This window comes from Mesoplodon mirus (genome assembly GCF_964341445.2).
Source record: "Mesoplodon mirus genome assembly, chromosome: 3".
In the NCBI taxonomy this organism is placed as follows: Eukaryota; Metazoa; Chordata; class Mammalia; order Artiodactyla; family Ziphiidae; genus Mesoplodon; species Mesoplodon mirus.
The window spans coordinates 126,072,069-126,144,157 of NC_138978.1; the positions used below are offsets into that span (position 1 = coordinate 126,072,069).

Genomic DNA, 72,089 nt, shown 5'->3' on the forward strand with positions numbered 1-72,089 from the left:
ATAAGATAATGAGATTTGATGTCATCACCATCAGTAAGAGAAAGCAATGTGCACCTCATCACTTATGATGCTGCATCTTCAGATAACTCTTCAGCCTCCCACCCTCCCTTCAATGGTTCTTCCCCACTTCTCACAGAGATTTCCCTTTGTCTGACTGAAAGCAGGAAGGCCATCAAAGCCTGTCATTGGAAATGTCCATATGCTGCAGAAAAGTCTTGATTCTGCTCAGGGCAACATGGTGTAGAATGGGGAGCCTGCTGACTTGTTATGAACTGCGTCACCTAAAGAGCAAGTGAGTTTTAAAACCAATCTTACAAAGTTACTAATCATAATTTTTTTATAAAAATAATATATGCTCATTTGTACAAAAAATGTGAAAAGTAAGTTACTCTTTCTCTCAAGGCCATTCGTATTTACTGGAAACGTCCACATCCAGGTCTTTTTGTTATACAGGAATTTACAAACATGTATATGTGTATACATAAGTGCCTTAGTAGGGAGTCTATCATACATATAATTCTGTCATTTTCTGGTCTATTTAACAATGTATCTCAGGCCTCTTTGCAAATCAGTGGAGATAATTTGCCTTTCCTTTTTAATAACTGCATGGAATCCCATTGTATGGATATATCATAAATTATGAATTTATTTCCCATTGATGGAAACTTAGATTGTTTTCAGTTTGTTTTAAATTAACAAAGATATTTGCCAAATACTTAACAAAGTCAAATTGTCTTGGCAAACAACCAAAAAGACAACTCCAAATAAAAGGCATTAGAGATGATGTACTTAAAGGTCTTGGAAGAATGCCTGAGTATAGTCAATGTTCGGTAAATGACAGCTATTATGATTCTCAGGAAATCTGATTTTTCCTCATCCCATCCATAGGCTGGACGACTTCATTACAACATCAGGTTGGAGGGGAGCGGAGGGATTCATGTCATATAAACCAAACCCTCCATTCCCTGCCTTGTAAATGTTCAACTTTTATCACTACCAATAAGGATATGGCAGCTGTCAGATTTCTACACCACTCAAGTGTTTCAGAGTATTGAAGTTTAGAAGTGGGCTCCTTGGCTTGAAGATGCTTTAATATAAAATAGTTGCATGCATTAAAAGAGGCTTTCCACTCCCATAATGTCTAGGACTCCTCAGAAATGGAAGAAGAGGAGAGGAACAAATAGTTACCTAACAGAAACTTTGTGCCAGGAACTGGAGAAGTTGTTTATTTTATGAGCATGATCTGAAACTTCACAACAATCCCTGCAGTTAAATACTATCCTCCATTTCTAGATGAGAAGCCAAGTCTCTGAAAGGTGACATGATTTGTAGAGGTCATACACCAGACACCAGCTGAACAGCTGAGATTTCAAACCAGATTGTCTGACTCTAAAGCCAACACTAGATTTTCCTTGCGACTAAATAGACATTAAAGCTGGAAGTAAAAGAAAAAGAAGTAAAATGTACATTCCCCAAACTGACATGCCCCATATGGGAAGCAGCATGGAACCCCAAAGCAGCCCCTTAGGAGTTAGAAGGCCAGTGCTGTGACCCTGGCTCTGCCACCTGCAAATTGGGGGAACCATGGAGAAGTCACTTAACCCTAGCAAATCTTTTTTCTTTCTATAAAATAGAGACAATAATACTTTACTCTCCATCTCTTGGTAGTCCCTGGGAACAGAAGTAAGTCAAGGCTTAATGAGATGATGAAAAAAATAAAGGAAACCAGACAAGATGGTTAGTTTATTAGTCACCTGCCAAATTATTTGAGGAGAAATCACATTCAGTCCTATCATTACTATTGGTTATGATGTGTGAATAGGAAGTGTTATAGAACCATTAACAAAAAATGTTGGTTTTTTTCTTCTATCCATTTTCCAGAGTGTTTTCCACAGAACTGGAATTCCTTGGTATGTTAATAGGCATAAGGTAAAAGGAAAAAAATAAAAACAAAAATCCTTGGACAAAAAATCCTAGCCAAAGAAATTTAAACAGTTTTCATTATTTCTCTTTAAACTAACTTCACACAATAGTATTCTTTTCATTACTTCTCTTTAAACTAACTTCACACTATAGTATTCTATGTGGAAAATCTCTAAGAGAGGGATGTAATATGCAGCACCTCCAGATTTTACCTGACTATAGATGCCTTTTTCAAGAAACAGCTCAAAGGACTATATGTTCTGTAGAATACAAGCTACAAAAGGCTGTTATAAAGCATTTTTCTAGGAAAATTCAGCTTTAAATTCTAGCATCGCAAATATTCCTTGTAAAGGCTGGTGAGGGAGAGATAATGTCTTTGATGGTCCAAAGTTCCTTGTGCATGAAATGTACAAAGGACAGTGTGGTTTATTATACTGGAGGAAGTAGAGATCCATGACTGAGTCTTTAAGAATGAGTAGATATTTGCCAAGTGGACAATGTGGGATCATCTCTAGTATTTATTTGAGATAATTTAATGTGCAACAGCATCCTCATCACAGAAATTTCACACTTACAATCAGTGGCAATCATATGGCTAATTCAATCCAACAAACATTTAATGCATTCCAATTAATTGGAAAGAAAGAAATCACATAAACACAGTCATCATATTAAAGAAATTGATAATCTAATGATGAGAAAGACATGTAAAAATAAGACAAAGAAAAAAATTGATATATGTTATTAATAGAAGTATAAGGTGCTATAGAAACATAGAGGCAAGGGAATTTAGTTTTGATTTAGGTGAGGGAGTTAGAGGAAGAATTCAGGGGAGGTTATTTCCAGAGGTGAAGATAGATGCAACTGAATTATTGCACTAAGCTACACTTAGTTACAACTGAATTATTTTTCTCACTCCAGGCCAGCAGTGGAAGCAGGACTGACTTTCAGAGTAGGCTGTATGGAGGCTGAATAAGGTTAATCATACTTTGTTACCATTCTGATGATATATTTGTACCCTTTACTGTCTTCCACCAAGATTCCTTTGACAGAGAGGACTAACAAGGAAAAATTATGGGGGTGGGTAATGTTTTCTCATTGATATTTGGAAGTTAAGATCAGTAAGAAGGAAGAGTTGGACAGAGTTGCTTTAGTCTCTCCATTTCAGTTTAGAAGGGGTTCTCTTCTATCAATCTCACTTAATGTATCTTTATTTTTTGTAAGGTCTTTATTGGAGTGTAATTGCTTTACAATGTTGTGTTAGTTGTTGTAAAACAAAGTGAACCAGCTATATGTATACATATGTCCCCATATCCCCTCCCTCTTGAGCCTCCCCCCATTCTCCCTATCTAACCCCTCTAGGTCATCACAAAGCATCAAGCTGATCTCCCTGTGCTACGCAGCTTCTTCCCACTAGCTATCTATTTTACACATGGTAGTGTATATATGTCAATGCTACTCTCTCACTTCATCCCAGCTTCCCCTCCCTCCTTGTGTCCTCAAGTCCATTCTCTACATCTACGTCTTTATTCCTGCCCTGCCACTAGGTTCATCGGTACCATTTTTTTAGATTCCACATATGTACCTTAGCATACAGTATTTGTTTTTCTCTTTATGACTTACTTCACTCTGTATGGTAGACTCTAGGTCCATCCATCTCACTACAAATAACTCAATTTCATTTCTTTTTATGGCTAAGTAATATTCCATTGTATATATGTGCCACATCTTCTTTATCCATTCATCTGTCAATGGACACTTAGGTTGCTTCCATGTCCTGGCTATTGTAAATAGAGCTGCAATGAACATAGTGGTACAAGACTCTTTTTGAATTATGGTTTTCTCAGGGTATATGCCCAGTAGTGTATCTTTAAATTTTTAGTGTTTTTTTGTCTTCAAATTAGTTTAGAACTTAAAACTAAAATCTTTAAAAATATTTATATTTTTAAAATAACAATTAAAACCCCATTACTGTTAGTATAAATAACATTTTTATGAAAAATACTATATTTTTCAAAACAAAAATTAAGGAGAAGAGTGGTATTGTTTTACATTTTTACAAATATTTCTATTGTCTGGTTTAAAAGAAGACAGCTAGATTCTATTTGCTTCAACATTCAGTCTATCATAATAAATGGTCCTGATTGAAGCATCTGAAAGAAAATTGACTTGATATGTAGTTAGAAGAAAAGAAATGTTTTAGGGCTTCCCTGGTGGTGCAGTGGTTGAGAGTCTGCCTGCCGATGCAGGGGACACGGGTTCGTGCCCCGGTCCAGGAGGATCCCACATGCCGTGGAGTGGCTGGACCCGTGAGCCATGGCCGCTGGGCCTGCACGTCCAGAGCCTGTGCTCCACAATGGGAGGGGCCACAACAGTGAGAGGCCCGCGTACCACAAAAAAAAAAAAAAAGAAAAGAAATATTCGAATAACCTTTTAACATAATTGTTGATATTCTTCTTTGCTTCTATACCAAAACTTGATGGGTGGTAATTTCTTAGAGAATTTTTTGCAGCCTAAATTCTGAAACCATATCAAAGCAATTTTAAGACTTTGTTACATTAAAATCCATTCATCATTTTTGCACTTTGAATGATTGTTTTAGCTATGCATGATTTTGGTCTTTTGGAAAATATTGGTTCCCTGAGTTATGCAGATCTTCCAACATTGACATATTTCCTTATGCAATATTTTAAAAATCCATTAATATTACCAGTCATCTCATCAGAAGAGTCAGTAAGTATTGGAAAGCTGTTAAGCTCATGGAGGCTGATACTAGTTTTCCAAAATTTTAATTTTCACTTGAAAACTCCAATTTTTTCCTTGGCAACAAATACTGTCAGTTATTTTCCATGAAGTGATAGGCTCATTTAGTTCATTTTTGAGAAAATGTCTACCAAATACCGAAGTCTGAATTGCCATAGTTTTTATGTCAGTCATTTTTTCTTTTCAGGCAAAATTATGTTGTCATTTGAACTGATGTTGTAAAAGAAATATTGGATAAAACTTCTAGCACTTTAGCATGAATCAAATTACTAAACTGTGCTTGTAGTCATTATATTCTTCACTTACAGAAAAAAAAGTCAACTTCTCTTAGAAATATTCTTTATAAAAACTGTAAGCAGTAAAATTATTAATTTTCTTAAAACAAGCCTTGAATGCATATCTTTTAAATATCCTGTAAGATGAAATGGAAATTTTGCATGAAGCACTTCTGTTGTGTACTGAAATACAATGGTCACCCCAAGGAATAGCACTTGTGTAATTGTTTGAGCTGGAAGGTGAATTAGACCCACTTTTTTCCATGAAACATAATTATTACTTGAAAAAATGGCTTTGGTTTGTATTTTTACCTTAAGTCATGAAAATAAATGTTAGGGGTTGGATTTTTTGCCCATGGTTATTTACAAAAAAATCAAAACTAACACAGGCAATATAATAAATATACTGTATATATATGTATATTTGTATATGTATACAACTCCCAACACCTCACGAACATTTCCATTAATGGTGCTCAGATACTTCAGGCTCAATTTGGCCAAAAGTGAATCATCATCCAGGAGACTGTGTTTCAGGAGAGTTCCTAGAAGGATGGGGGGCCTGAAGCACATAGGGAGAGACCTGGTCAAGATAATCACACCTTAAAAAGCAGCACTATTGTGATCCTTTGTAGGCCCCTTAGAAAACAATAATAGTAGAGGACTTCAATACTCCACTATCAGCAATGGATAGATAGTCCAGACAGAAGACCAATAAGGAAACATTGGATCACACTTTAGAATAAATGAACTTTATAGACATATACAGAACATTCCATCCCACAGCTACGGAATGAACTTCCCTCTCAAGTGCATATGGAACATTCTGCAGGACAGGTCATATGATAGGCTACAAAACAAATATTAACAAGTTAAAGAAAGTTGAAATCATACCAACTATCTTGTCTGACCACAGTGGTATGAAACTAGAAATCAACAAGAGAAAAGTGAGAGGATCTACAAATATGTGGAAACTAAACAACACACGTCTAAGCAACAATTTGGTCAAAGAAGAAATCAAAGGGGGGTGGAAATTATCTTTGTTTTGAAACAATTGAAAATGGAAATACAACATACCTAACTATTGTGGGATGCAGCAAAAGCAGCTCTGAGGGGAAAGTTTATAGCAATAAACACATATATTAAGAAATTAGAGAATCTCAAACAACCTAATTTTACACCTCAGGGAACTAGAAGAAGAACAAATTGGCCCAAAGTTAACAGAGGGAAGGAAATAACAAAGATCAGAGCAGAAATAAATGAAATAGAGGCCAGAAAAATAACTGGAAGGATCAAAGAAACAAAGAACTGGTTCTTCCAAAAATATAAAGGCAGAAAATTTTAAATTAAATTTTGGTGATATTCAGAAAAGATGAATAACGTACAGTGTTCCAAGCATCTCCTCCAGGAAAATATTGCCCTATACAAGGAACAACACTCTCCTCAAACCAAACTGCTGTCCTCTGTTCCTACCTATGATCCTCTCTTGCACTCACAGCTTTGTGGTTGGTTGTTCTTTCCCCATACCTCTACCTTCTCTCATTTCCCTCCTCACTACAATAGCCTTTGTTCACATATATCTCATCTTCTTATTTATTTCCTGGTTTTGACTCTTACTTTCTTATCCCAGTTCTACCAGGGGTATCTCTCAAAAACACAAATCAGACTGTGTCATGCTCAAGATTCAAATACCACACAAAACAGCCTCCCAGCACCTGCAGGGAGAAGCCCATATTCCTTAGCCTAGTATATCTGATAATTGCCTTACCAGAGAAAGGACTCGGATGCTCTCTCCCACCTTACCTCATGGTTTAAACAGTGTGCTATTCCCTGAAAGCACAGGCATGTCAATGTTCCTTGTCTGAAATATTTTTCTACTCATGTTACACATTTGAAAACATCTGACTGTTTTTCAGAACCCAGTGCAATTGTCACATCCTCACAGGCTGTAATATTGAGGTATAATAAAAAATATTTATTTGTTCTTTGCCCCCAGTTCCTAGCACGGAAGTCCTAAAACCCATGTTTTCCTCCTGATACAGAGCTCTTAAATCCCCTGGGATTTCATGAGTGATAGGAGCATCGTTTGTTCTAATGAGGTGGCTCTTTGCAGGTCCCTAGATAGTTTCAGAATGGTGGCTGGTCACCAGAAAACCAAAACCATGATTAGAAGCCTGAAACTTTCAGCCCCACTCTCCAACCTCCAGGGAGGGTAGTGGCGATGGTAATTAAGTTAATAATCAATCATGCCCCTGTGATGGAACACCCATAAAACCCTTAAAGATCATGGAGTTCAGGAAGCTTTTGTCTAAGTAAATGCATTCACATGCCAGAGGGTGGTACATCCCAACTCTATGAGAATAGAAGCTCCTGTGCTCAGGAAGCTTCTGGACCTTGCCCTATGTATCTCTTCATCAGTCTGTGCATTTGTTTACTTTATAATAAATTAGTAATAGTAAATAAGGCACTCTCCTAAGTTCTGTGAGCTCTTCTAGAAAATTATCAAACCTGAGGAGGGGGTTGTGGGAACCCTCAACTTATAGCAATTTGGTTAGAAGTACAAGTGTCAACCTAAAACTTGAGACTGGTATCTGAAGTAAGGGACGTTAACCTGTGAGGTCTGCACTAACTCTGGGTAGTTAGTGTTGGAATTGAATTGTAGGACACTCGGTTGGTCTGTAGAGTTGGAGACATGGTTGGTGTGGAGGGGAAAAAAACCCCCACATATTTGGTGTCAGAAGTGTTGTGAGTAGAAACAGATCATAGGGGCAAAGGACTGACCAATATCTCTACCCTCAGCTATACTGGTCCCAAATTGGTACATGCAACGCTATTGCACCTTATTAATTTGCTTTACTCTTTGCCCTAATTAGACTGTGGTCTCCTTGATTTGCATATAATATTTGATTGATCTTTGTAATACCAGTACTAGCACACAGTAAGTACTCAGCAAATTGTTTTTTAAATAAATAAAGAGTATCAAGTACTTTTCTGATTTTCATGGAACTATAGGCTGAATAGAAGTCGGAATACCTAAAAGATGTGGAGGAGAAAGTTGAAGACAAACTTGAATGACTTCTTAATTTTACCAAATTTCCTTGTGTGTGTTCCTTTCCTTTTATGCGGGCAAATAGAGGTTCCATTGTTCAACCTGGAGGTATATAAATTATGAGGAGCACAGCTTTGAATCTTATGGTACATGTCAATAATCTGAATGAATTAAGAGTTTGATAATACTTTATAAAACATAGTTTACTTTGCTTAGAGAGACTTGGCATTGAGGCATTCTTATATAGATGGGATCAACTTTTGAGAATTAAGGAAAACCTTGAGAGGGTCAGTGAGTATATGCTGAGATGTGTGCGGGAATATGCCTGATGATCTAGACTAGTTTTGTAAAGTAAGATGTCAACTTTTCTTTAAGAAAGTGAATAGGTGATTTGAGGAAGAATTCATAGTTAATTATATGGAATAAATGAGGTGGGAGTATATTCAAGTCAATAATGAAAGATAAACAAAAATGTTGCTAACTACCATGTTCCAGGTTAGAGCAAAAGAAACTGAACACTAATGGATCAATTCTGCATGATGATCTTGTGTTAGACATGGAGAGGCCTTATTATCACAATTTTTAGATAAGAAGACAGAGGTTTAGAAGAAGTTGACTTATTAAAGGTCACGCAGCAAATTAATGGCAGCTCCAAGTCCAAGTTCTCATGCCAGAGTCCATTCCAATGTGCCTTACTATCTCCTTAGTCATGGCACTGTGCTGTCCTACAATCTGGAGCCCATAAAGCATGAAACCAACTCACAGGTTGTTCCCAAGGGCAACATTTGTATTTAGATGACAGCCTTGGAAACCAACAGAACAAGATAACACCTAAACTCTACAAGCACCCACCTAGTGACAATGGAGCTACATTGTTTCAGATAATGATAATAATAACTTCTGCTTCTAATTTCCCCTGTGACACCACTGTAGGAAAAATACTTAGTAGCACATTTCATGAGGCTGAAAAAGCCAGGGAGATAGTCCTGCAAAGACAGGGCACAGTTTACCTTGTCAGATTCAGCTTTGTGAAATGCTGCCTAAATCAAGCAGTCTCAGGCATAAAACTTCTTTTAATTCCTCCAAAAAACCTTACACCGTAGATTTTATTTATCCCATTTCAGATAGTAACACAAATGTGAAAAAAGAGATAGGGTATCGTTTGAGCTGAGGTCACAAGCAACAGTTGTTAGACCCAGTTCAAAGTGGTTTGAACTCTATAAGGAAGGAAATATGGCCTAATCAGTTGTGGGTTTGAATTGTGTGCCCAAAAAGACATGTTGAAGTCCTTACCCCCAGAACCTGTCAATGTGGCCTTATCTGGACATAGGGTCTTTGTAGATGTAAAGATAAAGTCATACTGGATTAGGGTGGTTCCTAGTCTAACTGGTGTCCCCATAAGAAGAGAGAAATTTGGACACAGAGACACAGAGAGAATGCCACGTGATGATGGGTGCAGAGATTGGAGTGGAACATCAAACGTTTCTGGCAACTGTGAGAAGCTAGAAAAGACGAGGAAGGATCATCCCTAGAAACTTCAGAGAGACCACGGCCCAACTGGCAACTGATTTCAGAATTTTAGTGTCCAGAACTCTGAGAGAATACATTTCTGTTGTTGTAAGCCACCCAGTTTGTATTTTGCTGTGGCATTTATAGGAAACTAATACATCAGCATATTCTTATGAGCTGTTATGGGGAATTGCAGGAGGTCCTTAGGTTGTGATGGTCATGCTTCTACTAAGTGGAAATTGAGAACCAGTAGAGCAAGCTTCCTGGTACCTAGAAGACAAAGTTGAAGCTCCATACAAGGTCCTTTTAGATCTAGTTCCTACGTACCTGTCCAGTTTCTTATCCTGCCACTCCCTTATGCTCCAGACTGAACTACTGATGCTCCCCAAACAGGACACGCTCTTTCAAACACCCACAAAATAGCACACACTGTCCACTCTTCTCAGAATGCCTGCCTCTTTACTTCTCTACCTGGAGAATGCCTTCTTTTTATGCCTCAGTTCAAGTATTGTCAAGTATTTTCACCTCTGTAAAGGGTGCATCCCCTGACTTCCTGGGCAAATACTACATTCCTTGTGTATCCCCTGCAAAGTTATCATATCATTTTGTAACATTTCTTATTCTTCTTTCCACTATACTTGTATTTCTTAACTTCTGTGTTAACACTTACCAACAGCTCTAATGAAAGAAAGATGGTCAGGGTCTTTCCAAAAATAGGCTTGTGCTCTAGACTCTCCTATCTGATTGAAGGCTGTGTAGAAATCAGTAAACTTACTTCCATAGGTAAAAGATATGCACAATATTACTCAGCTCCTGAGAATCCATAGGGATTTCCTAAATCAGGATCCTCAACCTAGACACTATTGATATTTTGGAGAGGATAATTTTTTGTTCTGGGAGCAGTTTACGTGCATTACAGAATGATTAACAGCTTTCCTGGCCTTGACCCACTAGATGCTAGTGGCATTCCCCACCCCTCAAGTTATGACCAGCAAAAATGGATCCAGACCTCTTTGCCAGATGTCCTCTGGATGGCAAAATCACCCTGGTTGAGAGTCACCAATGGTTAGAGGTCGTGTTTAAAAATCTAGAAAGTAGACCAAAGCAGAGCAGGACAATGAGCTATTGACCCTTCCACATCTAAAATATATAAACCTTCCTTAAGTAAGGCAACATGGTATAAAGGAAAGAACACAAGACTTTAGGCTCATTCAGCCCTGAGTTTATATCCCAGCTCTGCTACTTAATAATCTTGTGTGTCTGGGATTTGTTTTTAACCTCTATGAGTCTTGGTTTCTTACCTGAGTTACTGAGAGGATGGACCTACTGAGAAAACATCCAAAGACTGACTAAAGGCCTTGCACGTAGTGGGTGCTCAATAAAAATCAGTTTCTTTCATCCTTTCTGTCATGTGGGGAGTGGATGCAACAGGAAGCCCAGGGAATTTGATGCGCTTTCTGGCAACATTCTCCTAGGATGAATAAGCAATTCAAAGAGAGAGTTTTATATTTCCAGGTTGAAGAGGGGGGAGGGTGGGGAGGGTGGTGGTGGTGATTGATTGGATAGGTAGGGATGCCAGCCATTAGAAATAGAAGCAAAAGACCTTTCCAGAGCCTTGGGAAATGACAATTTGAGTCAGAGGGAATTAGTCAAGTGACATCGACACGCATTCAATGCTCTCATAACTCCCTGACAAACCTAGTTTGAGGTTGTGTGTGTATCTTGCAGTCTTACATATTCTTCTATCATCACATTTGCACTTGAGTGGGAGCCTGCCATATGGTGCCACCTGCTAAAGGAGTTTTTGGGGCAGGTGTTAATCAGAGATACTGCTTCCATCACACCCACACACCACATACACACACACACACATGCACGCACTTTCCCCCAAGGGAGAATTGCTGTATTAGGTAGGACTGTGAACACAAGTCACAACAATAAAATGGTAATCATTAGAAAATGACTGCATGAAACAGCGCAGACTCACTGATCTACTTATTACTCTACTCTTGAGATATTTTTGTTTAAAGTCCCTAAGATAAGATTAGCATTGCCATAGCAACCTGCTGTTGGATGTTGTTTGGTATCCCCAGGCAGATTAAATCACCCACAATTCCCATCAACAATGCTCTAATGGTATAATTTCTAATAGCTTGGTACATTTTCCTGCTTGCTTTCTACAAAGTAAGAGCAGAAACTGAATGGCCATTGTCAAAATGTCCCTGTCAATCCCATCTGCAGCAACATGGATGGACCTAGAGATTATCATACTAAGTGAAGTAAGTCAGAAAGAGAAAGACACATACCATATGATACCACTTATGTGTGGAGTCTAAAATATGACACAAATGAACATATCTACAAAACAGAAACTGACTCGCAGACATAGAGAACAGACTTGTGGTTGCCAAGGAGGAGGGTGGAGGAAGGAAGGATTGGGAGTTTGGGATTAGCAGATGTGAACTATTATATATAGGATGAGTAAACAACAAGGTTATATATATACATATATATATATATATATATATACATATATATATATATATATACACATACACACACACACACACACACACACACCTGAGTCACTTTGCTGTACAACAGAAATTAACACAATATTGTAAATCAATTATACTTCAATAAAAAAAATTCTTTTTAAAGTCCCTGCCATTTCTATATGGGTCTCTAATCAGGCTTCAAATGATCCACATTTCAGAGAACAGTTGCGAGTCATCAGGAGGACCACTGGAATTAAAATCAGAAGATCTGTACTCCAGTCTTAGTTATTACTTACTAATTATTATCTTCAATAATTCCCTAACCTAATCTCTCTGAACTGTATTTTCATTGTCTGAAAAATGGGCTTAAAGATTGTTTTCCTTCCCTTATCCCACCCCCAGTGCACAACTTATTACTAGGGCTGCACTAGAATACGCATGTGGAAGCATGTGGGCACTGTGCTGGGTCAAGAGAGAAGACATGAATTTCCTGGGATTTTAGCCAGCTTTCTGAAGCTCCAAGACATGGCCCATGCATGCTTCCTGATTTCTTGTGGGGTCTGTACATATCTCTCACACTGTGTTTGTTGTAAGATTTTGTAGAAACCATGCATTCCTTTTCTTATTATTAAGCAGAGAAAACTCTGATCTAGAGAGTAAAACTTCATAATAAATGAGAAGAATCCCCAGGTTGCTTTCTTGGATGAATAATCAAATATTAATGAATTTCTTTTCAAAAATTTCCAACAGCAAACTCATCCCTATTTCCTGCAAAGAGGAGAAAAATAAGACACATTTCCTTGATCAAAATGTGAAATCATCTTGGAAACTGAAAAAACATTGTGAATATGTAAGAGACTAATGCTACTGGTCTCTTGACACAAATAGTTTGTGTCTTCATAGGTATGAAGGGGCTAGAATATTGTAGGTGCTCAATAAATGCCTATTCTGTGGATGGATAGCAGTGATTGGGAGCAGAGGTCATGAAACAGGTGTCTAGGTTAGCTGAGAGTCATGCAGTGACTGAGTGAAAGTAGAATCTCTAAAAAAGAGGCAGCAGAGAACATTGTCTATCATGTCAACACTTTTTCCCTTCTGTCCCACTTTTTTCTCAGCATAAGTCAGAAAGACAGGGAGCAAAAATGATTAAAAACACCTGGAACTAATGGCATCCACCTCTAGTTTTGGTTAGGATCATAATTTGCTGATGAAATTATGATAGGATTTAAAATTGAAACTCATGATAGCATCAATGTTTGAAATGAGACATTGAGGTTACCAGAATCCACACTCTAAATGTTTCTTCTTTCTCTCGCTTCCCTTCTATCTCATCATTTGTATGAATCTATTTTGAGACCGGAAGCCCTATCTTCTTTGTCTTCGCATCAGCCATGATACTTAGCACTACTCTTTTCAATGAGAATTAGGTCCAAAATGTAGTTAATAATCATCATGTCCTCATTTCCCAATTATCTGAAATTTAAGAGGAAAAACATCTCAGATTCAAGACTTATTACTAAAAATCTTTCTAAAGTGCACGAATCCATTTTCTGCCTTAAGGGAGAATGTGTGAGGAGCATAAATGAATCTCTGGTGACTCAGTGGCTTGTAGGAACACGAGCATGACCATTAATTCTTATTTATCAATGCAATAGGATCCTCGGGAGGGAGAGGAGGGGCCCAGAGAAAGAGCTTGGGCCAACTGTATGCTGATTTTAGATCCTACTCTGGAAGCTTTTGAAAATAGATTTTTAATGTAAATATTTCCCCCTGTAACCTGACTTTTCCTCCTAAAAGTTGAATGCAGCTTCAACAGTACAACAGAGCATTAAGGTGTGTGGAATTCAGCAACTCGGTTTTACCTGCCTTCCTTCCTTTTCCAATTCAGTAAGTACAGTCATTCCTCTTGCATCTAAATAATGCAGTCCTTACATCTCACACTATAGCACCTACTGGGACCATGGAAGACAAATCTACACAGTATATCCTGAGACATACTGCCAGTCTTTCTCTGTTCATACTATACCACCCAGCTTCCAATTAATTTTCCTAGAACACAGTCCTCCATGCTGTTCACTCTATTTTCTCAGAACAAGGATGACACTTTTTTTTTAAACATCATTATTGAGGTATAATTGCTTTACATTGTTGTGTTAGTTGCTGCTATATAACAAAGTGAATCAGCTATACCTATACCTATATCTCCATATACCCTCCCTCTTGCGTCTCCCCCCCAAACACATGAATGGATGCTCAACATCACTAATCATTAGAAAAATGCAAATCAAAACTACAATGAGGTATCATCTCACATCGGTCAGAATGGCCATCGTCAAAAAATCTACAAACAATAAATGCTAGAGAGGGTATGGAGAAAAGGGAACCCTCTTGCACTGTTGGTGGGAATGTAAAAGGATGACACTTTTTAACAGGTGAGCTATCCCATCTTTCCCTCCTCCAAAGTCAACCCTTGAAAAAGAGTTCTGTCCCAGCTACTGTAGTTCTCAGGCTTTCATGAGGCAAAACCAGATACCAAGTGTGTCAACTGCCAAAGTAGGAGGAAAAGGAGGAAAGGAGAGACCAAGTCTCCCGAGACAGCTGAATTTCTGGGAGAGGGTGTAAGTGGAATAGAGGAAGAATCCAAAGCTGCTGAAGATGTCAGATAATAGAGTAGGAGAGGAAGGAGGAATTTAATAAGTGCAGCTCTTGGTTATGAATTGATAATATTTAAGATTAGAATTAATTTTCAATAAGTTTTGCTTGATTTTCTGTGGATGTTTGAATGTGGCACTAAGAGAGACCCTGGGATTAATTCAAGTTATGCTATATTTCTTGAAATCCTAGTTATACTTCAAGGCCTACTTCAAATGACACATCTTCAATGAAATCCTTCCTGTTTTTCCTAAATTAATATGATCTTAATCTCTCTCTCTCTTCCTCCTGTGAATCTCGTTGGCATTTTGTACCTCTCTCATGCCAGTCATCTGACACTATTTTGCATTATGTTATGTTTATGTTTAATTTCTTCCTGTTATAAGACTGTAAAGTGCCTTAGAGGAGAGACTGCAATTTTCTCATCTGTACAGGCTGCACTTTAAAACTATTGAATGGAACTTAGTTAAAAAGACCAAAGGTAAATTCTGATGCAAACAGGCTATAGGATGTGGTTTGTAGACCCCTGCTCTAGTCAGCCACCCAACCCCTCACGAAGACCACTGCATAACCTTCTATGTGGTGTCCCCAGCTTTACATTAGTCTGCAATTCATGTTCCAGAATAATGTTTTAAAGAATGCAAATCTGACCCCTTTCCTTCTTGCTTAAAGTCTTATGATGGCTTTTTTACTCTTTTAGGGAAAGTTGAAAATCTGTAGCATGGCCAACCAGGCTGTTCAGAACTGCCTTCTTCCTCCATCTCTGTCAACATTAATCATCACTTGCCCCTTCCTTGACTCAGACATTCTCCCTCTTGCTTCCTGGCCTTTGAATGTGATATTTCATTCACCTGGAACATTCTTATCCCTTTGCCTGTTGACTTTACTATTATTTTAAACCTCAATGTACTGTCATATTATTAGTTAGGTTCTCTTTATTGCATGTTCCCACTGAGCCCTTGTCTTACACTGAATTCCCAGGAAGCAGATCCTGGATGAGGATCCATGTACAAGTGCTCACAGGAGAAACCATAAAGAAATTGGGGGATGAAGGAAAGTATAGGGGAACACAGCATGTTTGTTCAGATGCTCCGAGAAACAGATTTCAAGATGGGATTAACCATTTGACGGTTTTATTAGGGAAACACCTAGATGAGGAAATGGGCAGGGGGGAGTCAGGACAGGATGGGAGAGCCACAAGGCTGTGATGCAGATCTGACCCCACGTCAAGGAGAAAGGTAAGGAAGGTTGGCAGGAGAGTCCTAGATAATTTCCAGTCTAAGGAAAAACTCACTCCTTGACCAAAATCATCTGTCAGAGGAGTCCCATGTCTCTCACTCTTGTGTCCCACTCACAGTCACAGGCTGGGAGCAGCCTGCCGGGAGTGTTGCCTTGGCAGAAACTCAGTCATGGACTTCAGAGGCAGCAGCTGGGTCCATTGGTCAGTTATGCTCTTTACAGTCATAGGACTGTGAGGTGCATTCTCATGGCCATGACATCCAGCAAGCATACAATTTCATCAAGGGCCCAGCCTCAGCCCAATCAGGGGAACTCTGTATTGGGAATGATGCCTCTGACTCTTGGAAGGCAAGAGAGCTCGGCTTTCAGACTCTCCTACCAGCCATTGGGTAAGGGCCCTTAAACTCCTAGGAAACTCTCACTTTCTTTCTTTCTTTCCTTTTTTTTTTAACATCTTTATTGGAGTATAATTGCTTCACATTGTTGTATTAATCTCTGCTGTATAAAAAGGTGAATCAGCTATATGTATACATATATCCCCATATCCCCTCCCTCTTGCATCTCCCTCCCTCCCAACCTCCCTACCCCACCCCTCTAGGTGGTCACACAACACCAAGCTGATCTCCCTGTGCTATGCAGCTGCTTCCCACTACGTATCTATTTTATATTCAGTAGTGTATATATGTCAGTGCCACTCTCTCACTTCGTCCCAGATTACCCTTCCCCCTCCCTGTGTCCTCAAGTCCATTCTCTATGTCAGTGTCTTTATTCCTGTTCTGCTCCTAGGTTTATCAGAACCATTTTTTTTTAGATTCCATATATATGTGTTAGCATATGGTATTTGTTTTTCTCTTTCTGACTTACTTCACTCTGTATGACAGACTCTATGTCCATCCACCTCATTACAAATAACTCAATTTTGTTTCTTTTTACGGCTGAGTAATATTCCATTGTATATATGTGCCACATCTTCTTTATCCATTCATCTGTCAATGGACACTTAGGTTGCTTCCATGTCTCAGCTATTGTAAATAGAGCTGCAATGAACATTCTGGTACATGACGCTTTTTGAATTATGGTTTTCTCAGGGTATATGCCCAGTAGTGGGATTGCTGGGTCATATGGTAGTTCTATTTTTAGTTTTTTAAGGAACCTCCATACTGTTCTCCATAATGGCTGTATCAATTTACATTCCCACCAACAGTGCAAGAGGGTTCCCTTTTCTCCACACCCTCTCCAGCATTTATTGTTCCTAGATTTTTTGGTGATGGCCATTCTGACTAGCATGAGGTGATACCTCATTGTAGGTTTGATTTGCATTTCTTTAATGATTAGTGATGTTGAGCATCCTTTCATCTGTTTGTTGGCAATCTGTATATCTTCTTTGGAGAAATGTCTATTTAGATCTTCTGCCCATTTTTGGATTGGGTTGTTTGTTATTTTGATATTGAGCTGCATGAGCTACTTGTAAATTTTGGGGATTAATCCTTTGTCAGTTGCTTCATTTGCAAATATTTTCTCCCATTCTGAGGGTTGTCTTTTTGTCTTGTTTATGGTTTCCTTTGCTGTGCAAAAGATTTTAAGTTTCATTTGGTCACATTTGTTTATTTTTGTTTCTATTTCCATTTCTCTAGGAGGTGGGTCAAAAAGTAACTTGCTATGATTTATGTCATAGAGTGTTCTGCCTATGTTTTCCTCTAAGGGTTTTATAATGTCTGGCCTTACATTTAGGTCTTTGATCCATTTTGAGTTTATTTTTGTGCATGCTGTTAGGGAGTGTTCTAATTTCATTCTTTTACATGTAGCCCTCCACTTTTCCCAGCACAACTCATTGAAGAGGCTGTCTTTTCTCCATTGTATATTCTTGCCCCCTTTATCAAAGATAAGGTGACCATAGGTGCGAGGGTTTATCTCTGGGTTCTCTATCCTGTTCCATTAATCTATATTTCTGTTTTTGTGCCAGTACCAGATTGTTTTGATTACTGTAGCTTTGTAGTATAGTCTGAAGTCAAGGAGCCTTATTCCTCCAGCTCCGTTTTTCTTTCTCAAGATTGCTATGGCTATTCAGGGTCTTTTGTGTTTCCATACAAACTGTGAAATTTTTTGTTCTAGTTCTGTGAAAAATGCCATTGGTAATTTGATAAGGAGTGCATTGAATCTGTAGATTGCTTTGGGTAGTATAGTCATCTTCACAATATTGATTCTTCCAACACAAGAACATGGTACATCTCTCCATCTGTTTCTATCATCTTTAATTTCTTTCATCAGTGTCTTATAGTTTTCTGCATACAGGTCTTTTGTCTCCTTAGGTAGGTTTATACTTAGGTATTTTATTATTTTTGTTGCAATGGTAAATGGGAGTGTTTCCTTAATTTCTCTTTCACAGTTTTCATCATTAGTGTATAGGAATGCAAGAGATTTCTGTGCATTAATTTTGTATCCTGCAAATTTACCAAATTCATTGATTAGCTGTAGTAGTTTTCTGGTAGTATCTTTAGGATTCTCTATATATAATATCATGCCATCTGCAAATAGTGACAGTTTTACTTCTTTTCCGATTTGGATTCCTTTTATTTCTTGTTTGTCTCTGATTGTTGTGGCTAAAACTTCGAAAACTCTGTTGAATAATAGTGGTGAGAGTGAACAATCTTGTCTTGTTCCTGATCTTAATGGAAATGATTTCAGTTTTTCACCACTGAGAACGATGTTGACTGTGGGTTTATCATATATGGCCTTTATTATGTTGAAGTAAGTTCCCTCTATGCCTACTTTCTGGAGAATTTTTATCATAAATAGGTGTTGAATTTTTTTGAAAGCTTCTTCTGCATCTATTGAGATTATCACATCATTTCTATCTTTCAATTTGTTAATATGGTGTATCACATTGATTAATTTGCATATATTGAAGAATCCTTATATTCCTGGGATAAACCCCACTTGATCATGGTGTATGATCCTTTTAATGTGCTGCTGGATTCTGTTTGCTAGTATTTTGTTGAGGATTTTTGCATCTATGTTCATCAGTGATATTGGCCTATAGTCTTCTTTTTTTGTGACATCTTTGTCTGGTTTTGGTATCCGGGTGTTGGTGGCCTCGTAGAATGAGTTTGGGAGTGTTTCTCCCTCTGCTATATTTTGGAAGAGTTTGAGAAGGATAGGTATTAGCTCTTCTCTAAATGTTTTTTAGAATTCACCTGTGAATCCTTCTGGTCCTGGGCTTTTGTTTGTTGGAAGATTTTTAATCACAGTCTCAATTTCAGTGCTTGTGATGGGTCTGTTTACATTTTCTCTTTCTTCCTAGTTCAGTCTTGGAAGGTTGTGCTTTTCTAAGAATGTGTCCATTTCTTCCAAGTTGTCCCTTTTCTTGGAATATAGTTGCATGTAGTAATCTCTAATGATCCTTTGTATTTATGCAGTGTCAGTTGTTGCTTCTCGTTTTTCATTTCTAATTCTGCTGATATGAATCTTCTCCCTTTTTTTCTTGATGAGTCAGGTTAATGGTTTATCAATTTTGTTTATCTTCTCGAACAACCTTTTAATTTTACTGAGCTTTGCTATTGTTTCCTTCATTTCTTTTTCATTTATTTCTGATCTGATCTTTATGATTTCTTTCCTTCTGTTAACTTTGGGTGTTTTTTTGTTCTTGTTTCTGTAATTGCTTTAGGTGTAAGGTTAGGTTGTTTATTTGAGATTTTTCTTGTTTCTTGAGGTAGGATTGTACTGCTATAAAACTCGCTCTTAAGGCTTCCCTGGTGGTGCAGTGGTTGAGAGTCCGCCTGCCGATGAAGGGGACAGGGGCTCGTGTCCCGGTCTGGGAAGATTCCACATGCCACGGAGCAGCTGGGCCCGTGAGCCATGGCTGCTGAGCCTGCACGTCTGGAGCCTGTGCTCCACAACAGGAGAGGCCACAACAGTGAGAGGCCCACGTACCACAAAAAAAAGAAAAAAAAGCCCCTCTTAGAACTGCTTTTGCTGTATCCCACTGGTTTTGGGCCATTGTGTTTTCATTGTCATTTGTTTCTAGGTATTTTTTGATTGCCTTTTTGGTTTCTTCAGTGATCTCTTGGTTATTTAGTAGCATATTGTTTAACCTTCATGTGTTTGTATTTTTTACAGTTTTTTTTTCCTGTAATAGATATCTAGTCTCATAGCATTGTGGTCAGAAAAAATTCTTGATACAATTTCAATTTTCTTAAATTTACCAAGGCTTGGTTTGTGACCCAATATAAGATCTATCCTGGAGAATGTTCCATGAGCACTTGAGAAGAAAGTGCATTCTGTGTTTTTGGATGGAATGTCCTATAAATATCAATTAAGTCCATCTTTTTAAATGTGTCATTTAAAGCTTGTGTTTCCTTATTTATTTTAATTTTGGTTGATCTGTCCATTGGTGAAAGTGGAGTGTTAAAGTCCCCTACTATTATTGTGTTACTGTCGATTTCCCCTTTTATGGCTGTTAGCATTTGGCTTATGTATTGAGGTGTTCCTATGCATAAATATTTACAATTGTTGTATCTTCTTCTTGGATTGATCCCTTGATCATTATGTAATGTCCTTCTTTGTCTCTTATAATAGTCTTTATTTTAAAGTCTATTTTGTCTGATATGAGAATTGCTACTCCAGCTTTCTTTTGATTTCCATTTGCATGGAATATCTTTTTCCATTCCCTCACTTTCAGTCTGTATGTTTGCCTAGGTCTGAAGTGGGTCTCTTGTAGACAATATATATATGGGTCTTGTTTTTTGTATCCATTCAGCCAGTCTATGTCTTTTGGTTGGAGCATTTAGTCTGTTTACAGGTAAGGTAATTATTGACATGTATGTTCTTATTACCATTTTCTTAATTGTTTTGGGTTTGTTATTGTAAGTCTTTTCCTTCTCTTGTGTTTCCTGCCTAGAGAAGTTCCTTTAGCATTTGTTGTAAAGCTCATTTGATGGTGCTGAATTCTTTTAGCTTTTGCTTGTCTATAAAGGAAACTCTCACTTTCTGTACTTGCTGCCAAAGCTGCTCCAGTATTCTGAAAGCAGTCCCCAAAGAAGAGGGTCAGGTTCAGGCAGTTTGAAGTGAATGCTCTCAGAATCTTGGGGGAAAAACTCAAAGGAACAGTGAAAGGGACTTGGGAGAATCCTGTCTGGACACCAATAGTGTCTACTACAGCCCTGGTCTTCCCTTTTTTTCCTCAACACTCCTGTAATGATGTGTTACATAATGTATGCATTTTGTACTAGATTATAATCTCCATGAAACCAGGAACTATATCTATCTTGTTCCCTTGTCCTAGCATCGTGCCTGGAACATAGTAGAAGCCAATAAACTGTTTGTTGAATTCTCCATAGAAATGAACAGAAATCTGCTCTGCTTATATAAACCAAATTTAAATAATAGGAAGACAAATTTAAAGAGACATCAATGAGCAAAGTCACCCTGATCCTTATAAATGTCCCTCTAACACTTGTGCTGTCAGGTTTCCCCTGGTCTTTTCATTCTTGAGTGCTGGTAATGGTATTTAAAGTGCAGGTAATGCAGTTGAAGATTTTTCCATTTACTGCATTCTCACTGTTTCCAGCATCCTCTTAAGGCATTCAACAATAATAGAAGCTGTCACTTCCTGTATTTCCATCTATGGCCACTACTGATTCTCCAGTAGTGATATGCTAAAAGAACTAACTTAAAGACATGACTGATCTCATTTGTTCTCTGCCCCTTCAAAGGTTCTTAGCTGGTGGGTCAGTTCAAGTGGTTAAAACATAGTTGCTTCTATAGGCACTGCTTTATTCCCTCTGATTATTTGCTTTATGACAAAATGAAAAGGAAGACTGCATTTATAAATGAAATGACTTCCTTTCAAGTGCTTATTCTGTCACTTGCTAGTTGTGTCATTTGGGACAAATCATTCAACCTCCTTGTGGTAGACTTTGTTATTGTTCAAAAAATATTTGCTGCCCCTCCTAGGGGGAAGATTATCCTGACCTGCCCCTTTGACATCAATCTTAGCTAAATGATTTGCTTGAGCCAATGAAATATAAACAGAATTAATCTGTATCCTTTCTAAGCAAAAGCTTTCAAAAATAGTGTATACTTTGCTATGTTTTCTCCTTTCTCTCCACCATGAATACCAGCAATATTCCAGACAGAGACTGTTCCAAGGCAAGACAACAGCCTATAGCCCTGGAGTGAAGACAATAGTGAACACAGTCACACTTGATGTAAAAGGACATGTACGAGCAAGAAATAGGGTTCTGTTCTTTCAAATGCATTTGGATTTGATGGGGAGGTGGGGGCTGTATGTTACTGTAGCATACTCTAATTTATCCTGATTGACACATATCTTATGTCTTAGTTTACTCATATGTAAAATGTATGTTACAGTAGTTTTTACTCCACAGGATTACAGGTTTATTCATTCAGCAACTCTTTAGCTTAAGCTTGTTAAATGCAAGACACATGTTAGGTACCAATAGGTTCTGCAATCAGAAAATATAGTCAGCCTCTTATCATCAATGACTTTATGAGATAATAAAGAACACACACACACACACACACACACACACATATCTTGACTCACAATGGGTTTATGTTCCAATAAACCCATCATAAGTTGAAAATATCATTGTCAAAAATGCATTTAATACACCTAAACTACCAAAAATCATAACATATCTTGCCTGCTTTAAATGTGCTCAGAACACTTATTAGCCTTTAGTTGGACAAAATCATCTAACACAAAGCCTATTTTACAATAAAGCGTGGAATATCTCATGTAATTTATTGAATATTGCACTGAAAGTGAAAACGAATGGTTGTAAGTGTACTGGTTGTTTACACTCATGATTGTGTGGCTGGCTGGGAGCTGTGGCTGCTGCTGCCCAGTATCATGAGAGAGGATCATACCACATACTGCTAGCCCAGGAAAAGACCAAAAGTCAAAGTATCATTTCTACTGAATGTAGTATCACTTTCGTATCATTGTAAAGTCGAAAAACAGTAAATCAAATCATCGTAAGCCAGGGACTGTCTGTGATTAGAATTTATGACAGAAATTGCTCAATGCCATACTAGGTAGTAATAAAAGTACTTTGGGAAATTGAAAGGAGGTCCCTTTTTTTTCATGATTATGGTCATTTATTAAGTGGAAGTGAAGGGAAGAGGTTTTTTTTAAAAAAGGAGATGTATTTTTTAAAAGCTACTTGGTGATTTTAACATGCAGCCAGGGTTAGAACTAATCTAAATAGAAGTGGCTAATCTTCTTTAATTTTCCTTTTTTTAATGAAGGATGTTATGGGGGTGATCAAGATTTTCTCCTGGCCTTTGGAAGAATGCACAGGCCTTGTCTGTAGTGAGGTCTGTTTCCCATGCTGTGACCTGAATATGCATTTTCCCTTTCTCAGCCTCAGGTTTCCCATCTTTCACGTCCAGGGTTCTTTATTGCCTTCTCATTACCCTTAAGTGACAATAAAATGAGACCCTACATGTTATCATCTTCACTCCAGCCTCATTAAAGGACGTCCCTTTTAACTGTGAGCTCAAAAGACTCTTCCTTCTCTGGTAGGTCTGTGTCTTTATTCCTGTCTTACCCCTAGGTTCTTCATGACTTTTTTTTCTTAAATTCCATATATATGTGTTAGCATACAGTATTTGTCTTTCCCTTTCTGACTTACTTCACTTTGTATGAATGGACTTGAGGATATGGGGAGGGGGAAGGGTAAGCTGTGACAAAGCGAGAGAGTGGCATGGACATATATACACTACCAAACGTAAAATAGATAGCTAGTGGGAAGCAGCCACATAGCACAGGGAGATCAGCTCAGTGCTTTGTGACCACCTGAGGGGTGGGATAGGGAGGGTGGGAGGGAGGGAGACGCAAGAGGGAAGAGATATGGGAACATATATATATGTATAATTGATTCACTTTGTTATAAAGCAGAAACTAACACACCATTGTAAAGCAATTATACTCCAATAAAGATGTAAAAAAAAAAAAAGAAGACTCTTCCTGAGGGAGTACTGAGTTTGAAGATTGGGTAGCTAAAAGCAAGGAGTCTTCTTCCAGATAAAAATGACTTGGGTGTAAGAAAGCATGGACCACTTAGAGATAAAAACATATTTCAGAGTGTTTATGAAGGTATTAATTAATGTGAAGGGAAATTAGTGTAGGAAAGGTACTTGGAAGTACTGTTTCGAGAAGTCTTGGTTAAGAAATTTGAACTTTATTTTGTAGAAAATTAGTAGTATTAAGTTTTTGAGGCAAGTATGACAGTTTATTAGATGAATTAGAGAGAGAAGAGTTAATATGGAAGTCCATTTAACATATTATTGCTCTAGTGTAAGCTAGCACTCAACACATTTTTAAAAAAGTTTTTTCTGTACAGGCCAGATAGTAAATATTTTAGTCTTCGTGAGCCATATAGTCTGTATTGCAGCTACTCAACTGAGCCGCTGTAGCATGAATGCAGACATAGGCAGCAAAACAAATGGATGGACATGGCTATGTTCCAATAAAACCTTAGGGCTTTCAGGGGATATTCCGAACAGGTGGAAATCTCTTCTTCATTCCTTCACCAGCTGCTGCATGTCACTCTGCTCTATATACTAATGTTCTGCCTAAAGACTTTGAAACAGGAGCACTCCTACTTGTAAAAAAAATGAAGACGTCTGTTCTAGAGGACAGGCAAGGAGGGTCTGAACTAGGGCAATGAGACATGGAGAGGAAGAGCAGAGTGAGAAACAGTGTAGGAGTGGATTGACGGGAATAAAGAACACTGAAGGCAGTGTAGCTTTGAGAGGGGAAATTATTTCAATTTTGGATATGTTGAGTTTGATGTGAAAGGCAAATGAGATAATGTAGGAAAGAGTGCTTCACAAACTGTGAAGTGTTATAGAAATGGAAGGGTTATTTTAAGAGGAAATGGCTGAGACCATTTTATGACTCAACATAAACCCATCAACACTCTTGCAAAAACAATGAACTGTATATTGTGGGACACCCTATCCTGTTTCTAGGTCAACACCTCAGCATTATGAGACCTTTTCAATCATTGTGATTTCCTTTGAAATGGAGGGCAGCTGTTCCTATAGTTTGATATAGGTGAATATGATATTTAACTGGGTGACGCTGAGCTCAGAAGCAAGGGGCAGAACCTGATAGGTACTCCTCAGATAGGTCTTCTTTTTAGGATTTTGTTGCAGTGTTTCTTCAAAACCTGACCTTTCTAGAAACAGATACAATTACTGAGTCATACCTTAATTGTCAAGTCAAATGATTAATTATAAGTTAAAAAACATGTAGCTTTAAAATTAAGTTTTACACTCAGAGGAATTCATCCTGGCAGGAACTACCACATGAATTTACAAGATTTCTAGAATTGTTCTTTCCTTCTTATCTTGCCTTCACTTAGATTCTGTAATTGTATCAGTGCTAGTTGAAGAGTGAAGATTGAAGTCATTAAATTCAAAGTGGACATGGGCTTCCCTGGAGGTCCAGTAGTTAACACTCCGCACTTCCAATGAAGGGAATGCGGGTTCAATCCCTGGTTGGGGAACTAAGATCCCACATGCTGTGCAGTGCTGCCAAAATATTAAAAAAAAAAAAAAGGTGGACATGGGAAGATTAATTCACTGACATGATCCACATTGACTCTATCATTCTGGTTCCCTGAAAGAAAGGAAGCAATGCACACATGCTAAATATCATTAGAACAAGCAAGCACATGACATAAAGAACTCGTGGTAGCTTTTTATGGCCAGCAGAGAAGCACGACCCACAGGAAGAGCAGTGTTGCATAGGGATTATGAGCATGGCCTCTGGAGCCAAGGGGCCTGAGCTTCAGTCTTGTTCAATTATTTCCTAACTGGGTAACTGTTGAACAACTTACTTGACTTCTTTGTGCCTCAGATCCCTCAATTGTAAAATAAGAGAATAATGATATCTATCCTTTCAGGTAGTTATGAAGGTAATATTTTAATACATGTGAAGAGCTCCATTAGGATTAGCTGTTACTATGAGTTACTGAGAGCAACAGAGCAGTATAAACCTAGAGCCCAAGATTGAAATGAAAGAGCATGGCCAAGACCCCCAAGCTTGGTTTTTGTGGCAGGGACAGGGTGGAAGACATGTCCAGATTAAGACATTGCAGTAAGTGTGAGGAACACTGAAATCAGAGCCAGGAAAATGCAAAACCCAGAGTTGATGACAAAAGGAAGAAGACACCTTAAGGAAGATACAAAGTATAGAGTGGGTCCAGAGTACAGAACTGTTCAAGCCAGTACTTTTCTGAAGGCCCAGCTCTCTTCTCTCTTAGAGATCCCTCATCTCTCATGGAGTCAGATTTTTAAGGTGAGCTTCTGAAATCATCTTGGTTTTCTTCTGTTAGCTGGATTTTAGTGTGCTATCTATGCATAAAGAAGAAGTAAAACAAGACTTTGAGGAGGAAAAGAACTTAGATATTCAACCTAACTTTTTTTTTTTTTTTTTTTTGCCGGCCAAAGATAGACAGAACCCAGATCTCCTGTCAGGTGTCATCATTTCTCATTGTAATGGATTTTGTTGTTGTCATTTTTCATCAGAAGTTTCCAAAACTCTTCTTGTATAATGAAAATATAATTCACAAGCATCATAAAACTTATGGGGTCTGACAAATTAAAAAAATTAAACGGTTTTATAACAGAGATTGATTGTAGAGGCAGCTGCATGTAAAAAGGGTGACAAACCTCAAATTAGCTACCAAGGGAGGTTGCAGGCCCACTTAAGTGATGCCACCACTGCTACAAATTCCCCAAGCCAATTAATATTGAGAACCGACTAGGAGCTCAACATTGTGCAAAAGCAGCAGGAAACACTTAAAGAATTCACAGGTTTGTTCAAATGATGCAACTGAAAAACATAAATCAAAGTGGTATATTGTCTAAATTGGCAGAGATTACAATTGCAGGAAGGAAAAGTTGACTTTTAACTGGAATGTTCAGGGTAGGCTTATGGAAAGAGAAGGTCTTAAGCTGGGCTTTAATGAATCTGTCAGTGCTTTGGAAGTTGGTGGGTTGGGTGGGGAGCACCAAAGTTCAGGTATGTGTGACTTGCTCAAGTCTCCATTCTGTTTCCATGCCCTCTTTTCAGTGTCCTATCTTGTTATTCCATCATCTACTTCCCAGGATCCAAATCAATATGCTGCTTCCTGGCTATCTCACCTACTTCTCTACCCCAGTGTGGAATCATCCCTGGGCAGTTCCTATGCTTGGGAGCCATCATCAAAATTTTCCTGGTGTTTGGATCCTTGCTTTACTCTTAAGATGCAGATGATGAGGGACCAACACCAGGGCAGTGTAGAGGTTATTGTAGTGGGAGTGAGGGTCTCATAGCACACAACATCTGCTACACCAGACTCAGCATATTTGCAAGACTCACTTCACATTTGTGAGGATCTCCTGCTTTTTTCTCCCTCCTGCTCTCCTAGCATCCATTATCTCTATTTTTGAGTGTTTGACATTTTGCTGAAATTAATGGTTTAATGACTATCTCCACTACCAGAACACAAGCTCTTCAGTGTTAGGGATGGGATCTTATTCATCTCTTTGGTGTGAGCCTCCACCATTCCTTATCTAGACAATTTCCATAGTTTCCTACACAACCTCTTGACTCCCTAAAGTCTATTTCTCATAAAACAGCTAGAGAACCTTGAAATGTAAGTCACAAAACAGACATGCCATGCCCTCTGATTATAGGTGAAATAAACTTCAGCCCCCTTACCAGGGTTCCTATTAAATTCCTTAACCTTATGCTATTCCTGCTTCTACTCACTACGTTCTAGCCATTGTGGTTTTTCTATGCATCAAATGTTTTCTACACAACATTGTAAATCAACTATACTTCAATTAAAAAAAAATTCTGGCCTCGGGACATGTGCACAGGCTTCCTTCTCCCTGGGAGGCCCCATTATTTGCATAGCTAGCACCTTTTCCAACTTTTAAGTCTTAGCTTAAATCTTACCTCCTTAGAGAAGCTTGGCTTCTTCATCTAATATAAAGTAAGACTACTTACACTGTTATTTCTTAAGTTATCCCTGGTTTTTTTTCTTAAAAGCACGTATTACAATTTATAATTGTTTTATTGATGTGCTTATATTCTTGATTTTTGTCATCCATCTGCCTGCCAGAATGTAAGATCAAAGAGCACAGGGTCTGGTTCTATCCCTAGTGCCTAGCAGAGTACCTACCACACAGATGTGTCAGTATGTATTTGTTAGATTAATTTCTCCAGAGTGAGCACCTTTTCAGACATATAGAAGATGCTCAACATAAATGTTTACATAAACCTTACTAGCAAAGGTAACACAGTCAGGTTTAAGGAGGAGTTAAATAGAGGTCAGGCTCAAGCACTCTACTGGGAGAGTACAAAAGAGGTAGTGATTGATTAACATTGGGGGCAGAATTTGATAGGCAGGGAATTGTGAGGGCATTCCAAGTTGATGGCATAATGTCAGCCTTGGCACAGAGTGGGGAAAATACACAGGTATATGGGGGAATACTCAGTAGTCTGGGAGGACTGCAGGGTAGATTATGACAAAGAATAAAGTAGAAGTCAAAGAATGAATATACTGGGGTGTCATGATAAGGAGTTTAAATTTTCATTTGAGGGCAAATGGGAGTCCAACGTTGATTTTTAAAGAGATAAATAATGATCATGATGCTAATCAATATAAAATTGTGTAATATATTCCATATAATAAAAGTTATAAGTTTTGGGTTTCCCAAGTGTTCCTGATAACTTTGGCATACACTGTGTCATATAATCTTAACAACATTCATTCAACAAATACTATTGAGCACCTGCCATTAGATAATTTACTATTATCCCATTTTTCACATTAAGAAGCTGGAAGTCACAAAGATTATCCCAACTTTCAGGCCCACTCCAGTATATGGAGTAGCTAGAATTAAAATCTAAGTCTGCCTGACTATAAAGTTCAAGCACCTGCCATGACATCATGTCATCTCTTTCTACTGGCATGAGGTAAGTGAACTCTTATGAAACTACTGTTTCTATCTTGGGCTAAGTTCTGTTAAGAAAGATTTAATCTTTGAGACAGAGATATTTTTGTTCTTCGCTTACTTCTGGGGAAACAAAGATTTTCCCCTCCAGTTAATTAAATGTCAAGTGTCAGGGTGAGAGGTGCTGATTTACCGCATGTGCTCACAAAGCTGGATGTAGAGAGCAGGACACATTTCCCAAACATAAGACAAACTGGGAAAGTCCCTGTTCATCTTCCTGGCATACAGCATCCTACAGCTGGGTATGTTTGCTTTTTAGCTTGAAAAATCAATAACTGTGAACTCTCAATGATATCCAGGCCATTGTAGTATACAATACAGGGGAAGGAGGCTTCTAACAGCTGAGAGGAAATTGTAGATGGTGTGAATGCCACCTAAGGCTGAGCCCAGGCCCACATCCGCCCTAGTGGAGAGAGGTGCCCCTTTCTAAAACCTGGTGGAAGCAAATAATCGGAAGCCTGCCACAACAGCTTATTTCCTTGTATTAGATTCCCTCAGAACTTGAGCAATGCTTTCCTTTGTTCTCCCTGAGCTAAAGGTGAGGAAATTAGAAACTTACCTGGAAATTAGAAACTTACCAGCTTATATTCTACTGTGGCTTACTCTCCCCCAGTAGGAAACAGCACTTCTTTATCCTTTTTGTCAACAGTACCTTCCAGATGTTCAGCATTTTACAGTTTAAGGAACACTTTTATATGTATTAACTCATGTGATTCTTGCAACTATCTTGTGCAGTATTATTTTTTATGGTTATCATCTTTCACTTGGACTATTGCAATAGTCTTCAAACTTTTTGCCAGTTTCTCTCATGTCCAATCTATTTCCCTGCAGTGCTGCCCAAGTGCTACTTCTAGAACATTAATATTATCTGCTTATATACATTGGCTAGCCCCCCAACCACTACACGGTAAAATCTGGTCTTCAAGGTGACCAGAAACACCCTCTGGTCTCAGAGTACTCATCTATCTTCATTGCACTCTCCCTCTCCCCCAAAGCTATAATCACACTAGACATCTCTATGGTCTCCAAAAAATATGCTTTCTTTCAGCCTTTATGGTCATGGCAACATAGAGGTCAATGGTATAGGGGTTAATAATAGAACCGTCAATGTTATAGGGGTTAATAATAGAGCTGAACACCTCTCACCACCACTTAGATATGTAACCTCAGGTAAGTTACTTAAACTCTCTATGTCTCATCTGTAAGATGGGGTTCATTGCAGGACCTTATTTCAGGATGAATTATGAGAAATAACTGAGTTATTAACATAAAGTGCTTAAAATGCTGCGCTGCACTATTAGTGCCCAGTAGAATAAGCTGTCATTATTTGCCCTCTATTGTAATGCTCTTCTCTTATTTATACACCTGCTAAGTCTCTATTCATCCTTTAACAGACTCTTTTGTGAAAACCACTCCAAATTTCAGAGCTTGCGTTTATTCTGCACCTTCTGTTCTTTCCTCAAATTTTATGTAAACAAGTTTATAATAATGGCACTCAACATAGCGTTTTCCAGTTATTTAAAGATCCTTCCCATGAGAGTGTGAGTTCCTAAAAGGTACAGACCATTTCTGATTTATGTTCAGGTCACTAAGACCTAGCAGAATGTCTAGCACAAAGATTCTAGAAAATATTTGTGAAGTAAATATCCATTCTGCAATGTAGAAACTCATGAGCTAGGATCCAAACTGCTAATTCTGCTAACTGGTCAACCTGCTTCCATGCTCCTGCTCAATCCATACTTCCAGATAGCCAGAATGATCATATCATGCCCATCACCTTCTTCAATCCCTTCAGTAGATTTCCATGGCATGTTGATAAGGTCCAGCCTCCAGACCATGACCTACAACTGTGCAAGACCTGGCCTCTACATTCCCATCTCTACTTCATGCTATTCTCTCCTTGTTCTCAATTCTCTATCCATGCTGGCCCCTTTTGCCCTTTCCCAATTATATAAAGAACATTTCATTTGCTCTTACCTGTATTTGGTATATATTTTCTAGGCTTCTCTCATCTCTCATTCTTTCTGATCCATCAAATCTCATTTCAGATATCATCTGTTCAAGAAGGCCTTTCCTGGCCACCTTGGCTAAATGAGCCCTTTGCTATCCAGTTTCTTTCATATCACTTGCCTATTTTTTCATGACATGGGTGAATCTAGAATTACTTATTTATTTCCCGACTCTTTCTACTGGGATGAAAACTCCATTAGGGTGTGGACCCTGTTTTCTTATTCACCATAGTAACAGCAATTCTTCAAACAGTACCTGTCACAGAGTAGGAGCTCAAAAGATATGTCTTAAATAAATGAGTAAATAAAAATTAAATCATTTTAGAATAAAGCTCTTCCACATCACCAGAATCATCCAGAAATGACAGTCATAGAATAATAGAATTTAATGCTTTGTGTATGTCGGAGAAAGAGGGAGGAAAATTGTCAAGGTATCATGATGTACCAGTCCTCGCCTCCCAAATGAAAAATAAGTTAATTTATGAAAAGCTTTTCCAAACACTCTTTAAAATATTAAAACTCCTAAGAAAGCGAGAAATCATAAAGAAGTGAATAAATACAAAATGCTCTCACGGATTAATGGACTAGTCATAAAGTTAAAAAGACCTAGTTTTAATGGAAAACCAGAGCCGTGAGGTTTGCAGCAACTCCTGCAGTTATGGAGCAAGAGAAAATTGGGCAGGGTGAGTTTTCCTTGAATGAAGTGTATAAAATTAATATTACATTTTGTTATCTACTGTGTATAATGTAAACAAAAAAATATTTGCGTAGCACTTTACAATTTAGAAATACCTCTGTTTACATAGTTTATCTCATTAGATAAGACAATTGAGTGATAGGTTAGCAGTAGAAAAGCCACATAATCTAGCGTCAAGAAACCAGCTCTATTAGTAAGAAGGCAAGTCACTTTCCCTCTCTGTTTCCTTTTTGATAAAATTAAGGTGTTAGTCTAGATTGTCTTAAATCCCATTCAGCTCATCTGTTGAAGCTATTTATATTTAACTCATGACAAACCAGGCTTCTCTTTGATCTAGGTCCAAGATATCAAGTTCCCATCAGGTCTTCATTCATGTTCCCAAAATCAGATTATTTAAGTGATCACTATCTTGGATGCCCAGGTAAGCAAAGAAGGCCCTGGTCCATCTTTGGGTGACCATCTCTCCCTTTTAATTAGTCCCTCCTCTTTGATGCCATTTCTGACTAGTTTATCTCCCTGGGTCTACCTTCCTTGGCCTCTTGCATTTTGCATTAGGTGGTAGTCCCTTCCACAACACCACTGAGGATGGCTGCCAACTTCCCAAAGAAATTCATTTGTTCTATGTTATAGCTCAAAGAAAAGTTGCCTAGTAGCTAATCTAATACATTTTTTTCTGTCTTCATGGGAGAAGACCAGAGATTTTTTCCTGTAATTTAAATGCATCTTCTGGAGATTGTGGTCTCGCTACGCTTTTAGATTTCTCGGCCATCTCCTTGTTCTGCTAGCCATAGACAGGGGCTAGCAGTGAGGGATGTTCAGGGTCATGTATATGGTAGGGGCCTTGCTCTTTACCACCTTCCCTTCTATATTCTTGGGTGCCTTTGCATCTCACTAGAACCCATCTATTTTTCATCTTCTTTGCCTAAACCCTTAAGAGTCCTCAGCTTCTTATAATAGAAGTACACTTCCCTGTATCTTTTTTTTTTTTTTTTGCGGTACGTGGGCCTCTCACTGTTGCGGCCCCTCCCGTTGTGGAGTACAGGCTCCGGACATCCAGGCTCAGTGGCCATGGCTCACAGGTCTAGCTGCTCCGCGGCATGCGGGATCTTCCCAGACCGGGGCACGAACCCACGTCCCCTGCATCAGCAGGCGGACTCTCCACCACTGCGCCACCAGGGAAGCCCCAGTTCCCTGTATCTTATGATCAAGAACCTTTCTGCTTTCAAAATGAAAGCTGTTCAGTTCTGACATAGAAATTACTTTTCTCCTTCCACTCATAGCCTTCCTAGATGGAGAAGATCCCTCTGTAACTTTGATGCGAGTATTTGAGCTATGACTACAAGATGTGAAACACCTGCATGATTCTTTGAAGTATTCAATCCATCATATTGTGTACCAAAGATACTAATTGCCCAGGTTGGTTCACAAGCACCTGCAGGGTTAGATATTCTTAGGTTCACTGTGACCCTGGTAACATGCAAAGCAAACTACATATTTTTCTTCTCTCCCTGTCTCGCTGTTTCTCAATATTTTGAAATACTACTTTGGATACCTAGAATTGCAAAGACATAGTAAGATATAAATCCACTTATAAATAAGAACAGGTGTCTATATTTGTTCATTTGTTCTCTCCTCTTGTCTTTCGGCTGCTTTTTTTTTCTTTTTTTTTTTTTTTTTGCGGTACGCGGGCCTCTCACTGTTGTGGCCTCTCCTGTTGCAGAGCACGGGCTCTGGACGCGCAGGCTCAGCGGCCATGGCTCACGGGCCCAGCTGCTCCGCGGCATGTGGGATCTTCCCGGATGGGGGCACGAACCCGTGTCCCCTGCTTCGGCAGGTGGACTCTCAACCACTGTGCCACCAGGGAAGCCCCCGGCTGCTGTTTTGAAGCATTTTGCTGGAGGCAGGCATGTACCAAAGAGATTCTCAATGCTTGTATGAGTCCTGTTCTTAGTAAGAGTTCTAGAAAAGTATTCCACAGTTAGGCTGATTACAGATGTAGTTAATCTATTTTGCCTCAGCTAGTTTTCTGTGCTGCCAGGTGTATAACTGTCTGTGTTCCAGCTATTCCTCCCGCACATCCCTGTGTGAACGTGGCAACAGAGAAAGCAACTTCTGCAAATCCCTGCCTGGAAACGATGGATTCTGCCCACTCCCTTTTGGAAACAGTGAGGATCAGATTTTAGACCATGTATGAAATAATATTTCTAATCCAAAGGAGGAAGTGCGTTGAGAGTCAGCCCCAAAGTAAGCCCATGAACTCCTGCTAGCCCCTTTCCTTCCAGGAGGCAAGTTCCCTTGATATTGTTTTTACAGACAATGAATAAACCCCATGTTTTGTAGCATTGTAAACTTATTTCTTCCTTTTCTGGACATTCAAAACCTCAGACATCCGTAGAGAACTGAGCAAGTTTATATTTTCTGTATGTCTACTTTGCAGGAGGATTTTTCTGCCTGTTCACTTTGCATTGTTGCGTCAGCCCTTTCTTCCTTATCTCTTCCAGAGGCTGGAGAGGCAGAAGGAGGCTGAGAGGAGATGGTATTACAGAGCTGCCATCTGATTGGCTGGGCGGTCTTGGCTGGGCTATAAATGAGACCCCTACAGGCTTGGGAGGGAGAAGCTCAGAGGATTCTGACAGTATCCTTACCGGAGAAAAGGCAAAGTGCGCTCAGAACAGAAGCCACAGCTCTTCCTGCTGCATTTCTTTCCTAACGTGAATCCCACACTACACAAGATGTGCAAAGGACTTGCAGGTCTGCCGGCTTCTTGCTTGAGGAGGTAAGATTATTTTCAGCCACTAAACCAGATAGTGTTATACTTTCAGATAGACTTTTTAAGTTATTTGCATATCCTACTTACTAACCTGGTTCTTTGGAATTAGAAACAATGTGGTGAGGAGAGCATCAGCCTCGTAGCTTTCCTTCAAGACTAGCTAGAAATTGTGACTTGGGAAGTGTTCACTCCAAATTTTGGCATCCCATATGTTGCTTTCTATGACCTCGGTCTTGAGGACTGTTCTGATCCTCTGACCAAGCTAGTTCTAATTAAGAAGTGATATGAGGTTTTTGGACTATATACAGTGGTCTGTAATGTCTCTACCTGTGTTACTCTTATTTGAATATCACTGAGGTACGTAGAATCATGGGTCTGGGCTTTCTGATTGTATACTAGATCTCGTTTTGGGGAGGATACCTCAGAATGAAGTTTGGCTACATCACCAGAAAGGCACTATGCTGTCTGTGTGATGCTGCAGTATCTTTCACTCTGTGTCCTTATAAGCAAATGCTACAATAAAATAAGAGTTTCAAAACTAGATCTCCCTTATCTCTCTGCCCCTACCTCTAGTTCTTGAAATGCCATGTGTGATTGGTGGTTAAGAAGTATTGATCATAACAAATCAGCTAAGGGCTCTGTGGAAGATCTCATCTTAAAGACATTATTTTGTCAATGTACTGTCTCTTGATTAAAAAAAAACAAACTTTAAGATATGCAGCTACTCATATGTCTTTGCCTTTTTAAAAAATATATAAATAAATGCTTTCATAGAATGCTCATATATTAGCTGAAAAAATACAAAACTAGTGCATATTACATTACTTAATCTTATAAAGTAAAAAGTTAATTTGTACATGTACCACCCCCTCTCTTGTTCCTCTGAAAACCTTAAATTTGCAGGTGAAATCACCTTAAATTTCAATTCAGAATTATCTCAGAAAGCACAGTCTTTTGTGTAATCCTAAGGAGTTTACCTCCTGTCATTCAGGAGTATGAAAAAATAATCTGACTTTTTTTTCATTCTTTCATGGCTACTTTAAAATGAATCAGGAGGGTCTGGCAGAGAGTACTTATGAAAACAGTGGCCCTGACCTCCACCATTAATTTCCTGAACTGAATGGAGCAAATCAATCCAAGCTTCAGTTAACTCATCTATAAAATTAATCATACAAAATACAGGAGTGTCAGGAGAAGGTTATGCTCTGGTAAATATTTTAGGAGACAGGTGAGTAATTGCTCTAGAGCTTTGCCTTCCAGGAGCTTAGAGGCTAACCTGGGGAGGTAAACTCTATATCAACAGGGTCAACTGCTCTTCCCTTTCCTCACTGGTGAACTGTGAATCATCTTGTCCAGCACCTTCATTCTCACATTGGTGCCTGAGGCTCCAGAGGGAACGTGAAATGCTCAAGGTCATGTAGGTGGTGGGTGGCAAAGTGCAGATCAAATCCAGGTTTCTTACTTCAGAGGTCAGTGGAGTCATCTTGGTTTTCATTTCTATGGTTGTATTGTGTTATTAGGACAAGTGTAATGTACTTGCTAAGAGTACTTTCAAGTCTTCATGAAAAGATTCTGTGTTGGTCAATAACTGTCAGATCTCAGCTGGACCTGGCATATGGGAACATGAGATGATTTCTATTTTGACCCAATCACAATATACTTACATTATCACCTTAGAATCACTGCAGGCTTCATGATTAGATCTGGCTATCTTTAAGGAAGATTTTGTATCCCGTGACCACTTGGGGAAACAGAGGAAGGAGAACAGTCTTGTGAGGGAAAGAAGATACTGTTTTAGGGGCAGCACAAGAATATAATGGATTTTAAACTTTCTGGAGAAATGCACATAGATAAGACATTATTATATCAGTAGCCATCCTAAAATGTCCTTTTGTCCTTGTGGCTTCATTTTCCTCCCTCTAAACAGGAACAACTCGTCATTCATTTAGTCTTTCATTTCCTTCAAAACAACATTTCTCTTTTAAAACTATGTCTCAGCTTTTATAAGAAAAGAGATCCAAGCAGAAGAATAAATAACAAAAAGTGAGGAGGTTGAGCTCAAAGCTTATTAAAAGGTCCTCCTTTTGGAGTAAGTCATGTGCCCTGCTGTACCCTAGCTACCTATTAAACAGTGACCATAAGCTGGAAGCTCTGCTCCAATTAAACAGTCACGAGCTTCAGTGATGACTCTTGCTTGCTTCTCCTTATTATTGTTTTTAAGCCTCAAGTGTCCTTTATAGTGTAAATATCCTTATAGTGTAGATGTTAAAAAGGAAAGTAGTAGCAATAGCAGGAAAGCTTGCTTTCTTTAGAAGCAAACCCGCAGGAGCTCAGGTTTCAGCCTGAACATTTGGGTTTACCCCCTCATTTTCCACTCCTCTCTGCTGGAGCTGCACACCTCCATAATGTGACTTGCTCACCACATCCAGGCTGGAATTGAACAAACCTTGACTTCCTCAGGTTCTTCTCCATTGCTCTGCTAGCAGTGAGGCAGATGGAAGTAGCAACTACCCTCCAGAAGGTGGCGCACAACAAGCAAGTGCTATATTTCACCATTGACTGCTTGCTCTCCAATACCTAAAACTTACTCAGAGAATAGTCAAGTTTTGAATGTGTTTCTGCTGAAGATACCTAAGTGTTCCTTTGGTCAAAATGATAGGTTTGGGCTTCCTTGGTGGCGCAGTGGTTGAGGGTCCGCCTGCCAATGCAGGGGACGCAGGTTCGTGCCCTGGTCCGGGAAGATCCCACGTGCCGCGGAGCGGCTAGGCCCGTGAGCCATGGCCGCTGGGCCTGCGCGTCTGGAGCCTGTGCTCCGCAACAGGAGAGGCCACAACAGTGAGAGGCCCGGGTACCAAAAAAAAAAAAAAAAAAAAAAAGACAGGTTTACAGAAGAGGCTCCTCAGGTAGACTGAAGGGTCAGAATTCCAGTTACTGATGAAGGAGGCTGTGCTCCAGGTTTTGCAGTAAGTCATAGGCAGAAGCAGAAGTGGAATCTCGTTTTCCTGAGAGTTCATACCAGCTTCAACTCCTATATCCTAAATAAACTACCCCTGCCCCTTTACTAGTGATGAGCCTTTTGAACTGTACCATTAGGGTATCTTCTAAAGAGAGCTGAGTATCATTATTCTTTTTTTTTTCTTTCTTTTTTTTCCCCCTCTTCTGTGCAGTGCAAAAGATATGAAACATCGGCTTGGTTTCCTGCTGCAGAAGTCTGATTCCTGTGAACATAATTCTTCCCACAGCAAGAGGGACAAAGTGGTGATTTGTCAGAGGTAAGAGAAAAGGCCTTGGCAAAGAGGCACTTCGTATTAACTATCTGATGACAGAGATGTTCTGTAAGGAGAAAAGGAAGTTATGTCCCTAGGTAACCTAGATTTGGATCATGATGGCCTCCATTTCCATGGAGATCATGCTTGCATTTGAAATTTCCATACATCTAGTGGAAAGATGGCCTTATTCAATGACAGGTCTCAGCGTAATGATGGAAAATAAAATCTCTGGGTTTTATTCAGGATCTTAAATGTTTTGCCCCCATTTTGTATCCTAGCATTCAGGTTATTCTTTCTCTGTAATGTCTCTAGGGTGAGCCAAGAGGAAGTCAAAAAATGGGCTGAATCACTGGAAAACCTGATTAGTCATGAATGTAAGTATGACAGCTTCTCCCCCAGCCTCCACTCCCTGGGATGAAGATAAAGCACACTAGATAGAAAAGTTATCTCATATTATGCCTGATCTCATAGGGCTTACAGAAAACCTTGGATTTCTTCTGCATTTCAGACTCAAGAAAATCAGTCTGCTTAAAATTTTACCATATCCTAGAGCTTTGTGATATACTATAGAAAGCTCATACACAATCCATGTGGAAAACCATCTCTTTCATCACATAGAAAAAGGGTAGAGGAAAACCCCCAAATACTGAGGTTTCTTGCAGAATCAACCTCAGTTTCTCTTTCCCAAACTCACTTTGGCAATTGAGGGCAGCATAGGCATTTCAGAAACATAACACTTTCTTGAAAGAGACTTCAAACATCTGACCTCCAGTGACCTCCCAAAAGGAGGAAATAGGGCACTGTTTGAACTGATGCCTTGTTCCCTCAAGCACCCCAGCTTTATCTGCAATACAGTGCCCACCAGGGCAGTCACTGTGATGACAACTGTGGTTCTTTTTCTTCTGTCACAGGTGGACTGGCAGCTTTCAAAGCTTTCTTGAAGTCTGAATACAGTGAGGAGAACCTTGACTTCTGGATCAGCTGTGAAGAGTACAAGAAAATCAAATCACCCTCTAAACTAAGTCCCAAGGCCAAAAAGATCTATAATGAATTCATCTCAGTCCAGGCAACCAAAGAGGTAGGTCTGCATGGCAAAGAACTGTCTGCATCCTAGTGAAATTTTCTAGACATTCAATGGCATAGATCCTTAGACGATGTGAGTTAAAGGTACAACAGTGAAGCAGGTTATTACAATCTTGACAACCCCACATAAATAAGTTAAGTAAAAAGCTCTTTCATCCAGATGACTCAGATGATCTCCCATCATGAATTTTTTTGGAGGAATATCCCAAGTTTGTGAGAAATCATTGAAGTTATTGCCCTACCCACCCTGAAGCAGTTGAACATTTTATGTTCTCTCACATGTGCCAGGGTGGAGCCGAATGTCCTTTTTTTCACTTCTGGTGTATAGAGAGTGCACACTTAGTACAAAGCATGCAGCCTCCCATCCTTATGGGGTAAAATGTCTAATGAAGCCTTGGACTCTGCCCCTTAGGTAAACCTGGACTCTTGCACCAGGGACGAGACAAGTCGTAACATGCTGGAGCCTACGATAACCTGCTTTGATGAGGCTCAGAAGAAGATTTTCAACCTGATGGAAAAGGATTCATACCGCCGCTTCCTCAAGTCCCGATTCTATCTTGATTTGGCCAACCTTTCCAGCTGTGGGTCAGAGAAACAGAAAGGAGCCAAGAGTTCTACAGACTGTCCTTCCCTGGTGCCCCAGTGTGCCTAATTCTTGCTCAGTGGTGGAGGCTGAAATGCCAAGACTCTATGCCTGGAAAACCTGAGGCCAAATATTGATCTGTATTAAGCATCAGTGCTTTCTTCACATTGTAGCCTAGTGTTCATGTTGCTGGCTATGTGTGGGTGTCTCCCATACAAAAACTATATTTTGTTTTGGTGTTTTTGTGTTCATCAGGGCAGGACCTCATTCCAGTCCAATTTTCCCAAATTTCTTTTAGGGTGCCATGTGAGCAAGTATCCAAATAATGGCCTTGTGGGTCTGGATTTTCTCTCCTACCAACAGTGTGACCTCAGGTTGGTTGGTTGGTGGTTGGGACACTTCATGTGACATCCACAGGCACATGTGTTCTGTTAACCAGCACTTTCTCCAAACTCGAGATGTTTAGATGAGGTTGATCTATTTTATGTGCATGTGTGTGTGTATGTCTGTGTATGTGTGTATATATACATGTATATATGTACATACACACATTCTGTATATATGTATGCATATATACATACATATATATATTTGCAAGAATGGCAGGAAAGAACCTAGGTGCTCATAACTAGAGTGTGTGTACATACATACATACGTGTTCTGATCCCCGGTCTTTCACTCTGCAACTGAACAGGGCAAACTAAACCAGCTGCCCTGCAGGCTAAGAAATGAATGCTAACCTGTGGAAAGTTGATTCTGTAAAACTCCATGAGTTTTTCTGGAGAAACATCCCAGGGATTTCATGCTTAGTTTAACCACCAACAGCCTCCAAGTTGGACAGTATTCTAAGGAGCAAACATAAAGAATCTTATGCCTGCCTGACACAGGACTGTCTTTAGCTGGTTATCACTAATAGCGCTTTTGATTCCCCAAGCTGCTGGCCTCCCCTTCCTTGCTTGGGTGCTTGGTGCATAATAGTGGCAGCCAGATTGGTATGGAGTTGGAGATGAGGTGCTTGAACAGAATGAAGAAACTTAGGTAGGGCCTCGCCAGCTCTACCTACTATAAGATGCTGGCTGAGTAAGGACACAGGATTTAAAGGTTAATATTCTTATCCCCTACTCTTTTTTCCTTACTTGATTAAGGTGCTCTTCTCATTTTGTTTTTCCCTGAGAACTTTAGCCATCAGATGAAGCTCCTTAGTTCACTGTGGTTGTTTGTTTCCCCATAATGGCTCTAAGCTATATGCCTATTCCTTATAAACCAGCATCAGGGGAGAGATTCTATTTTATAAGGGGGGAACATGTTTTCACAAACTGAAAAGCCCTCATAAGTTTTTCTTTTGAAGGTAGAATCTGGTTCATTCCATCCCAAACATCAGGACTAACAGAGGCTGAAGGCATTTCTTTCCAGGCTCTGAGATGAAATGAGAGAGAAAAGAAAAAAAAAAAAAAAAAAAAGGAAAAAGGATACCAATTTTTAGAACTACTGTTTAGAACTTTTCTCAAGACACATGAAATACTTGAAAATGTCTCCTTTATGTTATTTATGATGTTTTGTACAATGTTTTTATTACTGTATCATTTTATAAATGGAGGTGCAGGATATCACCTGAATTATTAATGAATGGCCAGGAAGTCATTTTCTTCTCATTCTTTTAAAACTACTGCCTTTGAAGTGCACACACATGCATACCTGAACACTGAAAGGATTTTTCCAGTATAAATTACATGCATGGGCACCTTTGTGGCTTTTAAACCAATAGACTAGGCTGCAAAATGAAGACACCAGAGTGTGTGTATACAAATCTCATTGTATTAAATGTATAGGTTTCCTCAGCTGTACACTTTTTGTCTCTCTGGAAGTCTTGCTTTCAATGTCCCCAGAGTTCCCCATCAGCGCCCCTTTCTGTTATATGCAGTTTCACACTTTGTCTCTAGTTAACTCCAGGATCCAAATGTGGTAACTCTATTGGTCTTGCCCTGTTAGAACTGTCATGACTTGCAGATTGTATCTGTACTCACAGACTGCTGTCTCACCAATAGGTCTGGAAAGTCATTCTGAATGAGAAGTAAATTATTTTATGTAATACTTTTCTCAGGTGTGTTTTTCCATTGTATTTCCCCCTTATTTCGTCACTATTTGGCATGCTGAGCTTACCTGCTTGTGGTCCATGGACAGAATACTCCTTCCATATGCATGCCTATTTTTATCATCATGTGCTTTAAAGGTCTCAGAGCAGATGCTTCCAGTGAAACACAAGCATCTTAATAATAAGTGTCAATAAATGCTTCATAAAAAACTATCTGCTTGTAAACACATTAATCATCCACAGAGACATGTTATGAGAAATAGCAGGGTGTGGAGTGATTATAGAAAATGACTCAGACCCAATTTTTATCTCTCCCATGCCAGCTCTGGGAAAGAAAGCAGAAAAAGAATATTGTATATTCTTTGGTTCCTGCCACTGCTCTGCCTGCCTTTAGTCACAGAACCAAGGCAGTCTTCGGAGACTTTGCTGAACAGATTTGGTGGGTTACTTGCAGGTCCTTAGTAAGTTTTCAAGGGATAGGGTTCATCTTCCAGAGCAGCGCTTCTTCTACTTCCAATTACCTGCCTGACTGAGAGAAGATGGGAACAGTAGGAGACTGAGGAGGAGGAAGGGAGGTACAGATGGCTGAGAGACAGATCCCTGCCAAAGTCTCTCAGAATCCTTTTTCCTTTTACAAATTCTTTTCCCTAGAAAAGATGTCATAGAACATTCACATTCACAGTCATGGGTACTATGTCTATTATGTCATGAGACACCCACTTCTGTCATGTTTACAAGGTGTTAGGAACAGAGTGTCTTAAACTATTTTGAGGAACAGATCCTCTTAAGAATCTGATGAAAACTGTGGACCATTTCCTGAGAAAAATACACAAAGAAATCCAAATTCTTCATAAATATTTAAAAGAAACTCTTACAACTCCACCTCAAAATGCATAAAACTATCATGTCTCTCACACACTATAGGTGTGTCAGGCTCTCACAGAGAATGTGCTGTTGCAGCTCATACAACTCAACATCAAAAAATAACAAACAACCCAGTTAAATAATGGGCAGAGGATCTGAACAGACATTTTTCCAAAGAAGACATACAGATGGCCAACAGACCCATGAAAAGATGTTCAACATCACTCATGATCATGGAGATGCAAATCAAAACCATGAGATATCACTTCTCACCTGTCAAAATGGCTATTATCAAAAAGATAACAAGTGTTAGTGAGGATGTGGAGAAAAGGAAACCCTCGTGCACTGTTGGTGGGGATGCAAATTGGTGCATCCAAAGTGGAAAACAGTATGGAGGTTCCTCAAAGAATTAAAAATAGAACTATCATACAATCCAGCAATTCCACTTACGGGTATTTTTCTAAAGAAAAAAACCCCATTAATTCAAATATATATATGAACCCCTATGATCATTGTAGCATTATTAACACTAGCCAAATATGGAAGCAACCTAAGTGCCCATTAATAAATGGATGGATAAAGAAGATGTGGTATATACATATAAAATGGAATGTTACTCAGCCATAAAAAAGAATGAAATCTTGGCATTTACAACAACATGGATGGACCTAGAGGGTACTACGTTAAGTGAAATACATCAGACAGAAAAATACAATTTCACTTAATCTAAAAAACAAGACAAATGAACAAACATAACAAAACAGAAACAGAGCCATAGTTGCAGAGAACAAACAGGTGGTTGTCAGAGGAGAGGGTTGTGGGGAAATGAGTGAAATAGGTGAGGGAAATTAAGAGGTACCAACTTCCAGTTACAAAATGAATGAGTAATGAGTCAGTCATGGGGATGAAATGTACAGTGTGGGGAATATAGTCTAGAATAATGTAACATTTTTGTATGGTGACAAAGGTGGTCAAAAGGTACAAACTTTCCTTTATAAGATAAATAAGTACCAGAGACATAATGTACGACATGATTAATATAAGGAACACTGCTGTATGTTACATATGAAAGTTGGTGAGAGTAAATCCTGAGTTCTCATCACAAGAAAAAAATTTTTTTAAATTTTGTATCTATATAAGATGATGGATATTCACTAAACTTATTGTGGTAATCATTTCATGATGTATGTAAATTAATCCTTATGCTGTACACCTTAAACTTAAAACAGTGCTGTATGTCATTTATATCTCAATAAAACTGGAAGAATAATATACATGATCATATATGTATATGTATGTAAGTATTGGTAATTTCAGTTGTTCACTTAAAAAATGTCATGAACATTTTCCCAAGGGTATACCTATCTACCAATTATTTTTAATATAGCTTCATTACATTCCATATTTTGAATATACCATATTTGATTCAAGAAGTTTTTACTGACTTGTAATTGATAAAAATACATTTTTAACAATTAACTTATATTAACAATATATGTTATCAATAGTAGACATCCTTGTACTCTATCCTTATGTATTGGTATTTTCTGGGATGGATTCCCAGAAGAAGGATAGGATCACTGAGATAAAGAGTAAGTACATTTTAGGTGCTAAAAATTCACATTCTTATGAACAGTATAAAAGACTGTCAATTACCCCATATCCTTACTAGCTTTAGATAAGTCTTTTCAGGTTTACCAATCTGATGGGGTAAAGATGACATCTTAATGTTTTCACTTGTGCTATCCTGACCAGTCATGAAGTTGAGCATATTTATAAATTTTCACTGGCCATATCTCCATTTTACCTACTGTTCATATCCTTTCCAAATTGTCTGTTTTTTCTTTTTATTAATATGCTAAAGCACTTTACATGAAAATTATATTAGTTTTCTGTCTACCATATTTTTGAAATTTTTTTTTGCTTCTGTTTACTATGTGTTTTGCACATGAGAATGTTTTATTTTCTTTAAAACAATCTGTCAATCTTTGTTTTATGGATAAAGTTTCTTACCAAGATTACAAAGACCAATTCATCAGGGTATTTTACTAATATTCTTCTATGTTTTATCCTAATATTTTAAAATTAGATTGTTTTAGTTTTATGTATGTTCATATATTTGGAATTTTAAAAAAAATTTATTGAAGTATAGTTGATTTACAATGTTATGTTAGTTTCAGGTGTACAGCAAAGTGAATCAGTTATACATACACTATATCCACTCTTTTTTAGATTTATATTTCCCATATAGGCCATTAAAGAGGCCTTTAAACTATGTGATGACCAACTAAATTGTTCATCATCAAAGCCTGTTGTTGTAATATGTATTGCTTTGCTTCTCTGATGTCTAGATGTTATATAAAAATATGGCATGAGAAAAGAAAATACTGGGTTTTGTCCTTTCTGTAATATAGAAAAGAGGAAAATGTGAGTGAAATGACTCAGGAAGGGTTCACCTAGAAAAAGAGTCCAGTGTTTTAGAGTTTGTATGCAAAATGATAATAAGAGAGCTGGGGCCAGGGACTTCTTAGTCACATCAGTGGAGGTAAACAATGCCTGGAGAAAGAACTGGGTTTCCAAAAGAAACCTAAAATTTAATAGTAGCATCTTACATTATAGAACACTTATTAATTGCCAAGTCTATGCTGAGTGTTTCACATGATCTCATTTAACCCTTAGAACAAAACTCTGAAGTAGATGTGCTTAGTATCTTTCCATTGCGGAGGGGGAAAATGTGATATAGGAAAGTCCAGAAATTTACCCATGATCATATACCAAAGAAGTGGCAAACTTCACACTATTTGGAGATGACATGATACTATACATAGAGAATCCTAAAAATGCCACCAGAAAACTACTAGAGCTCATCAATGAATTTGGTAAAGTTGCAGGATACAAAATTAATGCACAGAAATCTCTTGTATTCCTATAAACTAATGATGCAAAATCTGAAAGAGAATTTAAGGAAACACTCCCATTTACCATTGCAACAAAAAGAATAAAACACCTAGGAATAAACATACCTAGGGAGACAAAACACCTTTATGCAGAAAAGTATAAGACACTGATGAAAGAAATTAAAGATGATACCAACAGATAGAGAGATATACCATGTTCTTGGATTGGAAGAATCAATATTGTGAAAATGACTAAACTACCAAAAGCAATCTACAGATTCAATGAAATCCCTATCAAATTATCAATGGCATTTTTCACAGAACTAGAACAAAAAATCTTAAAATTTGTATGGAGACACAAAAGACCCCTAATAGCCAAAGGAGTATTGAGGGAATAAGACGGAGCTGGAGGAATCAGACTCCCTGACTTCTGACTATATTACAAAGCTGCAGTAATCAAGACAATATGGTACTGGCACAAAAACAGAAATATAGATCAATGGAACAGGATAGAAAGCCCAGAGATAAACCCACACACCTATGGTCAATGACATGACGCACCTTAATCTATGACAAAAGAGGCAAGGATATACAATGGAGAAAGGACAGTTTCTTCAATAAGTGGTGATGGGAAAACTGGACAGCTACATGTAAAAGAATGAAATTAGAACACTCCTTAACACCATACACAAAAATAAACTCAAAATGGATTAGAGACCTAAATGTAAGACCAGACACTATAAAACTCTTAGAGGAAAACATAGGAAGAACACTCTTTGACATAAATCACAACAAGATCTCTTTTGATCCGCCTCTTAGAGTAATGGAAATAAAAACAAAAATAGACAAATGGGGCCTAATGAAACTTCAAAGCTTTTGCACAGCAAAGGAAACCATAAACAAGATGAAAAGACAAACCTCAGAATGGGAGAAAATATTTGCAAATGAATCAATGGACAAAGGGTTAATTTCCAAAATATATAAACAGCTCATGCAGCTCAATATTAAAAAAAAAACAACCCAATCCAAAAATGGGCAGAAGACCTAAACAGACATTTCTCTAAAGAAGACATGCAGATGGCCAAGAAGCATATGAAAAGTTGCTCAACATCACTAATTATTAGAGAAATGCAAATCAAAGCTAAAATGAGGTATCACCTCACACCAGTCAGAATGGGCATCATCAGAAAACCTACAAACAACAAATGCTGGAGAGGGTGTGGAGAAAAGGGAACCCTCTTGCACTGTTGGTGGGTATGTAAATTGATACAGCCACTATGGAGAACAGTATGGAGGTTCCTTAAAAAACTAAAAATAGAATTACCATATGACCCAGCAATGCCACTACTGGGTATATACCCAGAGAAAACCATAATTCAAAAAGACATGCACCCCAGTGTTCATTGCAGCACTATTTACAATAGCCAGGTCATGGAAGCAACCTAAATGCCCAGTGACAGATGAATGGATAAAGAAGATTTGATACATATATACAATGGAATATTACTCAGCCATATAAAGGAATGAAATTGGGTCATTTGTAGAGACATGGATGAATCTAGAGACTGTCATACAGAATGAAGTAAGTCAGAAAGACAAAAACAAATTTTATATTATTGCATATATGTGGAACCTAGAAAAATGGTACAGACAAACTGGTTTGCAGGACAGAAATTGAGACACAGAAGTAGAGAACAAACATATTGACACCAAGCAGGCAAAGCGGTGGGTGGGGTGGTGGTGGGATGAATTGGGAAATTGGGATTGACATATATACACTAATATGTATAAGATGGATAACTAATAAGAACTTGTTGTATATAAAAATAAATAGAATGAAATTCAAAAATTCCAAAAACAAAACAAAGAAGTGGTAGACTTCTGTCAAACCCAGGAATCTGTTTGAAGTCCACATGTTTAATTAGACTAGTCAAGAAGAAGAGAAAAGAGGGAAGGTAAGGAAGGAGGAATCAAAGCAAGCAAGGGAAGAATGACAGAAAGAAATACAAATGGAGAGAAGAGGTAAAAATATTAAGAGTGGAGAAAGGAAAGGAAGGAGAGAATGGAAAGATGGGAAAGAAATGTGAAAGAAATGAATATGAAAGATATAGTAGAAGAAAAGGAAATAAAGCTACACATTGTGAAGGACAAAATGCCAGACACTCACCGGTCCTCATATTTGGTTTTCTACCCTCACCCTACAGCATTGTGCTGCTACTGGGTTGTCTCATACCCTGCCTGAGTTGGGGCAGGCGGAATATCTATCTGGGACTAGTAAAAAGTGAGTTTGGGAAGCAAGCGATAAATACTAGCTGAGTTTTCTCATTAAGAATAATTTCTCCATTTCCTTTTATTTCTTTCTCTAAATTTGCCAGATCCTGAACCATTCTCCAGAGCAAGTCTTTGTTTGTTTTTTAAATACCTGAAGGAAGAAGAAAAGAGGATACAAGAACAGCTCAACTCTCCTTTGGTTTCAGCTCACCTCTGCTTTGGGGTGACACTGCACAGGAAATCCCAATCATTCAGCCCCTGTTGGAGTCACACACAGCCAGGACCCCAGATAGAAACAGGCATTTGACATGAGGTCCTGGTCACATTGCTCCTGCACCCCACCCCACCCCACAAAGATCTTGTTGTGAGGGAAGCCAGTGATGACCACAGAATCTAGGTTAAAGGGAACCAACCCTCACATGAGTCTGATCAAGGCAATAGCCTGTGCAAATCAGCAGAGTTAGACTGTGGGAATTAGTGAGCTGTGAACTCTTGAGAGTGACCTTCCAGGGTTGATTTTGGGGGAATTGCTTCTAAAGAAAGTAAAATAAGAGTCTTGTTGATTTATAAAAGTACTAGTTGTAAAATTCCCAGATTATTCCAAATCCATCTGGCCTTTCTGTAGCTGTCTTCTCCTAGGACAGTATAACCCTGAGATATCTTTTCAGTAGCAACAACAAATCCTGCTCATTTTTTTCTCTCACCATCATGCCTGTAAGCTCTGCCTTCCTCCTCCTCTTCTCATTTCTTCTCTGTAGGACATGTTATTTTTGATATCCTTTCCTTGTTGCTAATAATTACAAACCTCTGAGGTGTTAGGAAGGCCACCTGTGAGAGCAGTTTGCAAATTCCAGATCAATTTCTCTTCCAATTCCTCTATTGGAGATAACCTTACCTTACCTGGAGTCCCTTAAACTAGAAACTGCAGAATCATCCCTCTGCAATTCTTTCTCACTCACTCCAAACACCCAGTAGTTACCCAGTTCTGCAGAATTCCTCTGGGTGAGGTCTCTCAAAGCCCATTGCTCCATGTCTACTGGCATGGCCATAGCAGACCCTCGTCACTTGTGGCCTGGTTTATTACCTTGGCCTTACTCTTAGTCTCTCTACCTCTAGTCTGATACCCTCTACTTCACTCCAAATAACTGCCAGTCTGCTTTAAAATGCATATTTGCTCTCTCACCCTCCTGCTTAAAATTTGCAAAGCTCCCAACTCTAGGCTAGTACTCAAGATTCTTTATAGTTTTGAATTCTTTCTATCTTTCTGGTCTCATCCCTTACAACTCCTCCTTTGATCCAGCTATAACTATTCATAGTTCCTAATGTGGCATGTTGCTAACTGCCTCTGTTATCATTCAAGTCAGTCTTCCATCCCTGTCCTTTATCTAGCTAAACTCCAACTCTTTATTTTTAAACTCAGATCAAGACCTACCCACACTGAGAAGTCTTCTCTTAATTTCTGGAATGATTCAAATATTCCCTTCATATTCTTTCATGTTTTTATTATTACTAGCACATTGTCCTGTAATCATTGATTTATAAGTGTGTCTTCCAAACTGTACTGCCTATTCCTCGAGGTTGCCAACCATGTCTTGTTTGCTTTTATAACTCCTGCACCAGTAAGGAGCCTAATACATAGAAGGTGATTATTTGTTGACTGAGTGATTGACTTGTTTTACGTACTCCTGGATCCATCCAGCTCTTCCTATTTCTTGAGTGCTTACTGTGTACTAAGTACTTACATGACCTAATACTCTCAGAGAATACTGTACTCTTGCCATTTTCCTCGTGGAGAATGCAAGGATATTTCTCCCAGGCTTGTGCTGGGTGCTGGGGGTGAAATAACCAGAGTAAGGAAGAATTGGTTGGAGCCACTTTACAGAGAAAAGAAGATTTAAAAAAAGAAGTTACAAGAGTGCAAGCAGTGTGTTCCTATACTATTTTATACATACAATTAAAGCTTACATATACTTTATGTAATTTTATATATAATTAAAATCGGTGTGTTCCCTTATATGCACAACTTTCTTGTTTATATCCATGGCATGAAATAGCTAACATTTATTGTTTACTTTCTGCTAATACCTATGTATATTAATTTATTTAATGCATGTAACAACCTTATCATGAAGAAGCACTAAAATTTATCACCTTCCTTTTATAGATGATAAATGAAGTCAAGGAAAGGCAGGTACCTCCCCCAAGATCATGCAGCTCAGAAGAAGAGGAGCCAGGAGTTGGCCCCAGGGCCTGGGGTCCAGAACCCATGCTGTCTGCTACACTGTCTCTCACATAATCCTGGAGTTCTGTCTACCTGGTGATCACTCAAAAAAAAACTAGCTTAATTGACCACTCTGCCCTCAAAAATTGTTTCTTTGAAAGTTTCTTCTGCTAATCTTGTATCACACTCATTTCTTGGTATGCCCCTGTTTCTGCTTGTCTCACCTGTTTCTTGTAAAAAAAAAAATTAACAGCTTGCTTCTGACTGTGTCTTCTAACACTCTACCCGATGTTTACTTCAAATCCTTCTCCCATGACCTATACAAGATATTCCTGTCCTTGGAGTGATAGTCAAGACTGCTAAAACCAAACTAAATCTAGACCAGTGCTGTCCTGGCATGCCCAACATAACCAGCTCACTCAGCTGCCTCCCTAATTTCTACATCCCCATTGACATTTGGACTCAGTCTGTGGAATAATTATAGACTGAATAATTATAGACACTGCCCCTCACCCCTGCCGGTGGGGCAGCCTCCACACCTGCCTCTGATTCTATTCCCTGATTGATGCCTCTTCAGCACACTGATAATTGAGAAATAAGTTGAGCATTCTGTGACCTCAACACTAAAAATAAATGCTCAAAATAGGCTCTCAGCATTATTAATTTCTTAGGATGAAATCTTACAGAAAATTTGAGTCAGATGAATAACCTTAAGTGTAAACAGAAAGACCAATGCAAAGCAAAGGAAATAATTAAAGCAAATGGGGAAATAAAGGTAAATGTTTAAGTCCATATTTTAAAAGTAATAATAATTTTCACTTACTCAGGGCTCATGAATGGATAAAGAAGATGTGGTATACACACACAATGGAATATTACTCAGCCATAAAAAAGAATGAAATAATGTAATTTTAAGCAACATGGATGGACCTAGAGATTATCATATTAAGTGAAGTAGACAGAGAAAGACAAATATATGGTATCACTTATATGTAGAATCTTTAAAAATGATACAAATGAACTTATTTATAAAACAGAAACAGACTCACAGACATAGAAAACAAATGTATGGTTACCAAAGGTGATAGAAGGGGCAGGGGAGAGATAAATTAGGAGTTTGGGATTAACATATATACACTACTGTATATAAAATAAACAATAATGACCTACTGTATATCACAGGGAACTATACTCAATATCTTGTAATAACCTATAATGGAAAAGAATGTGGAAAAGCATATATTATGTATCTATCACCTATCTATCTATATTTTAATAAGTGGTGGTGTTACAACTGGCTACTTATTCTGCAATTCATATTACAGTCAAAATGAAAACACCAGGGTTTAACAATGTTCTCCAAAAACAAGTCAGTTTCAATACTTGGTGATATTTCTCTGAATTCACACTATCATTGGCTTTTAAGATTTCATTTTTTATGCCAACCTTCTGATGCATTTTGTAGGATTTATTTTCTATATTATTCAGCACTTGTTATTGTTCCTATGGAATATTTGTTTAGTATATCCGGTCCACCATAGAATACACCCATGGCTTTTTATGCAGGCTCGTGGTCTTAAGAATGTGTGATGCAACAACAGTTAAAGAAACTGACATAAAGCAGTGTTTTTGCAGCAAAGAGCACTCATGCAGGAGGAACTGTAGAGGTTTTTCTTTATTAAATGTTCATATAATTTATCTACTAGCACAAAGATTAAGATAAAGATGGCTGTAGAGTTTGAGTTCATCAACACCAGTTGAATATGCTCAGCATATCAATGAGTAAAGCTATAAATACATGTTAAGAATATATAAATGAGTCTTTGATATGAATAAAGATTAGTAAATGTTACTTATTATAGTGAAAGGGTTGAAAAACTACTCTAAAATTTAAATCCAGAAAGACCCAGATGTAGAAAGAGATAAAAAACTGGAAGAAAAATCATTGTTTTCTTGTTATCCTGTTCCCCCTTCTCAACCTGGTTACACCCTCTTTCATCTTCCTTTTTCAAATTCCTAAATTCCTATCTGCATTTTCTAAGCCAAGTGAGGTCTCATTCTTCAAGGAAGATATTAATGACCTCTATGTTCTCAGTGATTCACTTCTTTATGCACAACATGCACAGCTTCAATAAAAGTCAATTTTATGTTGCCTTGCCAGTCTTTGATGTTTTCCTAAATTCTTGTTCATTTTCTCTAAAACAAACAAACAAAACAAAACAAAACAAAAAAATGAGTAAGGCTTTTGAAAGCATATCCCACATGAAGATTTCTTCTGTATATCCCAGAGCTCTAGAACAGTGGTAGGCATATAGACTAGTGTTCAGAAATGCTTTGGTGATATTTATAGTGACATTTATTCACAAATAGATAATTTAAAAATATGACGTTAATTAAGGTGTATTTCATGCAAACACCAGAACACATCTGAGACATATTCCCTGCACTGCAAGACTCTTTAAACTCTTGGAGCTCAGTTATAGTCTTCTCTGGAAAACCTAACACAGGATCAGAGTAGGTGTTCAATACATGGTTGATTGCCAAACAAAGGGAAATTGAATGCAAAACAAAAACAAAAACAAAAACAAGAATAACCAAAGAGAGGGAGAGAGAAAGAAAAAGAGATATAAAGAAAAAGAAAGAGAGAGAGAAAAAGAAAGAAAGAAAGAAAGAAAAAAAAGAAAGAAGAAAAAGAAAGAAGAAAGAAAAAGGAAGAAAGAAAGAAAGAAAGCTCAGTTGATTTAATCCCTTATAGATTTGTGAAAATAGAATTTCAGAGAAAAAAGGCAAATTAGGGAATAAGAAAGCTAATATTAAAAAAGAGGAAAAATAAGGAGGGTATGTTCGAGTCAGAAACATTATGTTCTTCTTAATCATTTGGTACTCAAATGAACATTCTGATTGCCCTATTGGTTAAATAAACATTAAAGATGTTCATTAAGAGATGTTGTCAGATAGCCTGCTTACTGGAAAAGGTGAATTGGTCATCTGAATTTCACTTTCTCAGATCACTGGAAAAAAAGTTGTTCCAATAGTTCCAATCAAACAGATGCTCCTTTGTGTACACGATTCTCTCTTGCATTTAGTTAGTCTTTACCTGAATTAACTTATTCCAGGAACTGGACTATTCCAAATAATTTTAAGGCACATTGGGCAGTTACATTGATTATTTTAGGTGACAGATTGTCCTTTAATCAGTTCTTTTTCTCACTGAGGTCTGCTGACTTCAAAGTGGGGAAAAACCCACTCAGGAACATTGTCTTTATCAGCAAAAAAACTTGCGGAATTCATTCTGATGGTTTTTCACCATCCATCAGCAGATGGCAATGATGAAGCCAGTGTTGCTACCTTAAAGACCTAAGTATGTCTATTACTCAAGATGGTTCTCTTTAAGACCTTGAGACATTAAAATGAAGTTTTCCTCCCTATCCATCAGTGTTCAAAATGAAATGAGAGCCAGAGAAACAAAATTGAGAGAAGTGGAGCTTATTACCTTTACAAGCTGAAATTGTAACTATAATAAATCCATTTTATTGTTTATAGTTCATCAGTTTTAATTTGGAATGGAATGGGGCAAGTGATGGAATAAAGATAAGCAGAACTTGTTTAATCTCCAATGAGTCATGTGTATGAAAATCTTTGCTACCTGGATCATGTAGTCATGGACAAATTATCATCCATTCTTGTTAGAAACATTTCTTCACTTCTTTAAATAGGCACAGAATGTTCTTTGAAATTCATACCCACAAATTAAAGTGAAGACAATGTTATAGAGGCCAAAGGTGGATATTTATATCCTTGTCCTAAGACTATAAAGAACCCCTTACCTGCAGCCTGAGAAAACAGGAAGAAAAGATAATAGATAACACAATCCATACTTTCCAGATACTAGTCACAATTTATTAAGAAAAAGATTAGAGGGGTTTCCCTGGTGGCGCAGTGGTTAAGAATCTGCTTGCCAATGCAGGGGACACGAGTTCGAGCCCTGGTCCGAGAAGATCCCACATGCCACAGAGCACCTAAGCCCATGTGCTACAAATACTGAACCTGTGCTCTAGAACCTGTGAGCCACAACTACTGAGCCCGTATGCCACAACTACTGAAGCCCACGTGCCTAAAGCCCATGCTCCGCAACAAGAGAAGCCATCACAGTGAGTAGCCTGCACCCCGCAATGAAGAGTAACCCCCACTTGCTGCAACTAGAGAAAGAGCGCATGCAGCAACAAACACCCAATGCAAGCATAAATAAATAAATTACAAAAAAAAAGATTAGAGATGGGCAGGGAAAATAGTTTTAAGGAATTTTTCAAAAATAGTCATCTATACTGGAATCAAAGAAGGCAAGCTGGAACTCAGTGGGATTCCCTGAGAACTAAAATATTTATTGGGCATGAAACCCTTGAAAAGTATTGGGTTATATACTTACGTAAGGTGCTATTGATAAGCCTATAAGGAATGGATACAGTACTGGATGACCTCAAGTAAAGATGCTATGGAGTCTAAGTATAAAATCCCGTGTTATTTCTGGACTAGACACTAAAAACATTCAAAGCACAATGAATTTATGTAGTCCTAGGTCATCTTTCACTATGATTAAAAAATTGTCCCCCCCCCAAAAAAAATCAGGCAACTCCTGATTTGATGCAACTCTGATGCAAGTTGGAACATGATGCTATGTCTTAATATTCAGATCCTTGGTAATGGAAACTTGCTAATGGAAAATATTGACAATAAGAGAATAAGAATTTATCAAGGCCATTCAGTTGTGAGAAGACTGTTAATGATCAATTATCCTTCCTCTATTCCATGTGTTCCTAATGGGGCTATCAGTCATAATAACATGGCCCCTTCTCCCCTCCATGCAATTGGACACATGAAATAAACAGGGCTAATCAGGCTCTGTTACTTGAAATTTGAACATGAAAATGTCCATGAATTCCTGCTGCTAGGATCTGTCAATCTTCCCTGGTCCTGAACTTTTCAAAGCTTGATTATTCAGCTTTTCTTTCAATTCTGTAAACCATATAACACTTTTGATACATTCTCTTTGAGTCTCCTTAAGTTTGTCAAAGGTGTTTTCTAATCTTTAAAACCAAAGGCCACTACTGGTGATAATATTGTCACTGGCAGAAATGTGTTCTGGCAGGTGGAAATCTTATATAAAACTTTCAGACTCTCTTTGTTTACATTTTTGTATGTGTACTTCAAGCAAACTCTGATTACCAATTTAGTTTCCTCGTTTCTTGAACCAGGGAGGCAGTTCTCCAGAATGTTTAGAATGCTCATTTATTTCTACATCAGTTAACTTTTTCTGCATAACAAACCACTTCAATATTTGAAACTCAATGACTTAAAACAACAATTACAGGCATACCTTGTTCTATTGTTCTTTACTGCGTTTCACTGATATTGAATTTTTTTACAAACTGGAGGTTTGTAGCAACCCTGCGTCAAGCAAATCTATCAGAGCCATTTTTCCAACAACTTTTGCTCACTTCATGTCACATTTTAGTAGTTCTCACAATATTTCAAACTTTTTAATTATTAATATATTTGTTATGGTGATTTGCGATCAGTGATCTTTAATGATACTACTACTACTCTCTGAAGGCTGAGATGATGGTTAGCCTTTTTAGCAATGAAAATAATTTAAATTAAGGTGTTTACATCTTTTAGACATAATGCTGTTGCACACTTTGTAGACTATAGGGTAGTGTAAACATAACTTTTATAATGCACTAGGAAACCAAAAATTTGTGTGACTCTTTTATCATAATATTTGCTTTACTGCAGTGGTCTGGAAACAAACCCACAATACCTCCGTGGTCTGCCTGTACTTATTCTAACTTGGGTGCCTGTGGAAATGCTGAGGTTCCTCTAGTCTAAACCAGGCACAGTTAGACTTGTCCTTAGCTTGCATGTTGTATCTAGGTCTTCTCCACATAGTTTCCTCCTATCCTTCTTGGCCAGTAGGCAATCCACATGATGTTCTACTCATGGAGATGGCAGAAGTGCCAAGACCCACTTTATAAATATATTTCATGTCTTTCCCAACATCTTATCCACTAACATCACATTGGCCAAAAAGTCACATGGCCAAAGCCATGTCAGGAAGCCATTCTGGGAACTATACTTTGCCCATGTAGAAGAGAGAAGGAAATGAATATTTGTTGTGAAACAATCTAAATTATCACATTACACCTTTTATTAATATTTTAATATGCCTTCCACACATAAAATATGCTCACTCCATCGTAAGACACTTAAAAGTCTTATGCAATTCTAGCCTCAATCTTGAAGTTCAGAATCTCTTGATCTACTTCATGTTCAGATAAGGTTCATCTTATTCCATAGGTCTATACATTTACAAGAAGATCTGCCCTCCACACACATCAATATAAAATGGGATACAGACATAACTATAATAAATACTCCTATTTGGAAAGAGAAAGAATAAAAGGCCATAGTAGTCACTGGTCAGGAGAAATTCTGAAATCATGCTGAGCAAATATGGCCACATCTGTCTCCACTGAGGGTAGAAAAGGTCATTTATTAGATACGATGTCATTGTCTTCCACAGCTCTTAGGAACAGCCTCTGAGAGTTTTTTCCCTTTTCCATCATGCTCCTTGGCTATTTCTAAAGAAGGTATCAGTAAATCTATTACCCTCTTTGTCACTGAGCAGCTTTCTCTGCCTGCTTTTCACGCAAGTTGGGAACATGGAAGCCTTTTTACATATTAAACAGTATCAACATGGTTATCATCTAAGTTAGCAACACTTTTACCAGTACAAATCTATTAAAACTTTATGGGTTTGGTACTGAGGGACTGGTTATGACGAAGGGGTGGGACAGAGGCTGCCTGGGGCTGTTGGCTGTGAAGAGGGGGCTGTGGCTGAGAAACATCCGCAGGAGTCTGCGTTAAACAATAAGTGAATATCAGAAGACTGGGAAGTCCAAGATCAAGGTGTCAGCAGATTTGGCATCTGGACTGATTTTGAAACTGTATTAAGAGCCACCAGATTCTGTCATCACTTGGACAGTGACTTATAAACAGTTATCAACTGACCAGCAAAGAACTGCTTGTTTTATGGATGGCAGTTGTAAGCAGGACTTCTCAAACTTTCATGTTTATATGAATAACCCCAATCAGCAGGGGATCTTGTTAAAATGCAAATTCTGATTTGATAGTGGAGTAGAAGGACGTGCTCTCACTCCTTCTTGTGAGAACACCAGAATCACAACTAACAGCTGTACAGTCATCGACAGGAACACACTGGAACTCACCAAAAAGGATATCCCACATCGAAAGACAAAGGAGAAGCCACAATGAGATGGTAGGAGGGGGACAATCACAATAAAGTCAAATCCCATAACTGCTGGGTGGGTGACCCACAAACTGGAGAACACTTATACCACAGAAGTCCACCCACTGGAGTGAAATTTCTGATCCACATGTCAGGCTTCCCAACCTGCGGGTCCAGCAACAGGAGGAGGAATTTCTAGAGAATCAGACTTTGAAGGCTAGTGGGATTTGATTGCAGGACTTCGAAAGGACTGGAGGAAACAGAGACTCCACTCTTGGAGGACACACACAAAGTAGTGTGCACATCAGGAACAAGGGGAAGGAACAGTGACCCCACAGGAGACTGAACCAGACCTACCTGCTAGTGTTGGTGGGGCTCCTGCAGAGGTAGGGGGTGACTGTTTCACACCGTGAGCACAAAGACAGTGGCAGCAGAAGTTTTGGGAAGTACCACTTGGTGTGAGCCCTACCACAGTCTACCATTAGCCTCACCAAAGAGCCTGGGAAGGCTCTAGTGTTGGTTCGCCTCAGGCCAAACAATCAACAGGGAGGGAACCCAGGCCCACGCATCAGCAGATAAGTGGATTAAAGTTTTACTGAGCTCTGCTCACCAGAGCAACAGCCAGCTCTACCCACTACCAGTCCCTCCCATCAGGAAACTTGCACAAGCCTCTTAGATATCCTTATCCACCAGAGGGAAGACAGCAGAAGCAAGAAGAACTACAACCCTGCAGCCTGTGGAACAAAAACCATATTCACAGAAAGATAGACAAGATGAAAAGGCAGAGGGCTATGTACCAGATGAAGGAACAAGATAACCCCCAGAAAAACAACTAAATGAAGTGGAGATAGGCAACCTTCCAGAAGAAGAATTCAGAATAATGACAGGGAAGATGATCCAGGACCTCAGACAAATGATGGAGGCAAAGATTGAGAGCATGCAAGAAATGTTTAACAAAAATCTAGAAGAATTAAAGAACAAACAGAGATGAACAATACAATAACTGAACTGAAAAATACACCAGAAGGAATCAATAGCAGAATAACTGAGGCAGAAAAACGGCTAAGTGACCTGGAAGACAGAATGGTGGAATTCACTGGGGCAGAACATAAAAAAGAAAAAAGAATGAAAGATAAGAAGACAGCCTAAGAGACCTCTGGGACAACATTAAAAACAACAACATTCACATTATAGAGGTCCCAGAAGGAGAAGAGAGAGAGAAAGGACCCGAGAAAATATTTGAAGACATTATAGACGAAAAATTCCCTAACATGGGAAAGGAAATAGCCACCCAAGTCCAGGAAGCACAGAGAGTCCCATACAGGATAAACCAAGGAGAAACACGCCGAGACATATCGTAATCAAATTGGCAAAAATTAAAGACAAAGAAAAATTATTGAAAGCATCAAGGGAAAAATGACAAATAACATACAAGAGAACTCCCATAAGGTTAACAGCTGATTTCTCAGCAGAAACTCTACAAGTCAGATGGGAGTGGCATGATATACTTAAAGTAATGAAAGGAAAGAACCTACAACCAAGATTACTCTACCCGGCAAGGATCTCATTCAGATTTGATGGAGAAATCAAAAGCTTTACAGACAAGCAAAAGCTAGGAGAATTCAGCACCACCAAACCAGCTCTACAAAAAATGCTAAAGGAACTTCTCTCAGTGGGAAACACAAGAGACAAAAGGACCTACAAAACCAAATCCCAAACAATTAAGAAGATGGTAATAGGAACATACATATCGATGATTACCTTAAATGTGAATGGATTAAATGCACCAACCAAAAGACACAGGCTTGCTGAATAGATACAAAAACATGACCCATGTATATGCTGTCTACAAGAGACCCACTTCAGACCTAGGGACACATACAGACAGAAAGTGAGGGGATGGAAAAATATATTCCTTGAAAATGGAAATCAAAAGAAAGCTAGTGTAGCAATATTCATATCAGGTAAAATAAACTTTAAAATAAAGAATGTTACAAGAGACAAGGAAGGACACTACATAATGATCAAGGGATCAATCCAAGAAGAAGATATACAATTATAAATATATATGCACCAGACATAGGAGCACCTCAATACATAAGGCAGCTGTTAACAGCTCTAAAAGAGGAAATTGACAGTAACACAATAATAGTGGGGGACTTTAGCACGTCACTTACACCAATAGACAGATCATCCAAACAGAAAATTAATAAGGAAACACAAGTTTTAAATGACACAACAGACAAGATTGATTTAATTGATATTTATAGGACATGCCATCCAAAAACAGCAGATTACACTTTCTTCTCAAGTGCGCATGGAACATTCTCCAGGATAGATCATATCTTGGAACACAAATTCAGCCTCAGTAAATTTAAGAAAACTGAAATCATATCAAGCATCTCTTCTGACCACAACGCTATGAGATTAGAAATCAGTTACAGGGAAAAAAATGTAAAAAACAGAACCACACTGAGGATAAACAATACATTACTAAATAACCAAGAAATCACTGAAGAAATCAAAGAGGAAATAAAAAAATACCTAGAGACATATGAGAATGAAAACACAATGATCCAAAACCTATGGGATGCAGCAAAAGCAGTTTTAAGAGGGAAGTTTATAGCTATACAAGACTACCTCAGGAAACAAGAAAAATCTCAAGTAAACAATCTAACCTTACACCTAAAGGAACAAAAGAAAGAAGAACAAACAAAACCCAAGTTAGCAGAAGGAGAGAAATCATAAAGATCAGAGCAGAAATAAATGAAATTGAAACAAAGAAAACAATAGAAAAAATCAATAAAACTAAAAGCTGGTTCTTTCAGAAGATAAACAAAATTGATAAACCATTAGCCAGACTGATCAAGAAACAGAGGGAGATGACTCAAATCAATAAAATTAGAAATGAAAAAGGACAATTTACACAGAAATACACAACAGAAATACAAAGCATCTTAAGAGAATACTACAAGCAATTCTATGCCAATACAGTGGACAACCTGGAAGAAATGGACAAATTCTTAGAAAGGTATAACCTTCCAAGACTGAACAGGAAGAAATAGAAAATATGAACAGACAAATTACAAGTAATGAAATTGAAACTGTGATTAAAAATCTTCCAACAAACAAAAGTCCAGGACCAGTTGGCTTCACAGGTGAACTCTATCAAACCTTTAGAGAAGAGCTAACACCCATCCTTCTCAAAGTCTTCCAAAAAATTTCTGAGGAAGGAACACTCCCAAACTCATTCTATGAGGCCACCATCACCCTGATACCAAAACCAGACAACGATACTACAAAAAAAGAAAATTATAGACCAATATCACTGATGGTATAGATGCCAAAATCCTCAACAAAATACTAGCAAACAGAATCCAACAACACATTAAAAGGATCATACACCATGATCAAGTGGGGTTTATCCCAGGGATGCAAGGATTCTTCAATATACACAAATCAATCAATGTGATACACCATATTAACAAATAGAAGAAAAAAAATCATATGGTCATTTCAATAGGTGCAGAGAAAGCTTTGGACAAAATTCAACACCTATTTATGATAAAGACTCTCCAGAAAGTGGGCATAGAGGGAACCTAACTCAACATAATAAAAGCCACATATGACAAACCCACAGCAAACATCATTCTCAATGGTGAAAAATTGAAAGCATTTCCTCTAAGATCAAGAACAAGACAAAGTTGCCCACTCTCACCACTATTATTCAACATAGTTTTGGAAGTCTTAGCCATGGCAATCAGAGAAGAAGAAGAAATAAAAGGAATACAAATTGGAAAGAAGAGGTAAAACTGTCACTGTTTGCAGAGGACATGACACCATACACAGAGAATCCTAAAGATGCCACCAGAAAACTACTAGAGCTAATCAATGAATTAGTTAGAGTAGCAGGATACAAAATTAATGCACAGAAATCTCATGCACTCCTATACACTAATGATTAAAAATCTGAAAGAGAAATTAAGGAAACACTGCCATTTACCATTGCAACACAAATAATAAAATACCTAGGAATAAACCTACCTAAGGAGACAAAAGGCCTGTATGCAGAAAACTATAAGACACTGATGAAAGAAATTAAAGATGATACCAACAGATGGAGAGATATACCATGTTCTTAGACTGGAAGAATCAATATGGTGATAATGAGTATACTACCCAAAGCAATCTACAGATTCAATACAATCCCTATCAAATTACCAATGGCATTTTTTATGGGACTAGAACAAAAAATCTTAAAATCTGTATGGAGACACAAAAGACCCCTAATAGCCAAAGTAATCTTGAGGGAAAAAAAAAACGGAGCTGGAGGAATCAGACTCCCTGACTTCAGAATATACTACAAAGCTACAGTAATCAAGACAACATGGTACTGGCACAAAATCAGAAATATAAATCAATGGAACAGGATAGAAAGCCCAGAGATAAAACCACACACCTATGGTCAATGACATCATGCACCTTGATCTATGACAAAGGAGGCAAGGGTATACAATGGAGAAAAGGCAGTTTCTTCAATAAGTGGTGCTGGGAAAACTGGACAGCTACATGTAAAAGAATGAAATTAAAACACTCCCTAACACCATACACAAAAATAAACTCAAAATGGATTAGAGACCTAAATGTAAGACCAGACACTATAAAACTCTTAGAGGAAAACATAGGAAGAACACTCTTTGACATAAATCACAGCAAGATCTTTTTTGATCCACTTCCTAGAGTAATGGAAATAAAAACAAAAATAAACAAATGGGACTTAATGAAACTTCAAAGCTTTTGCACAGCAAAGGAAACCATAAACAAGATGAAAAGACAACCCTCAGAATGGGAGAAAATATTTGCAAACGAATCAATGGACAAAGGATTAATTTCCAAAATATATAAACAGCTCATGCAGTTCAATATTAAAAAAATAAACAACCCAATCCAAAATGGCAGAAGACCTAAATAAACTTTTCTCTACAGATGGCCAAGAAGCACATGAAAACCTGCTCAACATCACTAATTATTAGAGAAATGTAAATCAATACTAAAATTAGGTATCACCTCATACCAGTCAGAATGGGCATCATCAGAAAATCTACAAACAACAAATGCTGGAGAGGGTGTGGAGAAAAGGGAACCCTCTTGCACTGTTGGTGGGAATGTAAATTGATACAGCCACTATGGAGAACAGTATGGAGGTTCCTTAAAAAACTAAAAATAGAATTATCATATGACCCAGCAATCCCACTACTGGGCATATATCCAGAGAAAACCATAATTCAAAAAGACATGCACCCTAATGTTCATTGCAGCACTATTTATAATAGCCAGGTCATGGAAGCAACCTAAATGCCCATCAACAGATGAATGGATAAAGAAGATTTGGTACATATATAGAATGGAATATTACTCAGTGATAAAAAGGGACGAAATTGGGTCATTTGTAGAAATGTGTTGGGATCTAGAGACTGTCATACAGAGTGAAGTAAGTCAGAAAGAGAAAAACATATATCATATATATATATATATATATATATATATATATATATATATTTCACATATATGTGAAATCTAGAAAAATGGTACAGATGAACCGGTTTGCAGGGCAGAAATTGAGACATAGATGTAGAGAACAAACGTATAGACTCCAAAGGGGGGCAAGCAGTGGGGGTGGCGGTGTGATGAATTGGGAGATTGTGATTGACATGCATACCCTGTTGTGTATAAAATGGATGACTAATAAGAACCTGTTGTATAAAAAAACTAAATAAAATTAAATTAAAAAAATATACCCCAAAAAACAAAAAACTTTATGGGTTTTCTATGCATTTGTTTCCAGACAACTCCATGATGCCAAAAGCATACCCACTACTAGTTTTTAGATATGCCCCATCGCTAGGCCAAATTACTGCTACTTTAAGCACTTCAAACTGCTGTGGTACGATGTCATTAAGCTTTCTATCACCCATTTTTTTCAATGATGGAGTCCTAATTTCTAGATTTTTAGGGACAATAATAAAAATCCACAAGTAAATATATACAACAGTGTATGCCACACAGTACATGCTCCATAAATATTATTTAGAAGTCCATTCTTATTTCATATGGTTTTTAAGTCCATATCTTGAAGTTGCTTTAAAGTTAACAGGCATGCCCCAAGTAAAAAATTGTTTACTGTCTAGTCATCCAAAGAGAATCAATAAAAATGAAAATTTTATATCTGCAGAGCTGAGAACTAGGCCACTATTACAGAAGTGCACCAAGATGCCACCTTTATAGGAGGAACGTTCCAAACTACCTTTCTCATACTTTACAACACTGTTAAAAGTCAGCAAGACATTTATGGAGGAGTTTCATAAGTTTACATTTTTATACCTTCTCTGGTTTTACATTTAGAGAATAACATCATTATCTGCCATTTAACTCTAAAGTATTCAACCCTGAACAAAACAATGGCTGCTGATTTGTGCAACTGAAAATAGGATGCTGATAAACTCCAGAAAGAAGGCACAAGAGTCTCTCATTGGAGACTCATTTATGACTAGTGTCAAATCACTTTCTGAGCCTTTGTTTCTTCACCAATTCAGTGGGCATAATGGTACCTACCTTACAGTGGTTTTGCAAAGATTGAATAAGGTTATGCACTAACACGTGCCTAACATACGATGCATAATTGTCAGCAACAGTTCTTATCTCCTTGAAACTTACCTTCCAGTCTTGATAGCTTGGAAAGCTAAAGAACTACATTTCTCAATTCCCTTTGCAGTAAAGTTTCTGAATGTGATTTGGGCTCCACCAGTGAGATGGATTTATATGAGTCTTTGATACAGAATGGAGTTACATAGAGAGACAGGATATAGAGCAGTCACGTTGCTGGCAAAGATCATGGTAGTGGTGGTAAAATTCTGGATCTAGGACCCCTGGTGTGACTTTCCTGATTCAGCAGCTTTCTGTTCATAGCAAAGGTAGTCTTGCCTTGAATCTAGAAGCCATGGCAACTAATTTCATGCTTCTGCAGTTCCTTGAAAGTGGGAGAGGTAGCAGCTGCTCCTTGGCAGGCCAGTTCTTTGGTGTGGGATTGGTAGTCATTTTTGGAAGCTCAGCTCAAGCTTGTCTCTTCAGCTCTGCCAATGATTCTGTAAACTATTTGTGACCATTTGCAAGTTCACTTTTACTTAAACCAGTTATAGTGGATTTTGTTTCTACATTTTGGAACCCTGATAAACATACTGCACATAATAATGTTAGTTATATCTGAAGATATGTCCTCATGGAAAGCATCCTTTTAGGGAATAAAGTTTGGTATAATGGAACAATCATGGATTTAGGAGACATTGTATACTCAAATCCAGATGACTTATGAGTCATGGAAAAGCCAACAAATTATTTTATGTGTCTGAAATTCAGGCTATTCATCTGTAAAACGTTTTTAATAATGTCAATATAAAAGGTTTTCCATTATTCAAGATATATTATTAACCATTTATTAAATATCAACTGTTTTATACACTTTATTTGAAAAAAAATAGGCTAATGCCTTCTCTTATAGTTGTTTAGGCTATAGTGGAAAGATAGATACAATTAAAATCTTAGCAAACAAAAATATATAATAAGTGGAAATAAGTGCTTAGAGAAGAAAAATAAGTCAGAGTAGTGTTTGGCGTATGATGGGGGAAGAGCAGGTGGACCTTGTTTTATAGAGTGTGATCAGGGAAGGCTTCTTTGAGCTAACACCTAAAGGATGTGAGGAAGAGAGAATAAGGTTATCTGAAGTAAGAGTGTTCTGGCAGAGAGAAACATTCTTTGCACATTTAAGGATGAGCTAGAAGGCCAATCTGACTGGAGTGTAATGAATGATGGGAAGAATGGTTGGCAATGAAGTAGAGGCAATGGTTGGCTACCAGATTGGTAGCAGGGGGCCAGATCACAGTTCCCAGGTCATTGAAAGGCTTTTATTTTACTGGTATTGAATCAGATATCAGATATAAAATGTACATCCCCTGGCCTGGCACATTAGAATTCCTTTTTCTTTCCTCCACAAAGTAGGTTAGTTAAATCTCTATGAAGTAAGGCCAACCTAGTAGGACTTCCAGGTTTGATGGCAGGATTTTTTTTTCTTTCTCTGTATTCTTCTCCTCTCTCTCAGAAGCTATTAAAAAAGTTACTCATCTTCATAGACTACCAATCCTTTGTTGTTAGAACAGACCATTCTTTAATAACTGAATGAATATGAGTTAATTTAAAGAGAAAGAAAAGTAGAGGAAATCAACTTGCAAAAAATTAAAAGAAGAAGTTGATGTCATGCTCTGGGCTTACAACAAGCATGCTGACACTTCATAGAAGAAGAGTCTTGACGAATATTTGTAGCATGAGAGAAAAGTGATTTAAATCAGCCTCTCAGCTAAAATCAACAAATTTCTCTGAACTGCATCTCTGACATGGAGCAGAACCAGCTGTCTCCTTGCCTTCCCTTTCCTGCTGGACCTCTCTGTGAAACCATTCTGTAGCCCATGCTGTTCCTTCTGTCTGGACTGAACAAAGCCTTTTTATCTGACAAAGCCTTTACCTTTTATTTTTTAACTTATTATGATCTAACTTCAGTGGCTCCTCTGTGAAACCTCTTCTGATTCCCCAGGGAAGAGTTGATTAATCCTTCTATCTGTGCTCATAGCATTTCCTTTGTATCTTTATTTAAACACTTAATAGTCTTTCGTGTTTCTCACATGAGGCTGTGAGCTCCTCATGACAAGTTTATGTCTCATTCTTATGTATTTACCTGTCATTTAGTCCAGTGTTTGACAAATATGTTTGTTGACAGATGGAAGGAAGGAAGGAAGGAAGGAAAGAGGAAGGAAAGAAAGACAAAATATTATATTTTTGTTGCATGCTTCTCCAACATTTTTGAAAGAGGCAGAATATATAAAACTTTAATACAACACAAAATGCTCAGAAAACTATAAACATAAGTGGGCATTTTGATGATGATGAAGTGTTGGAGACTTAGAAAATTCTAAATAGGAATCACATTTTTATAAGAAGTAATATTTATTTTGGAAAATCTTAACATTTTTAATTCACTCCACCTGAACTTATGCTAAATTCCCTAAGATGGAAATGAATAGCATATCTGCATGTTTTCTTTATGATAAGCAGGAATTTTTTTACTTATCCTTATTCAAATAAAACATTGATTTGAGGGATCTGATTTGCCTATTGAGAAATTGAGTCCTGGTTTATCTAATCATTTGATATACTGGCAAAGGTAATAGAAACAATTTCCACTGAAGTACAGTTTTCTTTTTTCAAGTTTGTTTTGTCTGTTCTGAGCTTTATTTCAACTAAACTGAACGAAAGATCTGCAGAGAGCCAGAACATTGCTAATAATAACAGAGCTCACATTTATATAGACTTCTTTCTGGAAGATTAGTAGATCAGATAGTATTATCCTGCCATTTTTTGAAAAGAGGAACGTGGTTCAGAAAGGTTATTTTACTTGTCTAAATTATATAGAATAATTCTATTCTAGAACACTGCAGTTATGCATTTGTAGATCATTACTATGCACCTAAAATTTTCATTGCGTTTTTAAAATTTTCCATTGACTTTTAACTGTTAGTTTTATAGTAATACATCCCTCATTTTAAACATACCATTTTTAGCTACACATTTTATTGATCTGTAGATATTAGGTACGGTTTAAACTGGCAAGAGGGGAACTCTGGTGACAGTCTTTTTGTTTGTTTGTTTGTTTGTTTTTTTGTGGTACGTGGCCCTCTCACTGTTGTGGCCTCTCCTGTTGCGGAGCACAGGCTCCGGACGCGCAGGCTCAGCGGCCATGGCTCACGGGCCCAACCGCTCCGCGGCATGTGGGATCTTCCCGGACCGGGGCACGAACCCGTGTCCCCTGCATCAGCAGGCGGACTCTCAACCAATGTGCCACCAGGGAAGCCCTGGTGACAGTCTTTAAGAAAAAAGACTGCATAAGAGTGAAGGAAAATGTAGGTACAGTCAAGCAGCCCAACTTTTTGAAAATGAAAATGACTCAAAAGAGATGGGAAGTTCTAAAAATGAGTGCTAACAATGTGGAAGTTTAACAATATTAGACACATGACAGAGTTTTTTTTTTTTTTTTTTGCGGTACTCGGGCCTCTCACTGTTGTGGCCTCTCCCGTTGCGGAGCACAGGCTCCGGATGCGCAGGCTCAGTGGCCATGGCTCACGGGCCCAGCCGCTCCGCGGCATATGGGATCCTCCCAGACCGGGGCACGAACCCGTGTCCCCTGCATCGGCAGGCGGACTCTCAACCACTGCGCCACCAGGGAAGCCCGACAGAGTTTTTTAAGAAAGAATGACTAAATTCTAAAAAGTTTCATATGACTAAAATCTAAAAGGTTCCATATGGTGGCATTTGTCATGGTAAATTCAACATAATTTAAGTAGCTTAAGCCCTGTGTAATATCTGGAAATCAATAAGATGTCACTCTAAAACTAACAGCTCTACTTTTTCCAGCCCCTTCTGGCTTGCTGATACACATAACTGAGTGTGAATGTTGGTCAACCATTTTCTATAGCCTCATCCTTTACAAATTGTTAAATGGAAGGATACAATTTTTCCATTTAGGACACTTATGACTCCCACTAATGTAATTAATGGGCTATGAGATTTTTGTGGAGAACTAACCTGTTATTTGAACCAAGAGTCATAAAGGCAGAGGAGAAATTGGCAGAGAGGTGTCATTCAGTGAGCAGCAGGGATAATTTCTCATTTTGCCTTGGTAGCAATCCCACTGCAGAGAAAAATGCTATCCAGAAGCTAAGAAAGAGTTGGTGGTGATAAATTCCTAAGTGATAAGATGAGCTGGAATGACTTTAACCAGTTATTATGTACCTACAGAAGTGCTAAGCACTTTGGCAAGTATGATATGGTTTAACTATTGCTGTCCTAATGAGGTTATTATTATTTTCTCCACTTCATAGAAATTCAAACTGAGGTTCGGAAAGACTAAATAACTTGACTGAGGTCCCAGGAAAGGGGGCAACCCTGGGCATAGCCAGATATATAGTGTATACTTGAGGAGAGATCATTAAATATACTCCAAAGGAAAAGTTGGTAAGATTTGATAACCCCAATTTTTTTCATGGAAAATGACTCAAAAGAGAAAGGAAGCAAATGAAAGATAGCAGTGTAGAAGTTAATACCATAAGGCATATGAGTGTTCTCTAGGAAAGAATGACTGAACAGTAAGAGGTTCCATGGAGAATTCAATAAGATTCAGGAGATGAACCTCAGTTTTATATACAATAAATTCTGAGAAGACTGGTCAATTACCTCAGAGAGTTCAAGTCATAAAAAGGTAACTCAGGGCTTCCCTGGTGGCTCAGTGTTTGAGAGTCCACCTGCCGATGCAGGGGACGCGGGTTCGTGCCCCAGTCCGGGAAAATCCCACATGCCGCGGAGTGGCTGGGCCCGTGAGCCATGGCCGTTGAGCCTGCGCGTCTGGAGCCTGTGCTCCGCAACGGGAGAGGCCACAGCAGTGAGAGGCCTGCGTACTGCAAAAAAAAAAAAAAAAAAAAAAAAAAAAATATATATATATATATATATATATATATATATATATAACTCACATTAATAGAATTAACATGAGGTTTACATTTATAAATTGAATGCCTACTAAAGTTTACAATGCTTATTAGAATAAGGCATTTATGCTGGCCTGATTGGAGCATTCTCCTCTCAAAGACAAGAAAAATAAAAATATCATGAAACCCAAATAGCAGCTCAAATCTTCTGTTACCCTTACCTCCACTTTTCTGTGTATTCTAAGGGGCTTATAGTTTATAGTCAGTTTTGTCTCATAGTTTATTCTTTCAATAGTTAATTACATACTGCTTTTGCAGCATTCTCTGGTACACCCCAGCCAGAAGGGAACACAATCTCTTGTTCCTGAATTCTACAAAATCAAAGTGAAACAAAAACATAAATAAGTCTAAAGGACATAAATGTGTATTTGAGATTTTCTGAAGGCTTGAGGAGGCAGATGGGGTTCTCAATTCAAGAATACATAAAACTTAAAATTCTATGTTAGGTATCCCTGTACTAAAAGTCCTTTGGCTACTCTGCTAAACTACCCAATAATCTCTCTCCTCTACTGTCCTCTCTTCCCTGACTTCCCCAGTAATTAAATTTTAGTTCTTTGTTTTTGTTAATGCTAATCTTTAATAATTTTTAATTACACAGATTATACACTAATATGTTCATCCTTAAAAACCACAACACAGAACATTAGCAATAAAAATACTCACACCCCAAATCATTTTCTGTTTCTTTTTCTAAAATATGCATACTTTTTTCTTCTTTGCCAGTGAGTTTTATCCTTTCATAGGTCTTCATATTACTAATTAACATCCTTTCATTTCAGCTTGAAGAACTCCCTTTAACTTTTCTTGTAGGGCCAGACTAGTGGTGATGAAGACAAAAGTCTTAACATTTGTTTGTCTGGAGAACTCTATTTCTCCTTCAATTATTATTATTATTTTTTAACATCTTTATTGGAGTATAATTGCTTTACAATTGTGTGTTAGGTGTGTTAGTTTGTGCTTTATAACAAAGTGAATCAGCTATACATATACATATATCCCCGTATCTCCTCCCTCTTGCATCTCGCTCCCACCCTCCTTATCCCACTCCTCTAGGTGGTCACAAAGCACCAAGCTGATCTTCCTGTGCTATGTGGCTGCTTCCCACTAGCTATCTATTTTACATTTGGTAGTGTATATATGTACATGTCACTCTCTCACTTCCTCCCGGCTTACCCTTCCCACTACCTGTGTCCCCAAGTACATTTTCTATGTCTGTGTCTTTATTCCTATCCTGCCACTAGGTTCTTCAGAACTTTTTTTTTCTTAGATTCCATATATATGTGTTAGCATCTGGCATTTGTTTTTCTCTTTCTGACTTACTTCACTCTGTATGACAGACTAGGTCCATCCACCTCACTACAAACAACTTAATTTCATTTCTTTTTATGGCTGAGTAATATTCCATTGTATATATGTGCCACATCTTCTTTATCCATTCATCTGTGGATGGATGGACAACTTTACCAGGTAGAGTATTCTTGGTTGGCAGTTTTTGTTTTTTTTTCTTTCAATACTTTGAATATATCTTTCCACACCCTTCTGACTTGCAATGTTTCTGCTGAAAAATCTGCCAGTTGTCTTATGGGGGTTCCCTTATAAGTAACAAGTTGCTTTTTCTTGCTGCTTTTAAGATTCTTTGTCTTGAGCTTTTGACAGTTTAATTATAATGTGTCTCTGTGTGGGTCTCTTTAAATTCATCTTGTTTGGTACTTTTTGGATTCCTGTACCTGGATGTCTGTTTCTTTCCCAAGGTTAGGGAAGTTTTCAGCCATTATGTTACTTAATAAGCTTTCTGCCCCTTTATCTCTCTTTTCTCCTTCTGGGATCTCTATAATGTGTATATTGATCCATTTGATGATGTCCCATAATTCCTTGAAGCAATCTTCACTGTTTTTTTTTTTTTTTCATTCCTTTCTCTTTTTGTTTCTCTGACTGAATGAATCCCCCTGCCCTGTTGTGGAATTCACTGATCTATTCTTCTCATTCTTCTAGTCTGCTGTTGAAGCCCTTCTATTGAATTTTTCAGTTCAGTTATTGTATTCTTCAGCTCTGTGATTTTTGTTTGCTACTTTAAAAATATTTTCTGTCTCTTTGTTTATGTATTGTTCTCCTGACCTCAGTGAGTATCTTTAAGACTATTATTTAGAACTCTCTATTGGGTAAATCAATTATCTCCATGTTATTAAGATCAGTTTCTTAAGATTTATCTTGTTCTTTTGTTTGGAACACATCCCTCTGTTTCATTTTCCTTGACTCTTGGTGCTGGTTTCTGAGCATTAAGTAAAAAGTCACCTCTCCCAGACTTGACAGACTGGTCTTGTTTAGGAGATGAAACTTGGCAATCAGCCTGGCCCAAGCTCCTGGTGGCCTCTCAAAACTTAGAGACTGTCCATGCCATTATCCTTCTTAGTGGCTCCCAGTGGTTGAAGGTGGCTGTGACCTGTCAGTATCACAGAAGGGAAGATCATAGTCAGCACCTAGATGTAGGCCAATTAGAAGCCAGGTTTTCAGGCAGCAGCTGGGGAAGTATGCATTTAAGCCCCTTCCATGAAAAAACTGGGAGATGAATGTTTTTGCCTGCTCCCTCTGTTATCAGGAGTATAGCCACAGGGAATGCTCTTGTAGAGAAAAGAGAGAAAAGATATGTAAAAGATGAGTCTAAGGTTTTGGTGTAAGTAAAGGGGTAAGTAGTGATATCACTCATTAAAATGGGAACACTTAAGCAGGGTGAGTTTGAGAACAAAATGTCTGACTATGATTTTGGTTTTATTTATTTTAAGACATCAGTTTTGTATATGTAAAAACAGCATCTCCAATCTGTAGAAGAAAGTTGATTATTGAATAATTACTTGGGGGACAATCAAGCCATATGGCAAAAAATAAAGTCTATCTCGGAGCTTATGCCAGGATAAAATCCAAATGAATCAGAGTTTTAAGCAAAAAGAATGAAATCATAAAAGCATGAGAAGAAATGATTGGGCAATTAGATCATAATTTTAAGTTAGAAAATATTCTTTCTAAATGTGAGAGATTTTATTTTTAAATTCCCAACACTACCAAAATCTCTGCTTTAGCAGATGCATTCAACTTGTCTTCTTAGCCTCCATTCCGTGCATGTGCAGCATAGGAATCAATCACTGACACAGGAAAAATTACATTCAAAATTTTAGGCTCGTTTTGCTGAAGTCTTTTTCCCTCTTCAGTGTTATTGGTCCCCTCAGGTCCTTGCTACCTCGAATTTTTATCCCTCAGCTCAGTGATAATGGCTGAAAGCCCTAGCCTACAACTCTGTTTTCAGGATTTATGCTTCATGCCAGAAATCAGCAAATTCTATGCCGGGCGGTGGGGGTGGGGGAGGCAGAAGCACTTCTCAAATTCTATGGGGGGTAGAAAAACAAATTCTCTGCAAGGATTGGGGGGACATAGGACTTAC

The 72,089-nt window shown here is 38.1% G+C and overlaps 1 protein-coding gene across 1 annotated transcript; it reads left to right on the forward strand.

Annotated features, from left to right (window-relative positions):
* The first annotated feature begins 34,281 nt into the window (after positions 1-34,281).
* Positions 34,282-41,451, forward strand: RGS4 (regulator of G protein signaling 4). The gene is made up of 5 exons (XM_082615992.1): positions 34,282-34,431; positions 37,593-37,697; positions 38,007-38,068; positions 38,606-38,772; positions 39,190-41,451. The coding sequence occupies exons 1-5, from the start codon at positions 34,388-34,390 to the stop codon at positions 39,427-39,429; spliced, it is 618 nt and encodes a 205-aa protein (XP_082472118.1). The 5' UTR covers positions 34,282-34,387; the 3' UTR covers positions 39,430-41,451.
* The last annotated feature ends 30,638 nt before the right edge of the window (positions 41,452-72,089 follow it).

Excerpts from the sequence above, each read along its gene's own strand:
- RGS4 (XM_082615992.1), top strand. The coding sequence starts at position 34,388 with ATGTGCAAAGGACTTGCAGGTCTGCCGGCTTCTTGCTTGAGGAG. Across the intron at positions 34,432-37,592 it reads CCGGCTTCTTGCTTGAGGAG|TGCAAAAGATATGAAACATC; the intron begins GTAAGATTATTT and ends TCTTCTGTGCAG. Across the intron at positions 38,773-39,189 it reads CAGTCCAGGCAACCAAAGAG|GTAAACCTGGACTCTTGCAC; the intron begins GTAGGTCTGCAT and ends TCTGCCCCTTAG.